The sequence below is a fragment of the Cebidichthys violaceus genome, unplaced genomic scaffold (assembly GCF_023349555.1).
Source record: "Cebidichthys violaceus isolate CVI_PGR_0920_01 unplaced genomic scaffold, fCebVio1.0.p SCAF_39, whole genome shotgun sequence".
NCBI classification, from domain to species: Eukaryota; Metazoa; Chordata; class Actinopteri; order Perciformes; family Stichaeidae; genus Cebidichthys; species Cebidichthys violaceus.
In genome coordinates, this window is record NW_027176583.1 from 515,916 (window position 1) to 568,415 (window position 52,500).

Here is a 52,500-nt window from a genome sequence, read left to right on the forward strand (position 1 = left end):
TGATGTAGCCGTTCCCACCTGTTCACGAGAGGAACAGCCGTTTACAGTCAGTGCGCAGCAACGGAGCCGCGAGCGGTAAGCTAATCAGCTGCAGCTGGAGAGTCGTGCGGTACAGATTTTTTAAATTCGGTTTTCATTTTCTCGGCACTTACCCAAACACTGGATGCCATCCAGGGCGACCTGGGTGGCGTTCTCCGCACAGTAGAGGATCACTCCGGCACAGTCCTGCAGAGACAACGACAATCAACGTGTGCAGAAACGGAACCAATTAAAAAAAGGTAAGATGAGATACAGATCAGGGTTCCATCACACCTGGTCTGTATCAATCGATATGTTAAACGTCGTTAACCCGTTAATTCATGTACGGTATAGTCACCTGTATTTAAGACCGATCACAGAGATCTATTTTGATCATTTAACAATAGATATTTTTCTGTAAATCAATGATGCAATTATATTAAGCAAACATATCGATAAAACCATCTACAGAAGTTGTAAAACAAGATAAATGCATCAGTAAAGGCCCTGTGTGTTCGTTTCTGTTTCGACTGAAGGCTACATGTTAAACTCTCTGAACTCTGGGAGCAGACCATGAATCCCTCTCACCATTGAACTGAAGTGTCCTTTGTCACAAGCGCGGGCGACGTTGTACACGTACTGCCTACAGCAGCTCAGCCGGGTGTACATGTCGGCCATCTTGCCCTGCATCAGCTGCAAAACAGATTAACATAAAGAATTATGTTAATTTAAAAAAAATGACAATTTTAAATTCTATAGCTGCAAGCGTCACACGGTGACATCTAAACAAAACTACTTCCTTGCATGAAGTGAAAGCTGAAGGGCGAACCTGAAAGTGTCCGATCTTCTGGCCGAAAGCTTCCCTCATGTGCAGGTAGGGAACCGCAGAGTCCAGGACGGCCTGCATGATGCTGAAAGTGACGCGTTTAAAAGACGGATGAACAATTCAAACTGTATAGTCAAATCCATAAATAATCAGGCCGCGCGTGGTTTGTTGTGATTACATCACAGCCCGACAAGCAGCGCAGAGATATTGCTTTTAGAAAACCGTCACCACAGTAACGGCATTTTAAAACTGGTAATGCACTCGCACCGTAAGCTTCGTTTATACTACAGTAGAGAACCCAAAGATGACCCCCATCTTATTACATGTCATGTTTTATTTTCATTGTGCTGCATGTGATGAATATCAGTTGAATTCATGTCTGATATGAACTTACCCGATCGGTCCTGATGCAAGCACCAGCCTCTCCAGATCCAAGCCGCTCATCATCACATAAACACCTTTGTTCAACGGACCGAGGACGTTCTCCTCTACGACAAACAAGCAAAACAAAACCCAATCAATTAGAAGCCTACAAGAATACCTTTGAAGAAATTAGCCAAAACCTCAAAAAACGATCCAGTCTCCTGTTTTACACAAGGGAACATTTAGCGGTATCTGCCCTCACACACTCTCTCACACACACACTCTCACACACACACTCACACACTCACTCACACACACTCACACACACCTGGGATTTTGCAGTCTTCAAAGACCAGCTCGCAGGTGTTTGAGCCCCTCATGCCGAGTTTATCGAGCTTCTGCGCGGTGGAGAATCCAGGCATTCCCTGCAAAACACATACGAGAACAAGCTTTTCATCTCTGTGATTCATGTCCGTTTTGCATAATCTTTGTATCGTATTCGTTCCGACAGAATGAAGCGGGCCGTTTCCCCAGAACAGACCCGCCGCGTCGCCTGAACCCACGAGCAAATCCAAAGACCGACGAGCGCGTCTTCACTTTAACTTTACCTTTTCAACAATGAAAGCTGTGATGCCTTTCTGATGGGCGCCAGGGTCCGTCTTTGCATAAACAATGAGGACATCGGCATCCGGGCCATTTGTGATCCAGAACTTGCCGCCATTCAGAACATAGTAGTCGCCTGCAGAAAAACAAAGTCAAAATAAAAAATAAGTTAAAACTAAAACCGATTTCCACTGCAGAATTAAGATTTTAAAATGATTTTAAAGCTGTGTTTTGAAATGTGTGGCTGTATTTTGTGTGAGAGTGAGTGCTCCGTCTTTTGAGGATCTTTGTTGTTAATTTAGGTGCCTGTCTCCTACTGGCTGGATTCGTTTGATTTGTGTCTGATGCTCCATCCACCTGCATTTTAACAATGTCTGGGTTTCGCAGTCTGGCGACATCAGCCTCAATCCGTCCTCAGTGTTCGTTTTTAAATAAATGTGATGTGTGTGTGAGAGACAGAGACAGAGACAGAGACAGAGCAACACCCGCAGTGGGAAAAGCAAAACTTCTAAAACTTCACACAAAATGTGTCTGTCTGAGTTTATAGAGGAAGATCTTGAGCATCAAGCACAAGACCGATCTATTACTCTACAATCTACTTCCTGTTTACACCGGCACACACCCACATGCCCAGTGTATTTGAATAGTCTTTCGTTTTCAGGTTTTAGGAGATAATTTCGAAAAAATGATGCCGTGTGGACGGAGATTGTTAGTGTTTTTAAAGGAAAAGGTTTTAGTGTGGATGTAGATAAGATAAGAAGTAAGATAAGGTGTTGCAGAAGGGACAGCAATAAGTGCAGATAACCAAGGGAAAATATAAAGAAATAAACTAGAAGCGTATAAACTATGAACAGACGTAAAGACAATTGGAGAAATATAGAAAAGGCACGATACAGATGAACTTCAGTAACACTGCTGCAGAGTGTCCTACCTTGCTTCTTGGCTTTGAGTTTCATGGACACAACATCAGAGCCGGCATTGGGCTCGCTCATGGCCAGGGCTCCGACATGCTCTCCCGTCATCAACTGGCAACAGAGGAGACCGTGACGAGAATGAATAATTGAGTTTGCAGCGTTTCATGAAATGTTAAAACCCACGAGCCGCATCGGTCCCGACCTTTGGCATGTACTTCTCCTTCTGCTTCTCGTTGCCGTGGCGCACCATCTGGTTGACACAGAGGTTCGAGTGGGCGCCGTAACTGAGAGCAATGGCTGCCGACACTCGCGACATTTCCTCCATCACGATGACGTGGTCGAGGAAGCCCAACCCCGTGCCCCCGTACTCCTCTAAATAGAAGGATGTGTAGGTGTCATTTTAAAAACAAAGAGAAGAGAGACGTGTTTCCTGCAGGGAGTTGAAAAGAAAACTACTTCCTCCAGCCATCTTACCTGGAGCAGTGATCCCAAGGAGTCCCATCTCACCCATGTCTTTCCAGAACTCCTGTTGGAAAACATGGAAACACAGAACTCCCATGTGAGGTGCAGAACAGCAGGCGTGCAACTCACACATGATAACACTTCCACTTTCTGAACTAGTCAACTCAAAAATCAGGAAACTACAGGTGTGGTGCAGCAACTTACCCGCATTCCTGGAAACTCATTGGTCTTGTCAATCTCATCGGCGCACGGCGCCAGCTTTTCTGCACAGAATTTACGAACCGTCTGCCTGAGCTGTGCCAAAAAAACACGAACAATAAGACTCTGAAATAACTCTTGATGTTTTATTAGAAGCACTGAGAAATAAACGTCACTACCCAGGACTGGAGGACACATTCATCCAATCAAAAGCTTCGCATGGACCCCGCCCCCCCTGCCCTCCTCCCAGCCATTGTCCTGGTGCAAAGTGTACCTGACCTACTGTCCCTTTACGCTAGGTTGATACATCTTGACTGGAGCAATAGTGTCAATACGTTGTTCACCTCCTACTAACTTTCCTTCAGGATGACTTAGCTGGTAGCGTTGTAGCTTATAGCAGAGCTGATTGTGGTCAAATCTAACTGGCGGGGCTTAAAACGCTGCTCTCTGAGGGGTTTTAAGTGTCATTTGCGTTAGTCTTTAAATAAGAGTAAACTAAATGAATCTACATTAGCATTAGGTGGCTGTCTAGTGCTAACGATAAGTCTGTTTGCTAGGTGGCTAGCTTAGCCAGGTCGGCTAACACCAAGGTCTCCTTCACTGTTAGCTAACGTTACGTCACGCGCACAGCGGAAGTAAATAACCTTCTTTAGTCCGTCAAAAACGTAATAAACCATGACGTGCTTAAATCCCACTAGGAGTGTTTGTTTTCTTACCGCCAGCTCTGTATCTGTGCTGTGGTAACTGAACTTTGCGCTAACCTGTATCTGGTCGTCGGTGAGTCCGTTCACCACATCGTCCACCGGGATGGAAGCACCGGAGCATCCTCTCCTCGACACCGCTGGGACGGACAACCTGCAGCCGAGGCGGAGAGCGTTCCTGACGGCGAACATTGTGTGCTCCTTTCAGACGGACCGGTGAGGAGAACAATAAACCCAAAAGTTGACACGCTATCACTCAGACCTACGAGTCAGCTGGCTCTCAGTAGCGACAGAGTAAGAGGTCTCACTCTGACACTTTTCCCATGTACCACACTCTTGTTTACGCTGGCAAACCAGTTTATTGGCGCATTACCGCCACCTACTGGACGGGGGTGTAAATGATCTTTTTTTTTCCATTACTTAAATATAGCAAATTAGCAATTAGGTTTAGCTGGTCAGCGTTTGCTGCTAATACCAATTAGCAAATAAATAAGTTCCCATTGACAATGGCAGCCATATTGAAGGAACAAGCATAAAATCATTATTATAAGTCTATGTAACGGCAGATATACATTGTAATCAATGAGGTATTATATATATTGAGTAATGTCAACAATGGATGTCGCTTTGTGCAAATAAAGTAACTTTCCATTTGTGCCATTAAGCAAACATTTTCATAGCAATAACAAGAATTTTACCAATAGGCAATGCTGCCCTGGAGGCCTCAAAACCCACAGGGCCCCAAAATACTCAGTACTCTGTTAACAGGTTTGTGCTCATTTTATTAAAGAAAATATAATTTATAAAAGTGTAGTTTCGTTTCTGAAATAGTTTTAAGGCCTTGGTTGTGTTTGATCAAATTGACAAACGTTAAATCTGGGGCCAGGAAGTATTACAGCGTAGAAAAGAGTTGACAGATTGCTGTGGGAAGTACAGAGCAGGTTTGTTAAGGTCTATTTAATGTGTCTAGAGGTACACCGGGAGCAACATAACTAGTTATTGAAAAACCTTGTATATGCAGTTACCCCCAGAAAGCCACAAACACGATGCAAACATACCTCCACCCTCTTTTGCTGCTACTTTCTTTGTTACCAAACTAAAAGCGGGAAAACTTCAGTCACCAAATGGACACCTGAAACCAAAAATCAACAATGAATTGACACTTACCAAGTTGGACTAGGTCTAGAATATTGTTCTCCCCCATAAAAACAAAACTCATGAAAGACAATCCCCATAAATTCACCAGAGTCTAGTCTTGACCGAAGCCCCAGTTGCCTCTACATACAAGTTAACAAACCCACATTTTCTGAGGAGCGACACAAACCAAACTGAGCCTAATTACCACAAAGTTCAGACTTCATATTACCAGCATGGTTCATTTGATCCCAGATGAGCCAAGGATTTGTCCCACAGCTCAAGGCTTCAGGGGAGACCACATAGTGTAACTAAAAAGAAGTTCACGTCACTAAAATGTGATGATAATAACAAAACCAAACAGAAAACAGGAGAGAGAGAGAGAGAGAGAGAGAGAGAGAGAGAGAGAGAGAGAGAGAGAGAGCAACTTACTGACGACCACCAGCTAATATAATCATGCAGACTCCACTCATCAGGCTGCTGGAGGGTCGGTGCAGTAACCATTTTATTTATAATCCCCTTTAATAATACATCATGATGCTGCTTGAATCAAAGAAACCACACAAATACATATTATTTAAGAAAAATACAAGTTGCCCAAAATACAAAAAAAAGGAGATAAAATAAAAACCAGTCAATCAAAGGAACAAGACAGCAGCAGACTTTTAAAGGTTAAATGAGGCGTTTTTGTCACAACCCGCCCTCTAGTGGTTGTTTAGGGAACAACAGCACTCAGCTGATCGAGTTCAGTTCAGTTAAAAGTAGTTAAGTCACATCAACAGCCAAACTCTCAAAGCTCATTTTAAATATTTAAATAATCGTAATAATGGCATGCTTTTATCCCAATACGGTATTTTATTTTGAAATCTGCACATCTGCACCGAGTGTTTTAGAAATATACATAAAGCCCCCCCACCTCCCCGTTAAATGTCACCATTAGTGTTCAAGTAAACCACAGTTTGAAGCTGTTGAACGTTGGTTCATGTGGGCGTGAGTGTCTTTCAGTAGAAACATATTGATGCATCTACAAAAACTAGATTGTTGTGAAGCTGCTTTAGATTTAAATCTATAGTTTAACGTCAGGTTAGTGTCGTAGATCAGCGCGCGACAGAGGGAAGTCTGTAGCTACAAAACTGAAGCAGTCAGCTGGTTTGATTCTTCAGTCAGGAAGCGAGAGGAGGCAACGCGGAAGATAATACGCTTTGCACAGTTGTGTGGGTGCGCCGGCGCGCGCGTGAAACATCGCGTAGAAGCGCGAGCCACGCCACCACCAGAGAGGGGTTCCCCTTTCCAACAGCGCGCACAGAGCAGAGAGGCTAACGGAGGCTTCTTAACGCGCGAGAACCCGGACAACAAACAACCAGGGAGTCCCGCGGAGGACCACTTGAACACCTGGACTCAAAGTAAACTTTCTGAAAGTACAATGAACAGATTTGAAGGTTAAAGTCGATCGGTTTTGCGACTCTCCTCGTGCGCACTCGCGACGGATTGAAGTCTTCAATGCCCAAAGAGTGCAGGAGAAAGAGCTCCTTCGGGCTTTCTGGGGCCGGAATCAACGAGAGCTCGCGTTTAGAGCGAAGAACAGCCGGGAAGGCATCTCACACGTGCGATGATCTCGTTCAGAAAGCCGCGCAAATCGCCGCGTCGTCCGCAACCGGAGCGCCGACTGTGATGGATGCGCTCCGGGTCCCGCAGGTCACCATCACCCCGGAGGGTGGCGGCTCCTCCCGGGAGATGCAGCAGGAGGACTGGGACGATGCGGTGGACGGCACCCTGCGCAGGAAACTGTCCACCTCCTCCATCTCCTCCACGGGGTCCTCAGCTGTGGAGTCCGAGGATGACCTGCTCAGCGACAACGAGAGCAAAAGCAAAGGCATCGTCACGTTGGAGCATCTGGTGGACACCGGAGAGGTGAGTGGACGAAGACTTCAACAGGGCCGTCGAGTCGTCATGCATATCACTGGCATGGTCTTATTGTATGAACCACTGTTATAACTATTAAACTAGGCACGTGTCTGTAGATGGAGCATCCTGTGAAAAGTTCTTTGTTGTCATATTCACGACAATAACAGTGAAGCAGTCAATACTATAATATACTAAATATACGTATACTAAAACATGTATAAGAAAAGAAAAGCACACAATTCAATATGAGAATCTGAGACATGAAATAGCATAGAAGTCAAAATAAAGGAATAGAATATAATGTGTTAAACAATAATATCTATATATTTGTGGTCGACAGGTGTACATGTGAATAAAGTGTAAACAAGGTTGTTTAGTAAAATACATGCATAATGAGAATCAGTCCCCTGATGCTGGAGGACTGGATGTTTATACTGACATATATATATGTATATATATATATATATATATATATATATATATATATATATATAATCTTTAATCTGCATCCCCTATAATAACCAAGTTACAGTACAGAGCTGATGTTTTGAAAACAACAAACAGTGAAGCACAGCAGCTGACACAGCGATCAGTAAACCACTTCCTCATAGAGGACCACTGGGATCAGACAGGAGCCTCATGCAGTTAGTGTTTGTTCAGAGTTAGTTGTTTTTCAAACTATTTATATTTTTCCTGTTTAAAATAAGTCACTTCTACTTTTCACAAGTTATTTTTGCATTTGTCTTGTGTTGTTTTCGAGATCTGTGAAGATCGTCAGATGCGTCGGTCAGCAAGTCCCGCTGATTTCCTCTCGTTGCTAAATGTGAAAATGAAGATGAAACATCCTTCAGATCGCCTCAATGATCCCAACGCTGTATGAACTTAAACCAGCTTTGCAGTGTGACAGAACAACACCCACTGTTTACTGCAAACACTCTTAAAAGGTCAATTTCATTCATGACAGAAGCACAGCTTCACGTCATTTCTTAGTATTCTTAGTGGCATTTGTCATATCAACAATATTCACATTTCTTTCCACAGGCTATTAACTCATTGCACATATAATGTGCAACAATAATAAAAATGCATCTGTTGCATTAAATGTCAGCTCATGTTTTGGAACTGGAACGGCTGACCTTTATCACCGCGCGGCCCTCCTTCAGCACACAGGCTGGTGTTGAAGGATCTTCATCGGACGCTGAGGGGGGGGGGTCATGTTGTTTGACGTTGTCGGCTGAGAAAAGCTTCTAACCTGTGGTCAACGAGTCTTCAGTGTTATTGAACATGCAGACAGAGCAGATTCATACGTTTCAGAAGCACACATTCTCATATTCCACATTTAGATTTGAACAGAACAATACTTCTTCTAGCAGCTTCTACTTGATAGTCATCTCAACCACAGAATCTGCTTTTTTGTCCACACTGTCACCATGTCAGACTTTCATTGTGTGTGTGTGTGTGTGTGTGTGTGTGTGTGTGTGTGTGTGTGTGTGTGTGTGTGTGTTTATGGTGCCACTGCTTCTCTTTGCCTTCTTCCATACAAGGTCTGTAGCTGTCACTTTATTTTAAACAGACTGAATACACATTGCCTGTTAAGCCTCTGTGTTTGTGTGCATGTGTGAGAGATTGATCCATCAAGTGAGGCTCAGTGTGACGGCTTTCCAAAATAAAAGTCCATTCTGGCTCCTTTTTGTCTCTTTAAGTTATCGTAACTTGAAGTGAAAACAACTATGGAAATAGGTACTCTTATGGTTCTGTCCCTTCAGCCCACACATCAGCCCACACATCAGCCCACGCACACACAGACACACACACACACACACACACACACACACACACACAGAACAGCAAATGCTAACATGTTAATCATGTTTTTCTGTGGTCAGTTGCCAGTTTGAGTATTGGCCTTTGACATTTAACAGAGAACCACGTCAGGAAGTCAAAAAAAAAAAACCTTTTCCCTGGTTCACACTTGTGTAATAGAGATTTAAAGTGCACAGCAAAGTGCTTTTTAATGGACATGCAGCAGAGGAGAGCAACCAGACAGACATGTGGACAAACTCATCTTTGCTGCAGGGAACCATGTGATCATCCTGCAGCGCATTACAATCCATCAGCACTGCACGATGACAGTCCGGCGTAACATGGAAGGCATGCGTTATAGTTATAATAGCCGGCCCACGACAATGGTCGGCTCAGTGAGTCACGTCGGCTCAGCATTTGTTCTCCTCGCTGCTTGGATATGAATTTTTGGAAACCAGTGAATTTTTGCTTTCTCTGTCTGCTGCAGTGTTGCTAATGACTACTCTGACTGTTCGCATCAACATGGTGTTGTGTCGGTTAGTCACGTACACACACGCGCACACACACACACACACACAACAGGCCTGGTGTTACATAGAAAAGGTGTGTCTGTGTGTTGAAGAAACATTCGGCTAATAGACTAGAAGAGCAATAGGTTCCCTTTAATTTGTGGGAGTAAATAACACTTTATAATATAATACATCTTTGTAATAATTAAGGGGGAAAAGTACTCAAGGTCCATGCTTAAGTACAATGTTATGGTACTTGTACTTTATTTGAATATTTCTATTTTCTGCCACTTTTTGCTTCACTGCATTTCAGGGAAATATTGTAATTTACTCTCCTACGTTTAACTGACGGCTGTGGTTACCAGTTACTATTACAAATAAGATTTTACATAATAAGCTAATACATTTGAAGGATTAAACCAGAGTTTCCCTCTCATTGTGGCTTGGGATGCCTCATACAATACAGTGTGCAGTTGAGGCCCTCTGTCGATGAGTTGTTAGCGGTTCAAGACCCAAATTATCCAATTATCTAATAATCTAATAAGTGTCTGAATACTTCTGATGCTTTGAACAGAAAGCAAACATGTCATTTTAAGTTGTAGCTTGAGTGTGAATTCCAGATGTTATCAGTGCAAACTCATCAAGGCCGGCTGGCACAGCGTGGTGTGAATAACATGAAGGTTCAATGTCAGGTTGTGTGTAAAATATAAATATTGGCCGTGGAGCTGCGGGGTCGCTATGGTTACATAAAAACTCAGAGTTCAGATCTAAGTTTCCGTTCCCTCTCAGTCTGTGAAAGAGTTAAAGACCCGCAGCTTGCTTGTGGAAGTCTAACGCCTTTCACAATGCGATATAATCACTAAACAAGTAGCATTACAGTAAGTGAAGCGTATCAGCTGACATTTCACAGTGACTTGGCCGCTGCAGAGGTTTGTGTTTCACTGACACGAGTCCCTGTTTCATTTCCTGTTTCAATCAGAACACGCACGGCAAGTAAAATGACCTCTCCAATGATCTAAGAGCATGCGCTGGCTTTCCTCTCTGGAGTCTGGGAGTTTGTTCATTGGGTGCGTTTTCCTCAGAATTACATTTGAGGCGATTGTAGATTTATAGATTCTAGAAATACAATCCTCTCAGTGTTACAGCGAGTGTTGTTTGAGATATGGTCTAGTTATCTGGGAGGGAATAAAACAGTTCTTAACAAGTGTGAAGAACTACTGTGTCTCTGTGAAATACGCAATCTGTTGCTGTGTTTCTCTGTCTGTCTGTGTGTGTGTGTGTGTGTGTGTGTGTGTGTGTGTGTGTGCATACCGAGAGACAGAGATGAAGAAAGGAGGAGAAAGCGAGGGTGGTATGAGAGGAGTCCTTAAACAATTCACGGAAAACTGGACACCTCTGCCAAGACGAGATAATCAGCCGTCACTCGTCCTGTTTTGTGCTCAGGATTTGGTGCCGACTTTAGTGTCATGTGACACCAGAAACATTCAGACTTTAACAAGGGAGTGGGAGTTGAGAGGCCAGTGTCACCCTTGAAAGATGGAAGATTATGCACGTTTTAGTCAGTGTGACGTTCTGAATCCTGCTCGAATATAAAAGCAATACAACCAGGAAATGTCTTCAGCTGTAAAGCGATGCCGGACGGTAGATGCTCCTCTGTGAATCAAAGCCCATCAACACACTGAGATGCAGAGGCTGAATGGAGATGTCGAGTGCAGATATGAGTTTCCACAGAAATGGCATTTAACTGACCTAGATCGGAGGATGCACACGGTGGAAATTCACAAGCCTGGCATCACATTTAGAGGGTAGAATTGCTTATTTAATCAGATCTCTCTTCAGACAGAGGGGTCGATCAAGATCAGCACTTCCCTCTGTTCTCGAATCACTTATGTGAACAGCAGCACACAAGATAGACCACAACACCTTCCGACGCTTCACTCGCCTCTGTTTGTTTTCTCGCACATCTTCTCCAGAGCAAGCCGTGGTGGAAGTTGAAGACGATCGTCCACTGGCCCTTCAGTGTTACGCAGAGGAGAAAACTGAGCTGGGTTCAGCTAGCCGGGCATAAAGGTATGACCTGTTCAGATGGTTGTTGAAGCAGCTCTATAGAGCGAGAACAAAAACCAAACTGACAGGGATTCAAACGTAACTGTTGCGGATGTTAGATCTGTTGGTTTCCTCCTTGGTCTTCGTCCCACCTCAGGTAACTTCAAAGCAGCAGACGAGGGCAACATCCTGAAGAAGTTCTCCGAAAACGAGATGCGCTGCTTCGAGAAGCTGAGGGACGACGCGCTGCTGCCGTTTGTGCCCGGGTACCACGGCACTGTGGAGAAAGACGGAGAGTCCTTCCTTCACATGACCGACCTGCTGGTGAACTTTGACCTGCCCAACGTCATGGACTGCAAGATGGGAGTGAGGTAAGGAAGTAAGCTGCTCATTTAATAACAACTTATAACATTGATGTGGAATTATAACCACATTTCTTTCTTTCTGTTCCTGTAATTGTGTCAAACTGTCTCTGTCACTACTTAGAAATGAAGAGTTTCATATAATTTCCTTGTTTATTTATGCATTTGATATTTATGTCAATATTTAATGTTCATGTTTTGTTGACGTGCCGCCTGGGGACCAAACGTGCCGCCTAAAGCGTTTCCTTTTTGCTTTACAAGGGAACACCTGTTGTAACTGCAGGCTATATGCTTGGCTTCCTGCCACAGCGGGCGGGGTGCCTCACTGTCTCATGTGCACACACACACACACACACACACACACACACATACACACATACACACGCACATACATGCACATGCACACACACGTGCAGGCATGAATGCATATGAATGTATGCATTCACATGCTCGTGCATATGTTTGTCTGTATTTCTGAGGCTACACACACACACACACACACACACACACACACACACACACACACACACACGTACATTCAGGGTTCCCTGGAGACTCCCCTTCATCAAAAACACTCACAACCACAGAGTTGCAAACCACTGAGTTGCAATAACACACGCTCAGACTTTCACACAGTTCAACGCTGCAGGCTGGAGTCTACTCTCAGCTTCCCTCTTCAGCACAGAGGAAGTGTAGCTCACAAACCGAAACTGAAATACACATCTGTTTGCACACAACTGATATCAATACGACAACTGTGCGTGTGCTGTTGTACTGTTCACCTTCAGAGCTTCATACTTTCAGAGGATGTTGCTCTCAGCTGAGCGTTTTTGTGCACCCGCCAGTTTTTCGGCATGAGTGAACGCCGTTAGAAAGAAGCTGATGTCTCCAGCTTCTAGCGCAGCACAAGAGTCCTCTGTAATGACGACTCGTTTCTAAGTCAACTACTTAAGGGTGCGACTGCAAGACAAACCCTGAAAGTAAACTTTACTATTTACTTCCATGCGGACAACCCTTTTATGTCTGAAAACATGCAGCTCCTGCACCTGAAGGCCCTTTTTTTTCCCTCCTGCCGTTTCAGGACGTACCTGGAGGAGGAGCTCGTTCGGGCGAGGGAGCGACCCAAGCCGAGGGAAGACCTGTACAAGAAAATGATGGAGGTGGACGGCGAAGGCCCGACTCCCCAGGAGCATTCCCAGCAAGGCGTCACCAAGCCTCGCTACATGCAGTGGAGGGAGACCATGAGCTCCACCAACACCCTGGGCTTCAGGATAGAAGGAATCAAGGTAGAGGGAGTAACATGGCCGCCAGTAATTCTAGAATACATTCATTCAGATGAGCAAGGCGCTAAAGAACGTAGAATTGTATTTAAAAAGTCCCAGAAGCATTTAACAAAAGCAGAGTGAATATTGGACTTTAATCAGGTGGCCAGAAACATTAATAATAGATGCATTAATAGGCAGCTGTTTGCTCACGCATTCACCATCTCATCTTAATCAGGTGATGTTTTGCTTACAGCTCGTTCCTCTGTCCAGAAGTGACAAAAAGTTATTGATTTGAATCAGATTATGGAGGCTTTAAAGAACCAAAAAGGTCATTTTATCGTGTAAATATTTCCTCTCTTTTAGAAATGTGACGGTACGTGTCGGACTGACTTCAAGAAAACCAGGTCGAAGAAGGACGTCATCCAGGTGTTCAAGGACTTTGTCGGAGGGAACGTCAACATCGTAGTACGTGACAGTCACTTCTCTTCTGCACACACACACACACACACACACACACACACACACACACACACACACACACACACACGCCGTGTATTCATGCATGCACAAAACATACTTCACTGTGCGTCTACATGAGGCAGTCGCTCGCGGTTATTACCTGAAAGACGACGCCAAATAGAAACAGCTCTCACATCCGTATTCAGTGTTTGGACAGATCTATGATCAGTTTGTACTGCAGGCTCTCTATTTACTTTGTAAAAAGGTCGGGGACCGTCTGATGATGAATGCAAACAGCCTCAAAGTGTTTGAACTGCTCATAGAAAACATTTAGTGGAATTAAAGTTAAGGTTCCCAACTATACACCGCGTCTACAGCCTTTTATTTAACAAACCGTAGCTTCTATTTTACGGATTCAGATTAAAATCGATTTTATATTTAATGATCCGCCTCTGTCACTTGTTTTTTCTCGAAACGCAGAAGTCTTACCTGAGCAGACTGACGGAGATCCGACAGGCCCTGAAGACGTCACAGTTCTTCAGGCAACACGAGGTGACGACTGATCTACACATGAGGAAAAACAATAAATAAATCAATAAAGTGTTGCAGCAGGAACTTCATCTGAAACTCTACTTGAGGGCTCCATTTCTCCAAAACATGTTGACCAATAACTATTTAAACTCCTTCTGTTTCGAACGCTCTGTTTGCTTAATAACTGGTTTGATTCAACATATGGTCTTATTGTTATTAAATCGGAATGGATGCATGAATGGATGAATAGAAGCAGAAGTGAAACATGAAACCGTTCCCGTTGTCCGTAGGTCATCGGCAGCTCTCTCCTCTTCATCCACGACCACACCAGCAACGCACAGGTCTGGATCATCGACTTTGGGAAGACCACGGCGCTACCGGAGGGCCAGACCTTAAACCATGACATTCCCTGGCAGGAAGGCAACCGGGAGGATGGCTACCTGTGGGGGCTGGAAAACCTCATCCACACTCTGGAGTCCGTAAGCGATGAAGCGACGGCCGACGAAAGCTTTCGCTCGGCTGCTAAAGAAACCGATTGTTGCCAAACTATAGAAATAGACGGTCAGTGACCTTTGACGTGTCGACGGACGAAAGGAAGTCAAACTGTTGTAACGGACACCACAGAGAGACCCTTTAAAATGTAATACATGTTGATGTGCTTTGGGTGATAAACGTTAAAAAAAAAAATGTGCAGAAATGCTACAAAATAAAAAGCCACTGACAGAAAAGACACAATAGGAGCTAAACAGAGAAGTTTGTCGCTGGTTACTGAACGACCGAGCGAATGAACGGACACTAATTCAACTTCCTATAAAGTGAACAGAAGTGAAAGTGTAAGGACTCTGCATGTCAGTTTTAGGGACGCTCATGAAATATGAATTCAAGCAAGGAGAGAGCCTTATTACGATCTACCCCTCAGCTCTGACAATACACCTGGAGGTGTAATAATACACCTGTAGGTGTAATATTACAGAAGTAATTCAGTGCAGCGTGAAGCTCAAAGACCTCACAGTCATATAACTACAACACAATTATAGTACTGCATGCTGTATAATTGTTAGTGTATTATTACTAGTGTCACTGTTTTGACAAACTCTTTTATTGTATATCAATTTCATACTTCTTTCACTGATTTTGTTCCTGTAATCGAACTTGTTATATAGCACCTTTTTGGGGTCTTTTTTTCCCCAGAGATGTTGTGCAAATGAAATATATGAAAATGTACTAGAATTAAAAATGGGCAAATACTGTTAATTTGTGGTATCTTTATACGCACGTTAGCCACAACCGATCAAACTCACACACATGAGATCAATGTGATTTATTTGGGGCACAGTTAGGTCAGAGGACAGGGCAGAAGACGGTGTATTGCATAGAATGTCTCTGTGTTTTTGGTTGAGTCATTAACAGCCTCACCAACAGAAAGAATACAGAAAATAAAAACGCAGCAGACCATAAAAAATACACACTGTGAGACAAGACAAACAGTAATCAATATGTCTAAATGGCACAAATCTCTCACTAAAAAGAAGTCACTAATATCAGCAGGCCTGAGCATAAACACACACAGAAAGACTATAGAACCCTTATATACGTGTAACGATTCATTCAACACACTAAAGCATAAACTACCACGTTAAGACTCAACATAAAGAAGTGTATAAAGTAAAATAATTATTGGATACAACTACCAAATCAATAGAGGATAAAACAAGAACACTGAGGAGAGCTTTTAACGGTTGATTAGTTGAATGAACTGAGATTCCTGCAGCAGCACGTTCGGTAGATCCAAGGCTCAATACCGCCCCCTGCTGAGTAAACATCGGTACTACCACGACGCCAGCAGACGCAGCGCAGTGGTATTTTAATGGCAGTGATCGACTACACACACACACACACACACACACACACACACACACACACACACACACACACACACACACACACACACACAGATCCTTCATTAACACACATGAATAATAATAATAATAATAATAAATGGAAGAGAAAAAAAAAACAGCTACAAATGCAATGGGTTAGTCCAGTGTATGGAAGAGAATACAAAAATAGCAAATATTTTCACAGCTGCGTGGTCGTCAACACTTTTTCCGAGACCTCCTTCAGTCCAAGTCAATATTGGGACACGGGGGAAGAGAATAGAAAGATCTAAGTAGTTCAGCAGAGAACTCTCAGCACAGAACGTACAGGAAGTGACTTTCACGAGGAGGCACCGCTTACCACAAACTCTCTAAACATAAGGGGGCAGGTTTTTGGGGGAAATATGCTTATTTGTTTTCTTGCAGAGTTAGAGAAAGTCGATACCACTCTTATGTTTGCACAGTAAAATGTGAAGCTGCAGCCAGCGTCCGGTTAGCTTAGCTTAGCACAAAGACTGGACACAAGCTAGTCTGGCTCTGACTAGAGGAAAAAACATCCGCCTCCCCAACAAACACATTACATGTGGTTTATTTTAATGGCCAGGAACGGGTGACTCCATTGTCCTCAGTGTGAGGTTTCCAGGAAGTCAGCGGTGACTCTGAGTCTGAACACCAGACCAAAACCAGCAGCATCGACCGGCAGGAGGTCAAAGTCAGAGATAGTCTGAGAGTTGACCCCCTCAGACTGTCCTCAAACAAAAACCGGGTTTAGGATTTCCCTGTGTGTACGACCGCTTTGTTCTCACGCCGCCGATGTTCCATACTTACATACAAACAAACTAGTCCATCTCCATGAACAACTGAGGGAACTCCATCAGCTGCTTACATGTCGGAAACACCAAGTAAGGAGACCTTGTGTTGAGAGGAAAGATCAAAGACATGTTATTGCTGTATATTTAGTATTTCACATTATTTAGGGTGAAAGCAAATCGCGTGTCGCGTCAGTGAAACACGTAACGAGAGTTCCTTAAGTATGCATACGACTACAAGTGAAATAGTTTTAGCTTTTACTGAACTTCAATCATTTGAAATAAAAAATGTGAAACTAAAAACACATCCTTGGGGATTCTCTTCCCAATGGCTCAATATCTTCACGGTGTTAGTTATAGTCCTACTGTACAGCGATTACTACAAATACCAACAAAATGTTCACTATAATGCAACACATACTACTTTCAAAGACTTCATGGAAAAAAAACAACAACAAATAGGTAGAAAAGGAGTCCAACTACAGCGTGAGAAATCACAGGGCTGCATGTTGTCCAGTGTTTCAGCGTCCAGAGTACCAGAGGCTGGTTCCTGTATCACAGTGCAGAGTAGTGTTTTCTGTTTTCCAGCATTCCAGCAGCTCCAATAAGTCGACGTTCTGGCCCTCGTGGTCATGCGTTTTCTTCCAGAAATCTAGTCTCGGGTTGTGACATTTAATCTTCACGTCAATCAGAATCCCAGATGCAGGACGCCGTGTCTTAGATGGGCGTAACGCTGAGGTCTTCAGACAGGGAAAAGCCAGAGTCTCGGTCACGCGTGGGCTTCTCGGCCTTGGTGTGTCTCCTCACGTCCTCGTGTCCGTAGCTGGCGTGGCGCTTCAGCAGCAGCTTGGGCATACAAGACGAGGGGGTATGGAGGCCCAACGCCTGTCCCAGGCTTGTCCCGGAGACACTGGGGGCAGAGCTGGTGTTTGTGATGGCGTCCGGGGTTTTGGGCACGACCAAGGGAAGGCTCTCTGCCTCGTAGCTTTGCTCATCGTAGGCATAGTTGACGTTGCCGCAGGGGAAACTCTGGAGCTTCGCCAGGTCCATACCAGCTTTTATGGCGCCACCTGTTGGGGTCTTATGGGAGGACGTGCTCGGGGAAGTTTTAGCTTGGCAGGACGGGGATGAGGTGGAGGAAGCGCAGAGGCTGAGGTGGGTGCTGTTGCGCTCAGCTTCATTGCTCTCTGAGGTTGGGTTGCAGGTCTGAGGAGCCGGTGTGCTGGAGACGGAGGCAGCAGAGCTCGAGAGCGGCATGGACTGAGTGTGAGCGAGTGTTTTCTTCCCCCGGAAGTTTTCCAAAACCCAGGAGCCATACGTGGGGTTCCACAGGTTCTTTGTCTTGTTCTTCAGCCTCTGGCTCCCCGAGGAGGAGCTGTTTCTGGAGCACGGTCGGTGATGAGGAGGCTCGGGGTGGAGCCAGTGGCCTCCTGCTGACAAACCGGGGGCGGGAACAGGCTCAGCCCAGCACGGCTCCAAAGCCTCGCGGCATGAGGTCACTTCGTGGTGGACGGGCTGGGTCCTCTGGAGCAGTAGACGGGGTTTGGTAGGCTGTGGGGGGAGAGGCGTTGGACCAAGGCCCAGAGAGGAGAGACCCAGCTGAGAGGGGAAAGCCTGGGAAACAGGATGGGACACCAGGAGTGGAGTGAGGCTGGTGGAGGTGTGGTCAGAGGGACGGATTATCGGGCCGCCATTGTCCTCTGCGGTGGGGGTATATTCCACTGGCAGGGGTGTGTTGATCACATCTGGGTCCTGGTGCAGAGCAGAGAAGGGGGGAAAAGAATATTACGTATTAATGTAATTAACACTAATTGCAATGTTACGTACGTACAGAGAGGTGTGATGTATAGAGCACACCTGAGAGCAGTAGTTAATTCTTTCCAGGATGGTAGAGAAGTTGGGCCGGTGCTCGGGACAGTGTTGCCAACACTGGGTCATGATCCGATAGCTACATACATAGAAACAGACACACATTTCAGATCTATTGTCTAAGCTTCATATCCCTGAAATCATCCTTACATCCAGGCTCATCTCTCCGGATGCACTTCCTGTCAGTACTCACACGGGCCCCGGACAGCTCTTGGGAGGATCCATTCTGCCTCCACTGGTGACAAACTCCAGCACCTCTTGGTTGGTTTTACAAGGATACGGCATGAAACCCAGAGAGAGGATCTCCCACAGCAGCACTCCAAACGACCTGCAGGGGGAGCGACAGGTCAACAGCAGAGTCGAACCTCGCTCACGTGAAAGCACTGCCCCGGTTCAGAACGCCTATAACAAAGCTAATTAGTATTTAAACGATAACGCTTACGAGATGTTTTTCTCTATTATTCTAGTGCTCCATTAGAGCGTCCCAGATGGTGAACCGTTTCCCACAGTTGTTCCCAGTTTGGGGTAACTGGAGCGAAAGCCACACAAGTGTGAAGGAAGAATGTACCTCATCAGAGTTTCACTATAATTATCTGTGGTCCAAATTGTATCCTGTACATATTCCCACCACCAGTCTGACGCTTTAGTTTTATGGACAGCGCCGCTGTGTAAATCTGTCGTCCCTCCATAAAAGACTCTGATTGCATCTATTGAGGTCGGGACGTTTGATCCGTAAACATTTCTTCCAGTCTTTTCAAAAGTTACATTTTGACGTTGTTCCGTCCGTGCTGAGTATTTCGACTTCCTTCGTCGTTGGAAAACGTGGTTTGGATCCTGATCCTCACTGCGTTCTTTCTCCAGTGGGCTCTGTGTCTTGAATACAGATTCTGGTGCCGTCTTGTTCACTTGATACAGATGTGTGCTTTAGTTTAGGAGTTCACTCTCTCCGGCTGGTGTTGTACCGACGGCATGGATGCTTTTTTAAACTTAGCGGCAATTAAGCGCCGAGATCAGAACAATTTGGATTTGACATTAGCAGCAGTGAGCAAAAAAAAACAAACATCTGGGTTTAGTTGTTAATTAAAAACACGATATTCAGCATTTTTCAAAGACTTCCACATTTGTGTCAGTTTAAAGTAGCACCCTCTTTAATAAGAGGTCTCAAGTTAACAGTGATTGAAAACCTCTTTGTGGATGAATACCACTGTATACAGTCTAATGTGTGCCTCGTATTCATACCATGTATCAGTCTTGCAGGTGAAGATTCCCTCCATGAAGGCCTCTGGTGGCATCCATTTGACTGGCAGCATGGCGCGGCCACCTTTCCTGTAATAGCTGGCTCTGAGAGACAGAAGAAACACCCGAAGAGAAGGTAAATCCCTCGAGGCCATGGACTCCGTTCAGTACATCCTGAATGTGGCTCCGTGGCTCTGATGATGCAGATTCAGCGTACGCACCTGTATATGTCTCGCGCCATCCCAAAATCACCAATTTTGGCCACTCTGTCTGGTCCAGGGCAGGTAAGCAGGCAATTTCTAGCAGCAATGTCTCTGAAAACCACAGGATCTGTTACTAAATGTTAAGTCTCCAAATCCACTTAAATACTGTGCTGCATGATGAACCCGTAGTTTACTGTTGTTGTTTTTATTTGTTGGACAGTTAGAAATTAATAAAAAAAGAGGATCGATATAAAGATGGGCATAAACCAGTTACATTCACCTAAAAGTCGACACGTTTCCTAAAAAGTTGACCACTGTAGTTCACAGTAAACGAGGTCCACTTGTGACTTTACTTCTGGGTTGTTTAAGAGGAGCAGTAATATCTGAACCTGTGTATGAAGTGGTTCTCCTCCAGGTAGCGGCAGCCGAAGGCGATGTCTCTGGCCATCTGCAGCAGCTCCCGCATGGTGAGAGTAGAGGTCTGGCCCTGCATACAAGCACAGCTCGAGTTAGTTGGCAACAAAAAACACACACACACACACACACACACAGAGAAAAGGTGGAGTCCAGACGTACAGCCCGTGGCCTGTTCTGTCTCAGGAAGCTCTTCATGTCTCCTCCCGTCATCAGCTCCAGCAGGATGAATCGAGGCAGGATGTTCAGGCTGACGCCGATGCAGCGCACAATGTTGTCGTGGCTGAACTTGCTGCGTGGACAAAACGGCGATGAACACTCAGGTTAGCAGGCTTGCAGTCGCGTTTGTTAATCATATACAAAAAACATACTAGGGACCAGTTTGATCAACCAGCGGTGTTTTAGCTCAGAGGTGGTACCAGGTTGGAGCGGTTCTATTGGTATTACCATCCGAAACTTTGCTGATGGAAACGCGAAAAAACAACGTTGAAATGTGTAACTGAGCTGGACTGCTTGGTGGAATGTTGCGTCACTGTTTTTGGCACGGGAACTTCTCAGCTGCAGACAGGAAAGCCTGCGGGTCGGGAGGACCGGTTTCCCTCTGAAGGACTTTTACACAGAGAGGTGTTTGAGGACAGACCGCAGCGCTACAAAGAACTCCTCTCACCCCGCCCACGGTCTAGTCGACCCGCTGAGGACACTTTGATGTCTCTACACTCACGTTTTTTTACTACTTTGCGTTAATGTACTATTGTCCTATGCAATGCTTATTTTTAATTCCCTATTATTATGTATTGCACTTTGGCCCTAGGTGCAATGACAACAAACGTGAACAGGCTTTTTATTGCTCCTTAACTTATGTACATGTGTACATATGTGTGACCTCAGCTCTATTATTTCGAGGGGCCGGAATAAATGAAATAAATCGTCTTTGATCCAGTCGTCAAAAACAAACGGCCGACAGATGTTTTTTTACGGAAGAGACTAGTTTCACACGGCAAGTTATCTGTATTAGTTGTTTTACTGAGATCAAATTACAGTTATTATACAGAGATAAAAAAAAACATCCCTGCAGATTTTGTCCTTAAATAATAGGCTTCTCAACAACAAGGTCTATATGTGTGTTACGCCCACTGACTTAACGCTGTGTTTCAAGTCTGCCACGCCCCCTTTTTCCAGTTCCTGGAGCGCCCACACCTGAGAGTCATCAGTCCGCCAGTGGAGCCGGATATCAACCGGTGCTTCTGCTCTTGTTCTCTCTCGGTCTTTGACCCTCTGTCTTGGCCGGCTAGCTGGTGAGGAGGTGGTAACCAGTAACCAGTAACCAGTAACCAGCCTGGGTAACTTTCTGTTACCTCCTGTTTTATGGTCAGTTAGGGAGCTCAGTGTTGTTTTTCTGTTTGTTTCTGTGGGCCAGTTGAACTTCTTGTTTTCTAGTGAGTGTGGGGGTTTGTTTGTTTATTAGTTTGGCCTTTTAGAGACCTTGACGTCTCTGCTTCCATTTGTCTTCTGCCAAGGTTTTAACTACTAGTTATGTTACTTCATGTTCACCCCTAAGCACATTAAATAGGCTGTAACAAGTCTGCTACATCATAGTGGTTTGATTTTCTCTCTCTCTCTCTCTCTCTCTCTCTCTCTCTCTCTCTCTCTCTCTCTACCTCTATCTCTACCTCTCTCTCTCTTCCTCTCTACTTCTCTCTCTCTTCCTCTCTACTTCTCTCTCTCTACCTCTACCTCTCTCTCTCTCTCTCTCTCTTCCTCTCTACCTCTCTCTCTTCCTCTCTACCTCTCTCTCTTCCTCCCTCCCTCTCTCCACTAACACAGCAGCCAGTTGATGGCTGATGATGTGAGAACACTGCTGCCTCACACGCACAGGTGTTCTGTCAGACGGCTGTATTGAGTGAATCAATGTGTGAACTTCTGTATGGCGCACCTCATAATCAGGGCCTCCATCAGGAAATCCATTTCATCCTGTTCGGAGCAGATTTCTGGAAGAGTCTGTGGAGCAGAAAGAATCAGTTTGAGGGTGTGTGTGTGTGTGTGTGTGTGTGTGTGTGTGTGTGTGTGTGTGTGTGTGTGTGTGTGTGTCTGCTATTGTCAAGAGGCAAGCGATCACTAGACCTAATCAGCAGACTATTGAAAAGGCAAACCCATGTGACGATCACTCAGCTTTTTCCTTTTTAACCATGTTTAGTTCTTAAGCCAAGTGACCTGAGACCATCCAATCCTTCCGTGCAGACATTGCAGAATGTCATTTCATTTTTTCGCAGTACAGAGATCTTCCTTTCCTTCATGCGAGTGTGACCTTTAGATTCAGAAGGTAGGAGGCCTCCCCCCCCCCCCCCCCCTGTGAGATGCTGATTACAGTATATGTATAATGAACACAACTCTCCTTGAGCTGCCATCATCTGACACTTAGGTGTAACTTGTCTTACAAAGTGCGAGCTGACCTTTATGGCCACCTGCAGGGGCCCGTTATCGCTGCTCATCCCCAGAACCTGTCCTTCGTAGACCTCACCGAATGCACCGTGTCCGAGAGCCCTGAGACAAAAAAAAAAAACAAATCAGTAAAAATCTGTACTACTGTAGAAGTCAAGGCAGAGTCAAGAGAGCCATCAGGACTTCCAAAAAGGGACATTTCAACATTGCGTCAGGCTGTGCTGTACCTGAGAAGTGTGATGTTCTTGCGTGGGACTTCTTTCAGCTCATTGAGCGAGGCGGCCTTCCCCGCAAAGCAGTAGTTGGGGTTGTAGTCCGTCATGATGGTGGAGGAGCGGATCTTGCTCAGCTTGTACTCTGGACTCTGCAGATGCCCCCTCACCGCATGCAGGTCGTTCTTCCTGCGGTACCACACTGAAGACGGAGACAAAACGAGACCGGCGTCTCTTTACTTCAAAGTCTCAGAACTTTTCTTTTTTTTTTTTTTTTTTTTTTTTTTTAAATCACAACACTAACTGGACCCCATACTTGCATTTAAGTTGTAGAAACAACTTCCTGACCATCTGCTGACTGTAGAAGCAGTAACACAAGGAGGGGTCGAGCCGCATCTCAGTACTGATGCTTATCAATGTAAAAACAACATCCTCGGGGCCAGAGGGGGAGAAAGGGAGTAAAAGAGTTGGTGGACAGACACTTTGATGTGGCAAATTGGTGTTCCCCTTTAAAAAAAGACAACTCCCACACACTGCTAACTTCAGAGAACTGTGTAATAGAGACATATTACCTCCAATTAGTTCCTAATTTGAGTCGTTTTGCAGCTTGAGATGTTCATATTGATACTGAATTTATGTAGGATCTTCTAATGCAAAAATGCCTCAAAAGAATGAAACATACGATCCATTAGTGAACAACAGGCTCGGATAACGGCACACTAATTGCACACTCCAACGGGTCTGGACCGCTCACAAACTGTGTTCATACCGAGGAGAAAATTCAAAATACGAGAGCGGCAAGTTTTCCCGAGTCGCTCGTACAAGCCGCGTTAGAACAGATCTGTTCGTACGAGCGGTTCCTGAGGCCCGGTGTTCTGCAGGATGCATGCGGGACGTCCTCTCCTTGGTTACTGCTCCTAGACTGTCTGTGCCAGTGAGTTTGGACTCACCCGCCATGGAGGCAGCCCACATCCCCGATGCAGGTTGGTAGTCTGCCAGGGAGGGGGGGGTGTTGCGTGCAGGTAAGAGGTGTCGTAGAGCCATCGCCCGGTGCAGATGCTAGGGACTCAGGGGGGAGGGGGGGAGGGGGTTGGGATGAGGGGTGGGTTTGAGGAGGAGAAGGAGGAGGAGGTGGTGGAGGGAACGGAAGGAGGAGATGGGGCGCCCAGGGAACAGACTACCTCCCTGCATGGGGGAGAGCTCAGGTGAAGAGACACTGTTAACCTGTAGGCGTGGGCGTAGAGGTGCTCTTTGCAACATGTATGTATTTGCACAACTGTTACGTTTTTGTTTTAGTATTTTTGATTTATTCACTTGCAAATTCACACAATCACACTCAGTGCAGTTAGTGAGGAAGTCACACGTAATAGCTCGTCCATTACAAAAAGCACTTTGTCTGGTTATCAGAGGAGTCAAGTTTCACTCCACTCCCGTTTGTTCATGACTGGAGTTAATTAGCAAAACAACCATCTTATCTGCAATCAACGTCCATCTAAAAATACTCTGATGACGACAGAATGCATCTACGTTTCACATACCAGCATTTTCATTTATTGTCTGTCCTCTCTGCTGAAATACCATTCATCTGATGTCTGTTATTTGATCTTAACCCTGCTTCAACTTTAATTTATTTCCCATTTTTATAAAATATAAAAGCAATACAAACATTGTTTCCTCAAGTCTCCTGAAGGGACGGCGCTCCCCAACAGGAAGAGTCAATCCGTCAGTCTCAGCATCCATTACTGGTATTCTTGTATTCTACAACAGTTTTCTTCCAATGTGCATTTCACACATTTACATATCCATCTACTAACAATACATATAAAAGGTTCTGCAGCTAGAACATATTAAACCAAGTGATGTGGAGCTAATCTACCCAAAATCCACAATGCAACAGTGTTAGATAGCACGAAAAACACACATCTCTGTTATGCAAAGTAGTGGAGCAAGATCAAAGCTCAAGAAGTGTCTAAAATGAAGAGGCGATCCTCGAGGGGCGTGAATGATGATGCGTCCTGCAGCGGCTTTAAGTTCCCCACAACGGGTCTCACTGCGATCATTATAAATCTTCCTCTAAGGAACATCAATACGACATTTCTGGCTTTTTCGCAGCACAGAAGTTGTTATTTTGATTGAGAGTGAGCTGGACCATAAATCTCCATATCGCTCCTTTAATGCGTCAGATATGCTTTTTTTTTTTTTTTTAATTCATCGCAAGGAGGATTCTTGTATTAGTTTGGTCAAAACCACAAAATGTGATTGATATTTTTACAGGAAGTTAGTGCTGTGCAGATTCCTCCAGAGGTCCTCCACTGTTAAGCTTTACTTATTCAGCACTGTCAGTGAGCTTATCGAGGGAACCTTCTGGACTCGAACACCTTGAACACCCGTACTGCAGGATTAGTGGGTCGACCAAAATGTCAGGATTCCCTTCCTTGAAGGGACAAAGGTGCAAAAAGGTGCAAAAAAAACGTGTAATTAGCTTTAAAATCCCTCACTGTTCCTATATTATTGCGAAATGACTGCATATGTTGTTTCTAAAGTGTCTGCGGTTAATAAAGCCAGATCTACTAAACGTGTCAACATTAAACAGGTGTGTTGCATAGCAGCTTTAGAGACCAAGATGCATATTAATGCAACATTAGTAGCATTAGGTAATCAGTTGTCTCTCTTTCCTAGACTGTTATCGCTGAGTAGTGACGTTAAAACTGGTTATTTGTGAGTAACTATTTCAAGCAAAGCATTTTACAACAGTTGCGATGGTCAGATTGTCTCAGATTACAGAAACCGAACACATCTCTTCATCTCTTCATCGAAAACCAACCAGCGTCTTCATCACGCTTTGTGTGACGGTCTTCTTCTGAGCTCAAGACTTGTTGCTATACCTTAATACTGATATTTAATATCACAGAGAGTCAATGCCCATGGGTTAGGATAGACTGTATGCTTCCCAAAAATGACTAAAATCCTATATTTTATCACGGTTGTGATCTGTTATGTATTCTTTGTGCCTCATAATCAGTGTTGCTTCTTCCTGACATTTTCTGCTGTCTCATCAGAACACATCTCCAGCTGGGAAGCTTCCTTGTTTAATGTCAAACCTTTCTGCTTGTCCTTTTTTTTTTTTATAGCCAATACTGTGTTTTCATATCAAAATCAATGTCATACAGTGAGATGTTTACAGTACATCTCCACCGCGTCGTGCTTCTGTGAAAGAAATCGTAGCGAAGGCAATAAATACATAATCTCAATCTTATTTCACACTTTGTGGCACAAAAAAAAAAAAGAAAGCAAAAAAAAGGTGAGTCACCTGAAATAATGCTTGTAATAAACATGTCCATAAGTGCTCAGCCGTTTCCCCCCCACAGCCCCTTTAATCATCCGACACACAGCCAGAGGACGGAAATTTAAACCAACACTTGTCACAAAAAAAACCAACGTATATTCCTGTTTCAGCAACATCTGGAAGCATCTGCATTTCCAGCGGCTGCTCACAGCCGGTGGAAGGTGGAGGGTACAGACTGCACACAGAACCGGATGAGTCTCTTACTGAGGATGACGCCGGTGCAGATCAGCGCGACGCCGCTCGCTACGGTGGAGACCACGACCGCCAAGATCAAAGACGTCGACATCTGGCCCTGCAGAGCCGGGCCTTGAGGAGCTGCTCGGGGAGAAGGGAGAGGAGGCCAAACTACGGCTTTAGTTTGGTTTGGACAGCATTTTGAACGATTTATTAAAATGGCTTTTCATACAAGAAATACAACCGGTGTCTGTTTGAGGTCACTCCGTACCTGTGGTGCTGACACAGGTGACGTTGTCACCGGCCAGGACGTCGTCGTCGTCGTCGCAGAGACACAGGATGAGGTGAGAATCCTCGTCTCGTTTGCAGCTCTGCGTCTGACAGTGGCTGCAGTTCAGCTGCACCTTGATCTCACACTCGCCATGGCTCTCCATGGCTGCAGGGAACATTGAACACACACACACACACACACACACACACAGAGAGAAACACAAACACCAGACACAATTTGTTAGGGAGGGCGATCATTGCAAAAACATTTCACACCAGTTGCCGTTGTTCCTATTTTGTCGCATCACAACCTCAAATTGAACTTGATTATCTTATTTTGGTTTTATGTAGTACGACACAAAATAGTCAAAATTGATGAAGTGAAGTGAAAAGAAAGCCCGACTAGTTCTACAAAATGAAAAAACTGTGTTCGCCCCATATGTTCTGAAGCCCCTAAATAAGATCTGATACCAATTACCTTCAAAAGTCACTTGATTATTTAAATAAAGTCCACCTGTGTGCAATCTGAGTGTCACGTGATCAAACGGATCACCATTAATCCATCATTTATTTAAAAATGGAAAGAACATGTCACCACAACAGACTCATGGCATGCAAAGGGGGGATATTAATCAGAGAGGCAACAAAGAGAAGCCCGAAGGAACTGGGAACGTTACAGAGAGATTAGAGTTTCTGTCCATGGGACCACTTTCAGCCTTACTCTCCTCAGAGCTGATCTTCATGGAGGAGCTGCCAGAAAACACACATGGAGTCTCCCACATACCTTTTGGCTCCAAACATGTTTTCTTACTTTTTGTCTTCGGTCTCTTCGTTGCCTCTCTGATCCCTTTGCATGCCATGAGTACTGATCCTCTATATTCTTTCCATTTTTAAATAAATGATGGATTAATGGTGATCCGTTTGATCACGTGACACTCAGATTGCACACAGGTGGACTATTTAAATAATCACGTGGCTTTTGAAGGTAATTGGTTTCACTAGATCTAATATAAGTAAAAATATAAATACAAACTATTTGACTATTCTGTGTGGGTCCATGACAGAAAAAAACACAAAGCAATTAGTTCCAGATTATAATGCAACGAAAAAGGAAAATAAATGTTTACAAGGCTCTGGAAGTTTGCAGGACAATCCAACAAGGTCAGGTGATATTTTTCTTGTTTGTCAGCGAATCTCATGAAAAGACCAAAACCCAACAATGAACTGAGGTATTCGAGTCTGTGCAGCCAAAGCCTGGTGCTTTATAGCTTATTGTTGGTGCCAGAGAGCTTAATTGTTCCCTAAGAATCATTAAAAACACATTAATAAGACGTAATGGCTCCCAAAACAAACGCACTATCCTGTATGAGCAATGTTCACTGCAAACTACAATGGACAAATTAGTATAATTAAATATTATATATATATATAAACATCTTCAGCAGGATCAAACGGGCTCGGGGCTGGGAGGGGTTGATGGACGAACACACTGCTGGTTTTGGTGTTTTTATCGTCTCTAAACACAGTACATGTCTGTATTTGTGTAAAACCTGATATGTGCTTGTAATACAAGTTTTCCATTATTAAATTGACTCTAACCTGTGACCTCTAATCTTGATACAAATTATGAATACAAGGAGAATATGTGTGTCGTATTAAACCTCATCCATCGCTTCAAGACAAGACGATTTAGCTCCATTAGAGAACATTCAATAATAACGTTTGATCTTTAATATTGTTTAGATCTGGCTTTGAACACATTTCATGTTTGAACACTGCTGAGGCAGCCACTGTGTTTGAACGCTTCCACTGGCAGCACACGGAGCAACAACACCACCACCACCACCAACACCAACACCAACACCAACACCAGCGGCGTCTCTCCCATGAGAATGGAGGGCTGTCTGCTGGCGCCAAAGGCAACAAGCTACGTGAGGCTGTGAATTAACCAACCGCCTTCCGCTTGCTCCCGCCGAATAACGAGAATCAGATGTCTCACAGACAAAACACGGCTACATATGTACAAGAGCATGAGCGAGTGTGAAGGCCCGAGTGTTCACACACACACACACACACACAGACACACACATACACACACACACACACACACACACACACACACACAAACATTTGTGTTTAATGTTATCTGTTCCTGGAGTGACTCTAAGCAATAATGCAACTACTGTATGTCTATACATAACTCCAAAGATGTCCTTGGGATTCCATATTAGTACGGCAAAAACAAGATGCATGGTGATGATTCATGATTATTGATAATAATGATTAACTGGCGTCTATTTCTTTAATAGAGTGAATATAACAAAACATACATTTTCACTTTCATGTCTTCTCCTGGCTTCATGTCTTTATTTGTCATTATTGTTCTTTCTATTCTATTCTACTTTGACAAAACATCTTAATTCATAGGAACACTCAATAGCTTGTCTATGCTTTCAGCTGCATCTCATGGTCTTCATCAGGAGACTTCTTTTCTCTCCTCTTCTCCCTCTCCTCCTCCTCCTCCTCTACTTTACTCCACTCCGGCTGAGTCGTTATTGAATTCATCAGCATCATTGTCTGGATAAAACGATCGCATGACGTCGGTCTCACCTGCCAGAGGCTGAAGGAAAATCTCTCCCATCGGATGAATGAATGAGATTCCGTTCTCACCGTCGGCTGTGATCTCATCCGTCAGCGCGGCGTCACCTCCTGTCACAGGATGCACCATGTTTACTCTCGTGATTTGGGGTTTTAAGCGCAGGAGAGTTAGAAACAGAAAGGCGACGTCGTTTGAGGGTATAGCGGGAAAAGGGTGACGTTACCTCGGTAGCCTCCTCCACCCCCTCCAGCGGTGCAGGCCCCACCTCCACCTCCGAATCCCCCGAAGGTTGACCAGCTCAGCTTGGACAGGGCAAGGGAACACGAGGACCCCCCCTCAGCACCCTCCACCAGAGACTTTCCCGCCTTCAGGTGGGGACTGATGCTGTCTTTCCAGCCTCCACCTCCACCTCCAGGGACACAAACACCAAAGAAGCACAACGTCACACATGTCTTATCATACATGCGTGTACTTTTATCGTGAGGTTTTTTTTTTTACACGTTCTCTACATAACCCCGATGAAAGCCTTGCTCAAACACATTGCTGAAATAAACAATGTTCTTCCTTTGTTATTTCAGCACTTTTTGGGCCGATGAAGTAGCGACAGAACACTATAAATTTGCCGTCAACAAGACAAGCTAGCATCACTTAAGAGTAAAGTATATAGAGCTGCGCTCCTCCTGAGCCCACAGTGGCTGACCGCTGCCAGTGTCGATTGTGAATATGAATACATATGAATGCAGAATCCGCAGGCAGCGGGACAAGATTTGGACATTGGAAGCATATTTCTTTGAAGTCCAAGTAGCATCGTAGTATCGGCCCTCAGACAATACGTGTAAGGTTTTCCAGGGAAAAGAGCTCAGTCTGGTTGAGATTGAGTTTGACAAGGTGGGAAGACCTCCAGCTGCGGATGTGAGTGAAGCATTAGAGCTAAACGGCGTGGAAACCCGAGGAGACAGCCGGCAGAGAGCTCATGTTCTGTGTTTGCTTTGTTGTGGTGTGTGTTGACGGGCAGTAAAAAAAAAGGTTCACAAGAAACAAAAGTTTTTGTTTATCACATTACACCCATCCAAAGGGATACCGCACACATTTTCATATTCAACTTTTGGGAACAGAAACAGAGAGCCTTGATGAATAATCATCTAAAGAGTCGACGGACTCATCCACCAGCTGGTCATCAGCAGGCCTCTACTCCATGCAGATGAGGGGGGGGGAGGGGGGTCACATGTCCAGCAGGAGCCTTAACAAATTCTGCAATGCATGATAATGTGTTTCACCAGTTCAACACACAGCTCCACCTCACACACACAAACACATCCACACACACACTATACTAAGAGCTGCATACTTCTCCCGACACTCAGATCTCTATCTAAACAAACCCACAGAGGTTTCAATAAGACGAGCTGACGGACGCTCTGTGTTGAGACTCTGTCGGTCAGAGAGGATTTACCGGGAACGTTCCAGCAGACGTTTTTCCCCAAGAGCAAAGAGAGACCTCTGGACCAAATATGTCTCGCTGCAACCTGTCAGGAAACTAAAAATACAACGCAGATGGATCACACGACCCACAGGCCAAACACATCCTGCTGTGTGAGAGCATGCATGCCGATGTGTGCCGCTTCAAGTGTGTGTGTGTGTGTGTGTGTGTGTGTGTGTGTGTGTGTGTGTGTGTGTGTGTGTGTGTGTGTGTGTGTGAGAACAAACAAATCCTCTCGTGGCCTTCAACCAACATGTCTGCAATCAACCTTCCTTTGAGGCTCACTTTGAGCGCTCGCTCAGCCTTCATCGTGTCACAATCATTTTAGGGTTTTAAAAAAAAAATATTCTGAGCAGACAAGTTAGTCATCCCCTTTGATATGCAGAAATGTTAGATTCCTGTTGATCGTAAGGCCTATTTCATTACAAAGCTCAGTAAAAATGTCCTCAAAACTTAAATTAATACCAGCTTTTAGCACGATAGCGTCCCTGTCTCCAGATTGTCCGGGACCTTCATTACATGTTTAAACTCTGCTTCTGCTTCCTAATAAAAAGGTATAAAATGCCCCCAGAATACAAACCATTGTTCTCGTTAGTACTTGTTAAATCAGTCACAGACTTCACTGTCAAACGCTTTCATTGAACCTGGTTTTGATTAAAGAAACAGCCTCTATGATTACTGTTGACTGCTCGTTCTGTGGCCTATGATATGGTACCTGCAGCACCGGTTTGACCGTCGGTGCTGGGAGCCACGGTGCTGTTTTCATACTGCTCCAGTGGTATCTGGTCCAGGCTGGACTCCGGGTCCTCCAGGTAAGCGTTTCCTCCTCCACCAGCCGCGATCAGCAAGGGAACCAGCTCACCTCCATCCGTCTGACAAGACAGCGTCGCCATAAAGCGCACTCATTACAAACATTTACAACTCTGTGCACATGAGAACAGTTACGGCTAAACATTGATCTGCAAAAAGGGAGTTTTGTCTCAGCAGTAAAGCAAATTGCACATGACACCCAGGAAGCTCACGATTTATTACAGATGTGAGGTCACCATGAAAGGAACAAGTGAACATTGTTCTTGTTCCAATTGTATGATAAAGCAGCTTTCCACCCACCAGTGTATTTCCAATCTACATATATTTAAACCTGTGGATTAGTGAGACGCCGCTGAACTGTTTCAAATGTGCCTACAGACATTTTTGATGCCTATCAATGGACCGTACACTTAATCCTCACGAGGTATCAAACAAACCCACAGAAAGGACAAACACACACACACACACACACACACACGACTGAAACAGCTTCTTTCACCTTAAAGATGTAGGTGGCTCCTCCTCCGCCGCCTCCTCCCCCAGCCCACTCTGCACCGGTCTCCCCCCTGAGTTTGTCTTCAATCACCGACGACTCTCCCAGGCAGATCCTCTGGGTGTGGGGATTTCTCTACACCACCGGGAGGGGAAAAAAAGGGAGATTTGAGTTTCAGAGAAAGAAGCTTTCTTCACAAAAGTCTAAATCCAGCAGGCAAAATGAAATCCCAGAGGGGTAACTTAAAAAAAAAACCTTCCAGGGTGAACTTGAGTTCACCGTACATACCCCAGGGCACGCATCCTCTCCCTGGTGGCCCACCAAGATGTAAAGTGTATCTCCTTTCTCCAGAGGAAATATGGCAGATATGAAGACCCCGTGGTTGCGTTTGTTGTGGTTCTTGGCTCCTTTCCCTCCTGCAGCCCCGTAAGCCGAGATCCTGAGGGACATCGTTGAACCACAAGAGGTTTAAAAACAGGGACCGGAGAAAATTGCTTTCTGGCTCAGGTGCCACAGTATACTACACACTAGATGGATGGACTGCAATACACACACACAAATTCGGAGACACAGTCACCTGTTGTTTGATAAAGATCACCTCTCACAAACAGAAAGGTGATACTGGCACCCTGTAAATCCTATGATTAATCCCGACACTTCTCTGTTCCCTCGTTTCGAGTGTGACGATGAGGTCCCGTGACTTGCTGTGCAAAGACAATCAAATCGCTCGAAGTTCTGATCTGGCAGGACAACAATCGGTTACACCGAGCATGACCAGAACAATTTCAGATCCCGAGCACGTAGGCAGACACACACCACCCAACTGTGGCAGAGCCTCGCTCGTCTCTTCAACGACCGAGCTCCCAAAATGAACCGTGAATGACGCTAACAATGTGAGAAGGGTAAACATCACTGCTCTGTTGGGACACGTCTGGCTAGATTTCAGTTATTTTCAAAAACTGGACCTTAAAGCTCCGGTAGACGAGCATTAAACCATTACCCCCTCTTCACTTACAGGTATCTGTTGGTAGCAGGAACCTTCCACATTTGGACTCCTTTCAACGGGTCTTCCTTCCCCACTGTAACGCTGACATTCTTGTTCCTGTAGGTGCTGTCGCACTGGGCCTGGGTTGGGCCGTGGGGACCACTGGCGCCGCACGAGTTAAACCACCATGTCATCAAAGAAACCTCTAGAAAAGTGGAGACAAAGAAAAGAAGCGCCGTCGTGAGCCGGCGGAAGGTAGAACTGAGCATTGCTGAGTGAGTCGGCTAAATTAAGGAGCCGTGTATTCAAGAATTGGACCGAACTATGTGAGACTAAGATGATAAACACAAGCGCCACAAACAGGAGTCGTAGGAGTGGTTGGTTTAACCGGTGTGCACTGTGGAATAAAAGCTTCTGGTCAGCTGATATGGGAGATAAACATTCAAAGCATCGAGAGTACAATCCTCCACTTGGTATGTAAATTCCGCATGCTGCATTCAAAAATCACACGGTAGGCTTTGGAAATCCACAAGGTACCTGAGGCTGAAGGCTCTGGAAGGGGGCTCAAGAAATCCTCCAAGTGAGCCATGGGCAGGAGCGAGTTCAGATCTGAGGAGAAGCAGGAGGCCAGAGAAGGTGTGGGGAGAAAGAGAGACAGTGAGTCACAGTCACACGTGTGCGTCTCACTGAAATCATGAATGGAAATCAGACAGGATCAGAGGATATGAGAACAATTCAAAGACGGATGAACATGGAACCATTTCTGAGCAGGAAACATCATGAAAACATTCCTCCATCAGCCCTCTTCATCCACTGTCCAGCATCCAAATGGTGAATTTTGTCCATTTCATTTGTCTCCTTGGTCTCGGTTCAACACAATAAAAGCAGACAAGCCTCTCTTTGCACGACGAGATCCCAGAGAGCGGTCAAAAATGACATATCAAGGCCAAGTTGTGGCTTACTGAAGTTTCTCTGGGGTCCTGACTTGATACCAGTTAGGAAACGTTCCAATCTCGTCCAGCTGGAGCTGAGCAACAACCAGGATATACCGCTGTTAACGCCGCAGGGTTTAAACCAGCCAAACCCTTAATTCACACAAAACAGTCAAGCTTCACATCTGTGTTTTAACTCAGGTACTCATGTCTGGTAACACAATGCACCCTGGGAACATTTGAATAGATCAAAAAGAGGTTGTTTAAACGTCCTTTCACGTTATTGTGAGAATATTTACATCTTTTGTATTGCAGTACATTTGCAACAAAGCATTACATATCGACTACCCTCATGTCAAACACATATCTTTGTTTCATTCAAATGTTACAGACGGACTTCATGAAAGAGAAACCAGCAGTAACATTGGTTTCTACATAGTTGCTGTTGCCACTAATATGCTGAACCACAATTAAATGCACCATTTATCTCAGGCTCTGTAACATGTCAGCAGCAGCTCACCTGTGTCGAAGCAGGCGGCTCCGATCGCGATGTCGTCGAGAGCGACGTCGGCAGCAGAGCCTTGTTCCCACACGGCTGTCACCTTAACGTGGAACCTGCAGCGAAGCACATACCAATGGTGCATTTAGAGAATTACAGTTTCTGTCTTCGCGCGAAAGGCGACGGACAATTCAATCCCAACACACGTACAACAGTTTACAGAGAACCATAACTAACGTCTTGAAAATGATTACACATTCTTTAGATGAAAGCAGCAATTGTCCTGTTTCTCATCTTCAATCTAAAGCACAGGTTTTGTGAATAAAGAGGTGGGTACAGTCGAATGATGGCGGTAACCTTTATATGCAAGAGGGCCTGGATTGTTTGCTTCCGGCGTGACAGTGTTCCATAATCATCTGCGTCTCTACCCTTTTATTTTGTTCACTTCACGCACCCGTGATGAAGGCCAGTCAGCTGCAGGGCAACATCTTCCCAGTCGTCTGTCCACTGACCATGTCTCTCCCAGACCAGCGGGGCGGTTGTCGTCCCGTTCTCCTCTATAGCCACCAGCAAGGTGCCATTAAAGTCCCCGTGAAGGTACAGAGAGAAACGCATCTGGATGGGAACACAGACAAGGAGTTAGACATCTTTTGTTCCCAAAGAGAAGATGACACAATTATATCCAGACAACCGGTAACAAGTGGAACTGACCTGACACGCAGTAGTGGAGACCGGGGGGGAGAAAGACGAGCTCTGAACGGATGCCTCGTGGAGGGAATCGCTCTCCCTTACCTGCAGAAACAGGAAGTGCCCTGGAGGGCGCACAATAAATGTGACACAGCAGCCAACGCTAGCCGCCTCATGAAACAAAAAATAATGGGCATCAGGGATACAGTTCCTATCCTTTAAAGCCAGACATTATGAACACGTTCTGTTGCAAGACGAAAACCATCCGCCTATAAAATAAAAACCTTTTTAAATTAATTGAGAGCAGCTGTTGCAAAGTATTAAATAGAATATATTCTGCCCTCTTAGCACAAATATGCTCTGCAGCTGGATTTTAAATAATCCATATGAGCTGTTCATGCAGCGGAACTTCATATGGTAGTAATCTAACAAAGCATTCCTATTATTATATGGGTCGACAACGATCAACAACAACAAATACACACATAAATAAATATTATACATCTTAACAACAAATAAAAAGCCAGTTTAAGAACATAAACATTTAGTTTCTACCCTATGTGAGATCTGTAGTGAGAAGACTTATTACCCTCCATCCATCCACACCACAGTAACTTATCAGAATAGGACTCTCTCTCACACACACATACACACACACACACAGCCAACCTGGTGTTCTCTGCAGGGCGACACCCTGCATGTCTTCTTTGTCCAGAAGTTCGTCTCCAGCGACTCTTCTCCAGGCCCAGTGCTGGTTGGACACGGACCAACCACATGCATCCTGTTCAAATGAGCAGTGAGAGCCAAATGGAAGAGCACCTGGGGAGGAGGAACACTGTGATCATATTTCACATAAAACAGAGATATTTTTCATTTGATCCCTCTTTTCTCAAAGCAAGACTTTCATTTTGGAGAAAACCAGCTAAGCACTCAAACTTCAAAAGGAGGGGTTCCATGATTTAATTTGTGTTGGCCACGTTCCTTTTACTCTCCACGCTTTACAGTGTCTGTACTCTATGATGCATGTTACACTCTGCAGGTGAGGGTGTCCTGACCTCTCCCAGACTAGGAAATATGCTTGTTTAGCATCTGTAAAGGGGCTGAGCGGCAGGGGTTGGTTGATGGAATCTACAGTCCAAGCCAGAGGGCTCCACCCACTCCTTCAGGAGAGCATTGAGATCAGGTGTGGGAAGAGATACACCGCGACCTGATCTCCTCATCAGGGAGATGGACGAAGGTCAAGCAGGGAACCTGATCAGAGAGAACATGCAGCAGGAGGAGGAGGAGTGGCTTCTCCCTAAGATCTAGTAAATACCCTTAAAAACCTGCAGAACTGCCTCTCATTGCTGTGTCCTCCGTACCGTCCTGTTACACATCTTACGGTCACATAAGACGCTTGGGAACAATTTCATCTCTTTGCATCCAGTACAACACAAAAAAGCACTCACACAGACACATCTTTTACTTTGAAAGTTGTTTTCACAATCCCACTCTCCCAATCAGTCCAATGGTGCAAGATACAAATCTAATTAAAAATGGTTCGTCACCACACAAGGGGAAACTGCATCGGTGCCTTTTCAAGTGGTACTAACAGAAATCGAAGGCCGCGATTTCCCTCCAAACTGCACCGTACTCATGCAGGCTGTGCTTTAACGAAGCCTCACCGCAGATGAAGCCCTCGTCCTCTCCTAACGGACAGTCGGTGTGGAAGTTGCACACTTGGCTCTGGTCGATGCATCCTCCCGAATTTTCACAGTGGAAAGATTCCCCGCAAGCCGCTTCCAGTCCGACGACCTGGTGTTCTGCATCCCAGCAACCACACAACAGTTACACAGCAACACTGGAACTCAGGATGTTCAGCCATTTAAAGCTGAAGCTGTGAATGTTTGTTTCTTTAAAGGACTAGTTTGAGTAAAGCTTTTATGTTGAGGGTTAGATGAGAAGAATCAAGATGAACGCCACTTTCATATCCATCCATTAAATATGAGCTACAGCCAGTTAGCTTAGCTTAGCTCAAGGACTGGGATCAAGGTGAAATAGCTAGCCTGACAGCCCAAAAGGCAACAAAACATGACTACTAGCACCTCTTAAGCTCACTAATTAACACATCTCTCATGAGTTCAATCGGTACAAAACTGAGACTGCCTAAAAAGGGTCTCAGTCCCCTTCTGGGTGTTCATGTGTGGTTTAAAAGCAAACCAACCAAGCACAGGACTTTTGAAAGCAGCCATGTGATTTAGGATGATTTGGAATGTTTAAGTACTAATGAATCCATCTGTTGATCGTGAAGTGTGTTCAGGAAACGACCTGTTCTTAAGGCCATGTATAGAAGCAAGTCAGCGCAGGTATTTTCCCTCATTAATAGGGCAACAGTTGGTAAAACTGCCGTGTTCTTTGTCAGTTCATGAAGTGTGTGACAGCGATCCTACAGTGATATGCCTCATGCTTCATAGAGCATGATGAACTCACCTGAGTCACAGTCTATGAGCTCCAGAGAGTCCAGAGCCAAGGTGCCTCCATCTTCCCTCAAACAGGAAGTGTAGAGCAGAATCACCTGGAAGGGCTCGTCCACCTGACCAATCACAGTCCCCAGGACCTCCCAGTCAGCCCTAGATCAACCAATCACAGAGACACGTCTTTCACAACGTCCTTCTTTTATCATTGGCTCGTTTGGATATCTTCAAAGATACATATTTTTTTTTAAAGCTGCATTGCACATCAGTTTGCGACCTGCTTCTTTTGCCCTTTTTATTTGCACACTGTTACCTTTTAATGCACAATATTGCCACGATTGTCCATTTGCTGCCAGTCAGTAGAAATGTCTACAACAACACTGCGATAGCTGCAACATGTACGACCCTCCATCTCTCTGAGTACGTCTCTAAAAATAGACCCATGGTGTCACAGCTTAAAACAAATTGTACATTCAGTCGAGTGGGTGATGTTTCACTGGCCAGATCATAAATTAGAATACATATAATGCTTTTAATCTAAGGGTCGTTAAGCCTTTGTTTAGCAGGAAAAAAAGAGGGTCAGGACTGTAGCTTCATAACTAAAACAGTCAGTACAGCCACAGTACACACAGCAACGCAGTAAAGGTTTAGTCACATCAGATGGAGACTGTGTCTTAAATGGAGAGTGCGTCTAGAAATGGCATCTACAGGTTAGCATGTAATGAATAGTGGGGCTGGATAAATGAAACCACCGTCTGTGGGCCTAATAATGGAATCGCTCAGTCCATTATTACGCTAACAAAGCCGATGCACAGCCGTGCTCATCCATTCCTCTTCTGTCCTGACCAATTATATATAAATCCGTCTCCAGAGTCTGCATCTAGACACACGAATGCTTTTAGCTGCTCCAAAGACGGCCGCGCTTCAGCATTAGATCAATAGGAAATACCTGTCCCCATTCCCCAAACAATACACAGGGGACCGCTGTCCCCACACGGCCACAATCCTACAGTTGTCCCACATGACAGCTGAGGAACGTTTTCTTTATTCAACTTTAGCTCTAAGTAAAATAAATACTGTGGGTTCCTGTGCCCTTGCTCGGTCTGAAGGCCCGTGTCACCTTTCATTGCAGTGAATCTAAGCTCCCCTTGCATTTATTTCGTGGGCTGGACCTCAACTTGACAAGCACTTCAATCAGCAAAGACGCAGGGTTTTGTTTTTTTTTGACACTAATTAAATGGACGTGCACTGCAGCACAATAAATAAATATCTATTCTGCACGAATGGCATCGTAGAGGTATGGAGAGCTTGCTCCCGAGTGGGTTTGCTGACCTGTGTTCCTCGGGTCTCCTGTGGTTGAGATCCACAGAGAGGACAGCTGAGCCCGAGTGGACTGGCTTGATCAGGAGCGTGAGGTTCCCCGCCGCTGGACCGGACTCATACAGAGCCACCTGCAAGGTGCAGTGCCTGTCCTTTCCTGGCAAGACCGGGCTGGTTAAGTGGTACTCGCATCTCCCAGAGGCCTCGGCGGTAGGGGAGGAGCTTAGGAGGAGGAAGTGCCCTAGAGTGATAAAACACAGTATAGACAGTAGTAGTATTTCATGCACGACAGTTTTATAGCAGCCCCCCCTAATACTGTCACTCCTATAAATCAAATGACGAAGGCTTTAACATTAGGACACATCTCAGAATAGACATGGGATATATCGAGCACAAAATCTAAATAAATGTCGAGGTAGATGCACAGATTCAAAAGAGCTTTGAGTGAGTCCAAAGATCCATCACTGGATTATCTATCCGCTGAATATGTTTCATAGAAGAAGAAGGGAGCAGCGTCCTACAGCGCTCATTTAATTTTGTCTTCTTAAGTGAACCTCTCGTGCACTCTCACCGTCAGTGCTTCCCGCTGAGTGATCGGACACCGGCATCATCCCGGTCTGAGTGCTTTCCGGTTGCTGTGGCGACACCACTGACCAGTCGCTTCGGCCGCTGCGATTGGATGAAGTCCAGAGGCACGGCGACTCGAAATCACAAGAGGTAACTGAAGAACAGAACGAGAAGAGAGCGGTTTGGGTAAATAGTCAAAGATGTGGGGGATTTATTAAACACTCGCAGTGATGTTAAGGGTCAATGAAAGTGGAATTTGTTGTCTTCTATTCAAAAGGGTGGGACATGTGACATTTGATGCTCGTTGTAAAATGTTTTGATGTACAAAAACATGATTATTTAACAGACTAGATCTTGACTACTACAACAACAACAACAACAACAACAACACAAATTAGCAAGAGAACAAACATTTGTGTTTCCCCTTTCTGTTATGTGACAAAATATGTTTTTAGTTTGTTTTCTTGGGATCGTGAGAAATATATTTAATGACCTCAAGAAAAAAGAAAATGTTTCTCTGAGAGTATGAAATCTAAGAAAAGTAAATACATGACGCCATTCACCGAGACAACAAAACCATGTGTACGTTCCATGTGTACTGATAGATAGCTACCAGATGCTTCCATTAGAGGAGTTGTTCAAACTCTATTTGTTGCATGATGGTGTCCTGGAGTCACACCTGGATCATGACCTCCACCACGGACTAATCCCTTCCTGGCTCCAAATCTCCTCTAAATCTAATTGTCTTTTTAAAAAATCAGCTTAAAAGCCAAACAGACAGACTCTTTGTAAATGTTTAGTGACTGCTGGGGGGGGGGGGGGGGGGGCAAGACATCATGTGATGGTTTGAGAGGAAACTGCCACTACAGCGAATATGGCAAACTGCCATAGGAAGGAAATATGAGGCCCAACTTCTCAACTTTGCTTTACAGAGTTGTCATTGCAAGTAATGATGTTTTCTGTGTGTGTGTGTGTGTGTGTGTGTGTGTGTGTGTGTGTGTGTGTATGTGTGTGTGTGTGTGTGTGTGTGTGTGTGAGACACATCAGTACACATAACTCTTACTTTGGCTGTCATCCTCTGAGTCCAGATGATGAGGAAACAGCTGATCTGAGAAGTTCTCCTCAAGGAATCTGTCCAGAAGAGCGTGGCAGGTAGTGCTGACTGGAGCGACAGACAGACAGACAGACAGACAGACAGACAGACAGACAGACAGACAGACAGACAGACAGTGGTTACAGCACTTGTTTTGAGGGCAGGTCATACATATATACCGTATTACAAACCGCTAAACAATGCATTTAACTCATTGAAATCAGTTGGAATTGGTGGCCTGTCCAGCATGTATTGAGATGTTCTCCACTTAGGCTTATCTATTTATTTATTTTAATTATTTAAAAAAAATCCATTTAGCCCTTTTATGACTAAAACCAAACCTACAGCCTTGGTTGTGAGCCTCGGCCCAGTGCATGCTGGGAACTCCTGAACACGACGAGCTGAGAATAGAGCAATGGACGAACGAACCGCAGAGTTTATCCAGAAATAGAGGCGCTGCAGACCGACCCACAGACACGGTCTTGTTCTGGGGGGGGTGACTGAGAGGGGGGGGGGGGGGGTGTTACACATGACATGACATCGAACATACTAACTAGCATGACCAGCAGAGCAGTGAGGGAGATGATCACGTCCATGTGGGTCATCGCAACTTAACCCATTCACTGGCCTCTGAACAGCGGCCTCCCTGTTCTCCGGAGCCTGTGAGGCCGGGTCACACGGGTCAAGCGGGACAAATTGAGATATTAAGAGGGCAGTTTATAAAAAGCGGTGAGCGATGATGATGATGGAGGGATGAGGGGGGATCGTGTATTTGAATGGCGGACTTGCTATTCATCTGTAATTATGGAATAAAAGCAGCTATGGATAGATTTCTGAATACGGAAACCGGAACATTTTAATAGCCTTTAGAGAGGAAGATTCAGCCAAATAACAAACATTAACATTCTATTATTAACATGAAGTAGCAAACAGTTATTTTTGGGGACTCCCCCTAGAACTCAAACTTACATGTTTTGCCTCCAACTCTTTTAAAAGAAGGAAAATAACGAATCCAATGCGAGTGACGGCATTCACTTTTATAACCGGTGGAACACGGGCCCAAACGTGAAGCACCGACAGAACACACACACACACACACACACACACACACACACACACACACACACACACACACACACACATACACACAACGCTCCAGAGAGGAACTTCACAAGTACGGCTTCATGCATTCAGCTCACATAATAAGAGCGCTCTTTGGTTTTCACATTATTGAGTGTGCTTGAGTCTTTGTAATTGCTTGCAAGTGTGAGTTTATGAGCTCATTCAAGAGTGTCGTAGAACTCATAATATATGAGCAAAACATTCGCTCTCCACTGAGAGCGAATGTTTTGACGATAGTAGACAGCAGGATCAAAGCCTCGGATTTAAACGGTGGGTCGTCGGCCCGATCCCGCCGTCCAGAACTGAGGACTCGCGGGCTTTGCGGACCCGTTCCTGCAAAGTCCTCGAAGGTTTAGGACCGTCCCACCGTCAACTCGTCAAGCGCTCGAAAGGCTCTCCATTCATACACACTTTACAAAAGTCCGCCAATTACCCACAATTCAAAGCGTTGCGACGTTGAACGCGACGTTGCCAGGAAAAGAAATATAAAAAGGTTAAGAGCGGACGGCACATGTGTTCGGCCTGGCATATTAAATGTACACATAAACATTAACGTTGGGATTTAAGATGGACGCATAAAAGCAGAGGAATGCAAGCAGCGAATATTACACGCCTTTATTCTTCAAACGTTTCTTTTCATTTTGTTTTGCCAAAAACAAGTCCAGAGATTCGTACACAGACGTCTCGTCTCATAAGGTAAGAACCTGTAAGATCCTCAAATCAGGGAGTAAAAAACGCAAAACCCACAATTGCACACGTTCGGTGTCATCGAGGAATCATTGACCAGCTGATGTCAGTTCAGCCCCTGAGGGTTCAGGGTTTGGGGGATTTAGGGGGAGAGGGGCCTTCATGTTACGCCAAATCCTGAGCAGAAGTTTTGCAAATCTTGTCAATAAGATATCTGACAAACTCGCTGGGGCTTCCAAGCTTCTGACTGAAGTACAGCTCGGCTACGCAGGATGAGGGCAGCGGTTTCTTGGGAGAAAAATGGTGCAACAGTGACGTAAAAAAAAAAACGGCCATTAAATGACCAGAAACACAGAGGTTCACCGAAACATGCTCGTTTGAATCTCCATTTAATGGCGACGTGTCACATTTGGATACACATCAGAATACCGCACCGGAGCTTGTTAAATGTTGTCACAATGGTGGTATTGCTTTGGTCAAAATTACAAGGTGTTTTACGAGTATTACCGCCTAAAGTAGTAGATCAAAACGTATAAGTGTATCACGTTTCAATTCTTTGGAAAGAAAGATCCAGCGAGGACATCTTTCACTGTCTTCACCAACCTATTACCTCGATTAGAGCGGTTTGAACGGTTCACACGGCCAACTCTGTCTTTCGTTCCTCTCTCCTTAAAGTGCCAGTGAGGGTGAAAGTCAGCGCAGCAACATCTGGATTACAAACAACAAGAATGAGGCCAGAATGTACTTTTGTTTTCTGCAGCCACCACTGGTCCCACTGTACAGCAGCTTATTCAGTATTCATTCAAAACGTGCTTTGTTGCAAATCACATTAATAAATAATTTAAGGGAATAAAAAGAAAGGAACAGTTGCTACTTGTAAGCTCAATTGTATGTTCCTGCCCCCCCCCCCCCCCTTTTGGCCTCAAACCATCCATTACTGTTATGATGGAATAATAATATGGTCTAAATTAAATTTCCTCTGTGGGATCAATTATGTTCAAAATGATCTAATTGAATTATCAAATACTGCAAGTTATTTGTTTTTAATGAGTCAGAAAAACAAGAGAAAACAAGACCGTCAGACCGTTGAGCTGTTTTAACATCTGTGCTACTCTGAAGATAAGTCAAAATGATGAACATAGCATTTAAAAAAAGCCTTGAGTCAAGTCACGTCAGTTTTATTTATACTGTAAAAAATCCAACTCTGTCCCCTAGAAATAATGTTTAGATATTAATAACTGGTTTCCTCATTTTGTTTCAGAGTTAATAAAGCGCTGCATTCATCCATAGCGCTTGTTAGGATGGATGATGGGCTCACAAACCATAGAACCATAGAACATCAGTCATTCGGTAGTGTGCTGTGCACCCTCTGGCCTTATACAACCGGGTTTCTCAATCATGTGGGTTGTATGGGGTCCTGGAAGATAACTAATATACTCATTTTTGCAAAATGTGTTTTCTGTGTAAGGCAACATCAGGCTTGACTTAAACATTACTTTCCTAACTTTGTCAAACTAAATGTAACAAATGAATACATGTTATTTATCAAAATAACGGTATCCAATAGAATCCACCTATCGGAGCTACATCCCATATTGATTTATCTCTCGATCCAATCTGCGGTAAGTTTTGAATTTCAAAAATAATCTTTCTTCCTACTGGTGTCAGAAACAATTCATATCAGGGAGCTTTAACTGTAAAAACATGATTCCACTCAGTTCGTGGTTTATTTTTTAACAAATCAAAGCTAAACAGAACCTCAACCCGTTGCTCTGAACGTCACATTACGTCTCTCAACTGCCTTCTCAAGCTGCAAACACACACATGTGAGCTCTTGTCTGCACTCAGAGGTCCGTCCAAAAGAAGCAAACACTCATTTTGGGAAATGTGGAAACTCTGGAACAATTGCTGAAAGGCTTCATTACAACTGACAGATGAAGCAAATACAAATACAAGCGTAATGTTCACTTATTTAATCATTTCAGTGAACCTTCAGAACACCGGAGTGTTTCTACTAAAGCTTCTCTGCTGCATGTACGACGTGTCTTACCTCACTGACTCTGTTATGTTTAGCAAAGCCCAAAAATAAAGACTAGAATTAGATTGCATTGAAAGTTTATGTTTGTCTTTTTATCTTTCTGTCAGCGCCTTCCAAACCGTTAAATATGACCATCACAAAAACAGATAAACGGTAAAGAGTGGAGATGATTGGTGGTTCTACCGCGCCCAAGTCACATGCTGCGTCTCCCATCCGTCAACAACATGCTGAGGTTCACAGTCACTGGAGGTCTTTGCAGAGGAGGAGGTAACAGCATAAAACTACTCAATAACAAGTAAAAGATCTGCAATCAAAATATTACTCAAGAAGTACCAGCAGCAAAATGAACTCAGAGCGTCAAAAGTAAAAACTCCTTTCGCAAAACGACTATTTTAACTACTTAACGTATTGTTATGTAGCTACATTTTTATAATGAATAATATTCTTCTAAGTTTTGAAAGTCTGTAATAATATCTCAAAGTGTGCAACAACTTTAAAACCTTTTGGAAAAAAGTGGAACGATTCTGTTCTCCGGATCTACTTCAGCTCCTAAACACAGAAAAAGGGTTCTGAAGTCTGAAGTACTGGTGATAAATGGAGCGGCTGAAGAAACACAAGTTACACCATTCAAGGAAAATAAAGAATTTGTCTTCTCGCTGGACGTTTCTAAACTCTGTTCTCACACTGCAGCGCACGACTTAAAAATAGATTTTCAGATGGGAATGATTTTCGCATGGTTTTCAGTATAAGAGGCTTTCTTGACGTGACAGTCGAGAACAACAAACAGCCAAAAAAAAGAAAAAAGAATACGTTCTTCACATTTATGTATCATTGCATGTCCAGCAGCTTCACAGATACAGGCCCGATGAGCAGAACCGGGAGATATATACGTCTTCAGGTCCACTCGGCCCTGCAGCGCTGTGTCTAGGTAACCCGATCTCCATTTCCTTTGAGAGAAGGAGCTCCATTATATCGCGACAAAACATGCACATCTTCGCCCGAGACCCATCTCGGTCTGCATCCAGACCCGCTTCTGAAGACCCATTCATGTGCAGCGAGTCAGGCTTTTCGGTATTTCCAAAAGAATTAAGTGCCATAACTCAATTTATAATTTAATTGGTTGCAGCTTGGCTTCAATTAGCTGATACGTATCGTATTCAGAGAGGTCCTTTATCGACAAAGATACCCATGTCTGTTTTCTCTGACCAGCAGTTATGAATATGGAGATGAAAGGCAGCATTCACAATAAGCCAATAAGCATTTTAATCCAAGGTGACTTGGGACGAGGTAGCCGACATGGAGGCGGAACATGTGATTTTGATGAAGACTAAAAGCTTGATGTCGATGGTGAAAAGCTTTCATTCCATTAGCGTTGTGTGGGGGTTTTTTTGCGCTGGGTGTTTTCGTGTGCGGTACAGTGTCGCATGAAGTCAGCGTCTTTGTAAATGTCAGGCTGTGGAGGGTCAGACCTTCACCGCGTCAACCTTTACTGCTGCAGCTGGAGCTACAAGACGCTGCCGTCACCGAGGCTCCTATCGCTCCGGTTGAACGTCCAGAAACCACTATAATGAAGACTGGAATCTGCCGTCACTCTCGCTCTGAGGGACAGTTCATCGAAGACAAAGGACCAGCTAACATTGTCTTCTGATGCTGTGTGTAATGATGTCCACAACAGAAACAGATTAGTTCAAGTCTCTCCAGTAAGCAACAATAAAGAGCGATTCTGTACGTTTTGAGTCATCTTCTTGGAACAGCCACTGAATGACTGCGCTCACTTCAAAAAATACCACTTAGAAAGTTGTCCTCATGGGAACCTGGAACACAAGGAATGTTGTCTGACTGGAACATTAGTGGAAAGCATAAACATTAATTATGAATGCTCAAGAAAGCAACAGAGAAACCAAACCGTAAAGGAAGAGTGAAACATTTTCAGGAATACGCCCAGAGAAGATTATTGACGCTCCCGTTTCTCTCTGATAAATATCAAAGCTACATCCTGAAGCCGGCTGACTGCGTTCAGCACAAAGACGGGAAACTATGGCATCAGTCATCGGCCGTAGAGATGTCTGTAGGGAACTATTTTACTATTTAGTTAATACATGAACTCATAACTGTCTGTAGATTATCTTGAGTGACATTTCTAGGGCCAAAAAGGTCATTATGATAAATATTTGTAATGTTCTCCAGACACATGTAGCCTCACGTTTACAGCATTTAGTTAGAAAAAAAACGCCCTTAAATGAAAAGCAAATTTTACTTGAGCATTTAATTGACAAAAACAAGTCCATACATGTATAAACAGCTTTTATAAAGTGCTAATTAGCACCTCGTTAACTTTACCATCCGTCTGGTTAACGTCCTGAGGATTATCTCTTAACCGCAAAGTCCAACTCGCACTGGGTCTGAAGGCGCTGGTGTCAGGCCTTCCTTCCTTCACAGGGATCTAGCAGCAGCAGTGTCTATGCTGTAGTCAGAACCGGCGCCGTGTGACTCACTCACTGTGCTCTTCTGGACTACAATCATTGGCCAGCAGACGTTCGTTTAAGGCCGATACTTGTTCACAGTGTTTCTAGCAATATGGAGAAAATTGAAAACACAAACGCTTCTGTGTTTGTTTGCGTATTTGAGCAAAAAAATGTGCGATATGACCACCTGAGGAGTTTCTGATGTCCTTGATCGACAGATGCGAAGAGTTACAGCAGCCTAGCTTGTTGCACTTTTGTTTGTCCACAGACTCGTAATTCGATTCAGATGTATTATTGTTAGCCACAAGTCGCCGCTGTGCGACAGTGGGAACCCGGTAACCTAATTGACCACAACGCAGCAAAAAACAAGAAAGTCTCGTGATAAATTAAGACCTCGGGTTCAGACCGTCGACACTGTTGTTCTGGTTTGTTGTCCTGCTTCCTCTGACAGCCGCCTGTTTTCACTCCACGGTGTTTGTTTGTGGCCTGTGAAACGTGAAGCGTTTCCGTCTCTAAAACCAAAACTTTCATTTGTTGATATTTCTAATAAATTGGTATTTGGACGGCAGCTACTAGTACAAGCTTAGGCAGAACAAATATCACCGGTTTGGGTGGGAGGGTCAAAAAGTCACAAAGCAACGTTCCCGGTAAGTTATCAATAACTTCCAGTCCACCTTCTCTCTGTCACGCTTCCTCTCAAACACACACACACACACACACACACACACACACACTGGCACAATCTGAGCTTCAACATATTTTCATATTCTCTCCCCCAAAAACAAAAGGTTTTGCGGTTCACTGCAGTCTAACTGTGTTGTGTAGTATTCCACTGGGAGTCGTCAGGTTACAGTTGCAGCTATTCATCAGATGATTGTGGTCCTCTCCGTGTCTGGAGCTCATTAAATCCACGGTGCTTTCGGGGGGGGGGGGAGATTAATTTGAGAAACTCAACGGCGACGTCTCTCTCCAGAGTCAACAACGGGATTTGTGTCTGCTGCTGAACGAGCAGACAGGAGTGGCTAAACACAGACGTCCATGATTCAAAGCTAGGATTAAGAACACACATTCAGCCGACCACACGCGAGTTTACTCTGGAGAATATCGAAGCCGTAAAATACGCGAGACAAAATAGAATGGATACTGTTTTGATGTACGTAGCTGTTGTTTCAGGGACGTGTGGCGCCCTGAAACGTTAAACCCTTCACTCAGAGCGGAATCAATGAAAGCGTTATTCCGTTTCTGTTTTGCATGGCTTCAGTTTCATTTTAGTACGGCGCAGCTCACTCTCACTCTTGCCAATGATCAGCTCTATGTGCCGCTCGCCGAACCACGAGAAAAACATGATTGGACTGGCTTTGCCCTCTCTCCGTGTGTTGACGTTGAACTGGACTTAGTTTGTGCCGGACCCTACATGATCTGGGACTTTCCCAGATTGGATTCAGCACTCTCCTACCGATCTCACAGTCAAAATCGTGAACATCTTGTGTCATATTAACGCTATCTTTTCTGTCTTTCTTTTATTTCCCATGGAAGTTCATGCATTTCAACCTGCAGCACGCTCTCAGAGCTCCTCCGGTCACTTTGCCTTCCCTAAATGGAGGCTGATTCCGGTTTGCTTTCTTTTTAAGGATTCTGTTACGGTCAAATATTCAGGTCCAGCCCTAGTGGCCTTCAGTAAAGACCTACGATATCACTGTAGGCCCCTCGGCTGGTGGGTGTTTGTCCTGTGCAGTGAAACTACTATAGACAATCATAATATTTCTCGTGGTTTCGATGCTTTCCGTTTTCCCCCTGATCCGCCGGGTCAACAGTCGCCCTGTGTGTTCCGGCACCTCCTGATCCACATTGTGAGCGCTGCCCTTGAACGTGAGAGACGCACAGCTGATTGCTCGTCTGTGTTATTCAAGCAGCAGAGCGAGGCCCCTGAAGCCCAGCTTTGATCTGTTGTCTCGCTCTTTTTTGTTTTTGTGTGTGCAGAATGTGGATACTGACGATTTCACTTTAACTACAGACATGAGAGTCTGATCCAGCAACTTTATTACGAGGAGGAAACCTACTCTCTGACTCTTTGCGTTACCGACTGTTGCTGGTTCAGAAGGTGGAAATAATCAACACAAGAAAGATCGAGTCCATCCCAAAAGCCTGCCAGAGACAAATAGCAAAACAAAACATATACAGATGCAAAAGTTTGTGCCTCTTACTATCAGGACACATTTACCTAAATTCAACCAACAGGATTCATCTGACTTACATGACGTTAAGCAGCATGTTAATGTTTGTGTTTGTGTGATAAATATCAGAGCGTGAACTCTGAAGGTCGACACTGGAATCACTCAGACTCTGACTGATCACTGATGACATTCAAACTCTGTTCATTAAGTACAAATCAGACTTTAACATTCATCTACGGGACTGAGAGGTGAACAATAAACACAGACGATTAGTGTTCTTTAACGCTGCACACACACACACACACACACACACACACACAGAGACTGACAGACAGACACATACACACACACACACACACACACACACACACACACACACACAGAGACTGACAGACAGACAGACAGACACATACACACACACACACACACACACACACAGAGACTGACAGACAGACACACACACACACACACACACACACACACAGACAGACAGAAACACAGACACACACACACACAGAGACTGACAGACAGACACACACACACACACACACACACACACACACACACACAGACAGACAGAAACACAGACACACACACACACACAGAGACTGACAGACAGACACACACACACACACACACACACACACACACACACACACACACACAGACAGACAGACAGACAGACAGACAGACAGACAGACAGACACACACACACACACACAGACACAGACAGACAGACACACACACACACAGAGACTGACGCACACACACACACACACACACACACACACACACACACACAGACAGACAGACAGACAGACACACACACACACACAGAGACTGACACACACATACACACACACACACACACACAGACAGACAGACAGACAGACACACACACACACACAGAGACTGACACACACACACACACACACACACAGACACACATCACTGAATGCTGTTCGAGAGTCACCGATGTTCAATCAACAATCAAAACAAAACCGTCTTCAGTGATTTCCTAAGCCAGAGTGATATTTACTTGTGAAGAGCACATTTTCATTGCAGTCATATGCCTCCACAGTCATTAACTAAAAGCCTGGCTGGTTTCACTATGAATTAGTAGTTGATGACTGAAGTAACCCCAAATCCATTTATGTACGTCTGTGTTGCAGTCAGCCAATATCTTCAATAACACTAAAAGCTAAAGTCAGTCAAAACGCCTCAACTGAAGTCTAAGGATGCAATTCGTCTTTCAGCAACAGAGAACAGGGAAGCAACCTGAACGGGTGCAGAGCACGAACAGAATCACAGGAACAGAAGCAGTACTTCCTACCCTCATTTTTGGGGCCTTATTCCGAACGTAGCGTTAAGAATGTGCATCTGTTTACGGCCAGCTCTGTGCTCGAGACAAACCAACTAGCCAACAGTTTGCAAGGCTGCGGTGGAGATGCATGCCCAAAAGAAAAGCCCACATTTCTTGCCAGAAGGAAAAACTCATCTACTTAAAAACAGGTTTTTGGATATGTGCGGGAGTCCGTGTTCGAACAAGTCGGCCACCGGTTACAGTAATCGGAGCGTGCACGGCTGCATGTAAACAGCAATATTAGTGTCAGTAGCCACGTAAGCAGCTTAAAACCGGTATATATATATATATATATATATATATATATATATATATTTTGCATGTAAATGTAGTCAGTGAGGAAAGAAGCACTCTCTCCTAATAACTGAAGGCATAGTTGCAGCTTCGCTGTGCTGCCTCTGCACCATTTTGAAAGATGCTACTTGACATTTGGCAAAAGCTGAGAACATCAATACCTCCAGTGTGTCTACTGTACAACATCAGGTTGCACAACGTAGACATACTGTACATTTATGTGTTTTTCTTCACCATGCAAAAAGTACACGTGACCCTACAGTGGAACGTTGTAGCTGCAGTCCAGAGAGCAACAATCGTGATTTTATAATCGTGATCACTTATCATTTTGACCAGGAAATCAGTAGGAATGTGGAAGGGTTAGGAAATGGATTAATATTTACACAGTAAAAATCTGTCTCATGCCTCAAATCACAGTCAATCTTTTCAATATTTGGCTTAATATTAACCATAATATTTCCCTAACCTCAATCAAGTGCTGCGAGTTCCTAAACATGACTATAGAAAGGTCTTCTCCCGCTAATGCCGTAGAGACGCCGGGTTAGCAATTAGCTTCACAGCTAATAATCCCTGAAACTGCCCCCAGACACTGATGCACTCCGTTTCAGCCAATTCTGGGTGACAAAATGCAATCGGAGCTTCTAATGAAGTCACACCGAAGGCGTTCCCGATGCGAGGCGCTCGCCCCCGCTAATCAGAGAACCGAGGTTACTTAAGTAACCTAACGCTTTCTCCTGTCGCTGGGATTTACTGCAGTAAGAGCCACTTAATAACTGGTGCAGCCTGTGGCGGCTGAAGCCAAAAGAGAGGAGAACGCCAAGAGACACACTGCTCCTCTGAGGCACACATCCAGCAGATAGAAGCAAAGGAGAACCAGGTGATCCAAAACAGGCCTCGACATGCAAGAGGTGAATGGATGTGCTCCATGGGAACCTCCACAGCGAGATGAAGTCACAGTGATAAGAATGAGACAGCTCCGGTGAATCCAAGTGAGCTCATAATAATGTCTTTGCCCACATGACATGAACACTAAACACTGTCTTCATTCATGTGGCATTAAGCGTGGTAGGATCCGCTCAGCAAGGAGCACAAATAAATACTGTCTTTCGGTCAACAATGTCATTTTGATTTCATACAAACATTTTTTTCAACACTTAAGACTGATGGGGGATTTCAAAGAACATATATATATATATATATATATATATATATATATATATATATATATATATAAAGTGTTTATATGCGTGTGTTTTTTGAGGTTTGGTGAAAAAGTTCTGACCGTTAACCTGCTTCGCTGCTACCCTAACTTTTGAAGAGGCGGTTCTATTTCCTGTATTTATCTGTTTCTATAAATCACTAAAGAGAACACTATAAAATATTCTGCCCCTGCAAACCGCACCGACTGTTATGAGAGCAGTTGCAGAGCCGCTTTCTTGCCAAGTCTAGTGTGTCCTGCTGCAGTGTAGATGAATCTAAATCAAATATCCC

The 52,500-nt window shown here is 44.5% G+C and overlaps 3 protein-coding genes across 3 annotated transcripts in view; 1 reads left to right on the forward strand and 2 right to left on the reverse strand.

Moving 5' to 3' along the window:
* Positions 1-4,393, reverse strand: part of ivd (isovaleryl-CoA dehydrogenase) — a 5,174-nt gene extending 781 nt beyond the window's left edge. Inside the window, exons 1-12 of the mRNA XM_068726461.1 lie at positions 4,146-4,393; positions 3,391-3,480; positions 3,199-3,250; positions 2,927-3,096; positions 2,742-2,835; positions 1,816-1,946; positions 1,536-1,632; positions 1,239-1,332; positions 848-929; positions 607-711; positions 153-225; positions 1-18 (exon numbers count right to left, since the gene is read on the reverse strand). The exon at positions 1-18 is cut by the window's left edge and continues 781 nt beyond it. Of these exons, the coding sequence (XP_068582562.1) occupies positions 1-18; positions 153-225; positions 607-711; positions 848-929; positions 1,239-1,332; positions 1,536-1,632; positions 1,816-1,946; positions 2,742-2,835; positions 2,927-3,096; positions 3,199-3,250; positions 3,391-3,480; positions 4,146-4,277 (1,138 nt within the window). The 5' untranslated portion in view covers positions 4,278-4,393. The remainder of the gene's footprint in view (positions 19-152; positions 226-606; positions 712-847; positions 930-1,238; positions 1,333-1,535; positions 1,633-1,815; positions 1,947-2,741; positions 2,836-2,926; positions 3,097-3,198; positions 3,251-3,390; positions 3,481-4,145) is intronic.
* Positions 4,394-6,436: 2,043 nt separating this feature from the next.
* On the forward strand, positions 6,437-15,353 carry itpka (inositol-trisphosphate 3-kinase A). Its single transcript, XM_068726341.1, has 7 exons — positions 6,437-7,130; positions 11,410-11,506; positions 11,640-11,853; positions 12,926-13,130; positions 13,473-13,574; positions 14,049-14,120; positions 14,390-15,353. Exons 1-7 carry the CDS (start codon positions 6,720-6,722, stop codon positions 14,666-14,668), a joined length of 1,380 nt encoding a protein of 459 aa, XP_068582442.1. The 5' UTR covers positions 6,437-6,719; the 3' UTR covers positions 14,669-15,353.
* On the reverse strand, positions 15,340-41,471 carry ltk (leukocyte receptor tyrosine kinase). The gene is made up of 29 exons (XM_068726280.1): positions 41,417-41,471; positions 40,837-40,935; positions 39,778-39,927; positions 39,219-39,447; positions 37,903-38,042; positions 37,098-37,235; positions 36,103-36,252; positions 35,458-35,558; positions 35,201-35,361; positions 34,768-34,862; positions 33,853-33,924; positions 33,346-33,520; positions 32,619-32,769; positions 32,337-32,465; positions 31,743-31,899; positions 29,771-29,956; positions 29,559-29,657; positions 26,950-27,114; positions 26,709-26,819; positions 23,174-23,360; positions 22,958-23,048; positions 22,441-22,505; positions 20,670-20,799; positions 20,483-20,580; positions 20,112-20,204; positions 19,894-19,995; positions 18,848-18,982; positions 18,643-18,733; positions 15,340-18,537 (listed from the first exon to the last, which is right to left on the reverse strand). Exons 1-29 carry the CDS (start codon positions 41,469-41,471, stop codon positions 17,503-17,505), a joined length of 4,590 nt encoding a protein of 1,529 aa, XP_068582381.1. The 3' UTR covers positions 15,340-17,502.
* Between the last annotated feature and the right edge of the window lie 11,029 nt (positions 41,472-52,500).

Excerpts from the sequence above, each read along its gene's own strand:
- itpka (XM_068726341.1), top strand. The coding sequence starts at position 6,720 with ATGCCCAAAGAGTGCAGGAGAAAGAGCTCCTTCGGGCTTTCTGGGGCC. Across the intron at positions 13,575-14,048 it reads GAGGGAACGTCAACATCGTA|AAGTCTTACCTGAGCAGACT; the intron begins GTACGTGACAGT and ends CTCGAAACGCAG. Across the intron at positions 14,121-14,389 it reads AGTTCTTCAGGCAACACGAG|GTCATCGGCAGCTCTCTCCT; the intron begins GTGACGACTGAT and ends CGTTGTCCGTAG.
- ltk (XM_068726280.1), bottom strand. The coding sequence starts at position 41,471 with ATGACCCACATGGACGTGATCATCTCCCTCACTGCTCTGCTGGTCATG. Across the intron at positions 29,957-31,742 it reads CGGTCAAACCGGTGCTGCAG|GTGGAGGTGGAGGCTGGAAA; the intron begins GTACCATATCAT and ends GTGTCCCTGGAG. Across the intron at positions 19,996-20,111 it reads ATGGCGCGAGACATATACAG|AGCCAGCTATTACAGGAAAG; the intron begins GTGCGTACGCTG and ends TCTGTCTCTCAG.